We start from the raw sequence: 72,089 nt of genomic DNA, 5'->3' as shown, positions 1-72,089 counted from the left end.
TCAGAGCCAACCAATGTGGATCGGCTAAAGAGGTACTATGTTTGAGACCATGGTCGCAGGATGGGTGGCCATCATTTCGGTTAGCCATTACCTTGTTATTCCCTTTTGATACATAGTCCGTTGCTAGCCCATTGAGCCTCGCATGCGCATTATAGCCTTTCTTTCTTATCGCCTTGCTCACATTTTCACACCGAGATAGGGGCCCTTTAATGTATGCATGCATTGTTTGGTAGTTTCATGAGCCTTGGACCTAGGGGCATGTTTTTCTCATCATCTTTTCCTATCACTACACCTCTGCATTTTCATCTCATCTTATTGGTTGTGTTATTCATCTCTTCTTCTTTATCCTATCTACTATTTGTTTGTCTCATATTCTCTCCACCTTGAGTGGTGAGCCTCCTCAGTTCATCACATGGAGGATAGTCACATCATTTCCACCATCTATCTCATGGACATTGGTTTAGAGATCCTTAGTTTGAGAAGGTCATCTCGTTAGAGAGAGTTTTGGGTTACCTTATCACTTGGGGGTGTGTTCATTTGTTATCGATATCATCTTTGGGGTTCATTTGTTCACGTTCAGGGTACGCCTATTTGTATATATGTAAAAAAAAAAAAAAAAAAAATCATTATTATTATTATTAGCACATGTGTGTATGTGCATAGTGTTCTCGATCATTGGGTATGTATATTGATGTCTGGGGGTCATTTTTATCGAGTATGTTCGTTATTGGGAGTTCGTATGTGAGCTCTCTGGGATCCCATGTTATTTGTATTGCTTCGTCATATCTATTTGTGAGAGAGATGAGTGACCTTCTCCTTAGGACTCCAAGTCATTGTCCTTCCCATCATTACATTCATTATTGATGTGACTTCACTTCATGTTTGATCTGAGTCGATCACTACCTTTCTTCACATATCCATTGTTTCGCTGTCGTTTTTATCGTTGCTCGTGATTCATCTCATTCCCTTCACATCTTATTCTCCCCTTACAACGACCCATCTCGGGTTCGATACTTCGCATCATCATTACACATATCACTACCAGTTCATTTTGCTTCATTTGTCTCCTTATCGATATCATATTCACGTTAGGCATTCTCAGGTCCATGGCTCATAGGGTTCACTATACATGTTGCGTTTCATATATGAGGGCATGAGTTTTGATCATTGGGTATTTGAGCCTAGTTTCCTTTCATTTCTATCACCCTATCACCTTGGCCTACATTACGTCCCGCGTCTTAAGACCACCCTGAGGCCATGGGATCACATGTCGTCTTCAGCAGCCTCTACTTGGATAGGTGATTGAGATCTGGTTGATATTTAGATATTGTTATGCTTCTTCTTCTGGGAGTCGCCTCTTCGATGTGTAGGTCTGATTCAGTTGTGTTCGGATTACCAGGATCGTGAGTTTGATGATGATTGATTTGGTATCACCTGTTTTTTTGACCTATCATACCTCTGGTGCCACACTGGGGCATATCCCATTTCATTTGGAGGTTTCATGGATCCTCACGGACTTGCGCGATCATCACTTACTGGATGCTCATCGAGACGTGGACATGATCGTTACTTTACGGAGCCTCTGAGATCCACCCAGCCGGGTCCGCACTTCTCGACACTTGGATGCCATCATGCCTCTCCATCTGGGAGGTACATCTTGGATATATGTGCATGATTCAGTTATGGATTCGGATGACCAGTATTACATGTTCGACGATAGATGACTTCATGTCATGTTGTTCTTCTAACCTGTCACACATCCGATGCCATACTGGGGCATATTTCCGTTTTGGGTGAGATTTACCGATCTTCGCAGAGGTCACATGCTCGACGATTGATGATTTCATGTCATTTGTTCTTCGGACCTGTCGCGCACCTGATGCCATACTGGGGCATATTCCGTTTCGGAGGATCTTTATGGATCTTTGCAGAGGTCATAGGTTCGAGGATAAATGATTCCATGCTATCTGATCTCCGACCTATCATACATTTCGATGTCATACAGGGGCATATTTCGATTCGAATGAGATTTACAGATCATGAGGGAGTCGCATGCTTATCCTTATTTGGCGAGATGTATGCAGAGATGATGATATATTTGCTATCCTCACGATGATTCCTTAGTGGAGCCTATCGAGAGCCGTCTAGCCAGGCATGGATGACCCGAGCTCATCTGATTTTTCGACGTATTGCATTCTCGATGCCACATTGGGGCGCATTCCCCATCTTGATCGAGATTTGTAGATCCACATTGGTTTACATGATCATCCACGGTTATGAGATACATGCCAGGTCGATGTTTGATCTCATTTTGTCCGGCTACTCCGATGAGCCTCTTTTGAGTCATTCAGCCAGATTCATACCCTTTGATATAGTCGTATGGAGTTGTCTCTGGTGCCTGGATTTCCCGCGTCATCATTTCAGAGGGATACGATCTGTTACGCGTCCCATTGGCGTTATTCTCGGGTCATCAGGACAGATCGGGTACATCGGGTGTCATACTGGGGCATATTTCCGTTTTGGGTGAGATTTACGGATCTTCGTGGAGGTCACATGCTCGATGATAGATGATTTCATGTCGGCCAATTTCTGACTTGTCATACGTTCGATGCCATACTGGGGCATATTACCATTCTAGATGAGACTTACGGATCTTCATGGAGTTGCATGCTCATCCCCACTCACGAGATACACATGGACACGATGTTTCCTCCGTGGAGCCTCTCAGGAGTTACCCAGTTAGGGCTGCACTTCGCGACGCCTCGATGTCATCATGCTTTCCTTCCAGGGGACGCCCTTTTGATCTATGGGTCTGATTCAGTTGTACACGTGGGATTTGGATCGCGCATTAGATGACGAGTGATCTGAGCTCATTTGGTTCTTCTGACCTATCACACATCCGATGTCATATCGGGGCATCCCCCTCTGTCATTTACGTTTGGGGCATCCCCCACTGTCTTTTTCGTTTGGGGTATCCCCCCACTGTCATTTTCATTTGGGGCATCCTCCCACAGTCATTTACGTTTGGGGCATCCCCCCCACTGTCATTTTCATTTGGGGCATCCCCCCATAGTCATTTACGTTTGGGGCATCTCCCCACAGTCATTTTCGTTTGGGGCATCCCCCCACTGTCATTTTCATTTGGGGCATCCCCCCACTGTCATTTTCATTTGGGGCATCCCCCCATAGTCATTTACGTTTGGGGCATCCCCCCCACTGTCATTTTCATTTGGGGCATCCCCCCACTGTCATTTACGTTTGGGGCATCCCCCGCTGTCATTTACGTTTGGGGCATCCCCTACTGTCTTTTTCGTTTGGGGCATCCCCCCACTGTCATTTTCATTTGGGGCATCCCCCCACTGTCATTTACGTTTGGGGCATCCCCCCACAGTCATTTACGTTTGGGGCATCTCCCACTGTCATTTACATTTGGGGCATCCCCCCACTGTCATTTACGTTTGAGGCATCCCCCCACTGTCATTTACGTTTGGGGCATCTCCCCACTGTCATTTACGTTTGGGGCATCCCCCCCGCTGTCATTTTCATTTGGGGCATCCCCCCACTGTCATTTTCGTTTGGGGCATCCTCCCACTGTCATTTACGTTTGGGGCATCCTCCCACTGTCATTTACGTTTGGGGCATCCCCCCGCTGTCATTTACGTTTGGGGCATCCCCCCGCTGTCATTTACGTTTGGGGCATCCCCCCTCTGTCATTTACGTTCGGGGCATCCTCCCACTGTCATTTACGTTTGGGGCATCCCCCCGCTGTCATTTACGTTTGGGGCATCCCCCCACTGTCATTTACGTTTGGGGCATCCCCCCGTTGTCATTTACGTTTGGGGCATCCTCCCGCCGTCATTTACGTTTGGGGCATCCCCCCACTGTCATTTTCGTTTGGGGCATCCTCCCACTGTCATTTACGTTTGGGGCATCCCCCCGCTGTCATTTACGTTTGGGGCATCCCCCCTCTGTCATTTACGTTCGGGGCATCCCCCCGCTGTCATTTTCATTTGGGGCATCCCCCCACTGTCATTTTCGTTTGGGGCATCCCCCCACTATCATTTTCGTTTGAGGCATCCCCCACTGTCATTTCGTTTAGGGCATCCCCCTACCATCATCTTGTTTAGGGCGTTCCCCCGTTTTTAGTTCGTTTAGGGCATCCCCCTTTGTTTCAGATTTATCACCATCATAGATTTTCATCTATGAGCATTTGTTTCAGTTTTCACCACCATGGATTTTCATCCTTGGGCTTCCAGAGCCATCACTGTCGTCTCATTTAGGCTTCCAGAGCCATCACTATCGTCTCGTTTGGGCTTCCAGAGCCATCACTGTCGTCTCATTCAGGCTTCCAGAGCCATCACTATCGTCTCGTTCGGGCTTCCAGAGCCATCACTGTCTTCTCATTTAGGCTTCCAGAGCCATCACTATCGTCTCATTCAGGCTTCCCGAGCCATCCCTGTCGTCTCATTCAGGCTTCCAGAGCCATCACTATCGTCTCGTTCAGGCTTCTAGAGCCATCACTGTCGTCTCATTCAGGCTTCCAGAGCCATCACTATCGTCTCGTTCGGGCTTCCAGAGCCATCACTATCGTCTCGTTTGGGCTTCCAAATCCATCACTGTCTTCTCATTTAGGCTTCCAGAGCCATCATTATCGTCTCATTCAAGCTTCCCGAGCCATCACTGTCGTCTCATTCAGGCTTCCAGAGCCATCACTATCATCTCATTTAGGCTTCCAGAGCCATCACTATCGTCTCGTTTAGGCTTCTAGAGCCATCATTGTCGTCTTGTTTAGGCTTCCAGAGCTGTTATTTTCTAGTTTAGCTTTTAGAGTCAGTTTTTGGTTTGGCTTCCAGAGCTTTTACTTTCTTGGTTTAGTGATTAGAGTTAGCTTTTCGGTTTGGCTTCCAAAGCTTTTATTTTCTCAATTTAGTGCCTAGAGTCGGTCTTGTCATCCAGAGTCACAACTCCTGGCGTTCATGTCCACTGGCATTGCACATCTTACCTTCAGGGTTTTGCATTCGTCCTCGGTTTTCCTCACTTCGTTACCCGGTGCTTATCCCATATTCATCTCGTACTCCAGGGTGGTTCGACCGTTACTCATCTTTGACATTGATCTCTTGAGTCACCTGTAGAGATGTCTTAGAGGGAGTCTGGGTCCTCGATGCAACTTTCGAGGCGCCTTGAGCCTCTCTTAGAATTTTAGAGCCTCGAGTGAATTTGTGTTCTACTTGTACCTTTCGGGTTCGGGGGTCTTTCTTTGTTCTTTGATAGAGTTCACTTCATTTCACTCACTTTTCACACTTCTTTTTCACTCTAGTGTTCACATTCCTTACACTCGTGAACTCTATCAAAGAGGGGCATATTTGTAGACCCCCGGAAGCAGGGACTTTTTTTTTGAATTTTAATTTTTATTTTCCCGGGGGCTCGACATGATGGGAGAGCTGTGTTTGGGGGCTCTGAGGCTGCAGGGGAGGCAGAGTTTTTAGGCGGCAGAGGGGACAGGATACGGCTGGCTTGCTGAGGAAGACTGAAAACGGAGAAAAAGAGGAAGAGAAAAGGAAAAAAGGGGGAGATCTGCAAAGAGGGAGGGGGGACTTTTCTGGAGCAGAGGACGTCCGCAGAGGAGCCCGAGATCGAGAGAGGGGCCGGACTGGACCTACTCACCAGGGATTTTCTCTTGGTTCAGGTATGATTCTAACCTATTTTGCTTCTCCCATTTGGAACTGTTCTCCTCTGTTCCTAGTCAGTGTGGAGCTTCCTTTGACATCTGAAGACCATTTGTGTAATTTATTTTCTGTTTTGGGAAGGCTCTGAGTTTGGATTCATCATAGCACCTGATTTTTGGAGACCATTTCTGTGTCTTTCTTTTGGTTCCACCCGAAGCCCATCCTCCCTGGCATTGCATGCATGACAGAGATCCTACATCAGAAATTCCACAGCCCGTTTCCTACACTTTGCATAACCTCCAGAACTCATCCATAGGCTTCACTGAGGTTCCAAATCTACTCACCCACGCGCATGGAATCCATACAAACCCGGCCATCCTTCCATAGCCATTCTATCATACTCACCACACCCATTTTTATACTCACCACCTTTCTCTCACTAACCTTCACGTATCATTCATGCATGCCACTCCCTTATCATCCAACACCAATTACCATGCTCATCATCCACCCCCAATACCCACACTATCACGCACCAATATACCATCTCCCTTTCGTCGCCACCCCACATTCCAACAAGGCCCCTGCTCCTCACCCGCCGCCTTCACCCGCTCCGGTTACGCTCACATCTGCTCTTGCTCCGGGACCGCGCCGCCGCTGTCATCGCTCCAGGACCACGTCGCCGCAGTCATTGCCCCCCACCGCGAGAGGTCCCAAGTCCAACTGGGGAAGCATGGAGAGCCGCTTGACGTAGGCACGGGAAGGCATGCGACCCGCGCGCGCAAGACGTACCTTTGATCCCGCCTACATCGTACCCGACTCAGGCGGTGTCGCTGCCGGAAGAGGAAGCCCCTCGCGCGCCTGTAAAAGCTGCAGTAGCGAGCTCCGCACCGCCTCCAGGCCGCTGCAGCTAGACGCTTTCGACGCTGGAGGGAGCAGCGCGACGCGGCGGCGCGGCGCGGAAAGCAGGTAGCTCGGACCAGCTTCAAGGGCTCCGGCGAAGCCTTTCGCCTCCAGTTCCTCCGTCGCCGTCGCCTGAAGTGAGAAGAAGCTGTGGAGAAGACGAAGGCTTGGTTTTTGGGCTTGGGCTAAGGCTAGGCCCAGTTTTGAGTTTGGTTTTGGGTTTGGATTATGAAGGCTTCGGGCTTGGGTTTGAATTTGGAGCCCAGGCCTAAGCCTATGCTGAAGATGGGGCCTTTGTCTTGAGCCCATTTCTATTATTACCATAATTATTATTATTATTATTATTATTAATTATTATTGTCATTGCTATTATTATTACTATTATTATTAATCATTGTTATCATTATATTTATTACTATTATTATTAATCATTATTATCATTATAATTATTATTATTATTATCATTAATTACTATTGTCATTGCTATCATTATTATTATTATTATTATTGTCATTATGATTGTTACTATTATTATTAATCATGGTTATCATTATATTTATTACTATTATTGTTAATCATTATTATCATTATCATTAATTATTATTGTCATTGCTATCATTATTATTATTATTATTATCGGCATTATGATTGTTACTATTATTATTAATCATGGTTATCATTATATTTATTATTGTTATTATTAATCATTATTATCATTGTTATTATTATTATTATTATTATTATCATTAATTATTATTATCATTATTATTAACTCAACTTTCAAAAATCTATTTATTATTATTATCATCATTAATCCAAGCTTTCAAAAACCTCATCATTATTGTTATTATTACCTCAACTTTCAAAGTCTTATTATTATTATTATTATTATCATTGATTAAAACTTTCAAAACCTTATTATTATTATTATTATTATTAATTCAAACTTTCAAGGCCTTAATATTATTATTAATTCAAACTTCCTAACTTCCAATTTCCAAGCCCAATTTATAAAAATTCAACCTTCAAATAATACTTCAAAATTCCGATCTTTAAAACTCAATTTCGATTTCCGAAAATTCTCATACTCACTTTAATCTATTTAATTATTATTATTTTGATTATTTATTTCAAAACTCCATTTTAAATCAAATTCTCTAAAACTTCTGATTTTCCGAATCAAATTCCTAATCCCAAAAATCCTCATGTTCCCACTAAATTATTTGATCATTGGTATTTTATTTATTTATTTATTTCAAAACTCCGTTTTAAATCAAATTCTTTAAAATCGTTGATTTCCGAATTAAACTCCCGATCCCGAAAATTCTCATGTTCTCATTAATTTATTTAATCATTAGTATTTTATCTCCATTTTAAATCAATTCTTTAAAACTTCAGATTTACAAATCAAATTCCTAATCTTGAAAATTCTCATATTCACATTAATTTAATCACTAATAGTTTGTCTATTTATCTTAAAATTCTATTTTAAACAATTCTTTAAACTTTCTGACTTCTAAATCTAATTTCCAATTTCAAAAATTCCAGCATCCCCATTCGTTTATTTAATCATTATTTTCGTCCTTATTATTATTAGTTCCTTTATTTATTTCAAAATTCCATTTTTAAACATTTTTTTTTGAATCCCAACTTTCGCACTTAATTTCTGATTTCTAAAATTCTAATTTCCTTCAAGTTTGACATCCTAAAATTCCAACTCTTAAATTTAATTCTCAAGACTCCAATCTTCAAATAATTTTCGAGACTCCAATTTCCAAATAAATTTCAAAAATTCAATTTCCTCTCTAACAGTTTTAATTCTCTTCGGGTTTCAAATAATCTTCGATTTCTCTTGATTTTATATAAACATGAATGCTATTTTCATAATTCAAGAATAATGGGATTTGTGATATTAATTCCTGCAAAAATGAATGGGCTTTGGTGGAGCCCAACATACGTGCTTTCCTCGTGAATGATTGATTGTTTGTTTGATTAAATTGCCATGCATGATCGATTTTATTTTGCTCTATGACATGCTCGAAATTATTCATTAATTGTGCGCTAGCCTCACTTCTTGATAGCGCTTTATGGATCACTGTCTAGGTACGCATCCACACCCGCTCGGGTCATTTTTCTGTATGCATGTTTAGATTCCCACATGTGCATGATCACTCTGGGTATTCATTGATCTCTTAATTAATTGCCATGATTGCTTCATTTTATTAGTAGAGACCCATTTAGGGACTTAGAGGGGTGCTACGGTCTTTACCGTACCTTCCCGATAAGTAACCTAACCCCCGAACCCGATCCGATTTTTCACAGACCAGCTTTTTCCAAAACAAGAAGTCGCACTTAGGGTTTTTCTTTCTTATTTTGTTTACCCTTTAAAAATAAAACAAAAATAAGTGGCGACTCCAAGTCATTTTCAAATAATCAACAAAAATCAATTTTTTTCAAATAAAAATCGAGCTCGCCATTCGAGTGGGAAACGCATTGAGCCGAAATGCGGGGTCCACAGTTAGCTTGATGAAATTTTTTTAATCTCAATTTTTTTAATATTTCATCTTTTTATATTTATTTTCATTAATTATTTATGAAATTTTAAACACAAAATAATAATATATAATAAATAATTAATGAAAATAAATTTAATATAAAAATAAATACATGGTGAACAAATTTAGAGAGTTAGGGCATAAGATTTTTTATATTTATGCTAAATAAAACATTTATTTATTTTATAAATCTGATTATATTTTAATATTATTTTATTGTTTATGTATATTTTTTAATTTTAATTTTTTTATGTGAAAATCAGGTTGATGATTATAATTTTAGTTTTTTGCTTTTGAATCTAACTTGACCATGATTTTATTTTATTTTATTTGACTATTTTTTTTTTAAATATTTTTAATTAAAGAAGACAAAAAAAAAACTTAGTTGTGGTTCTAACATTTTACTTTATTAATTTTTTTAATTTTTATTTATATAAAATAAAAGATAAAAAATATTTTTTTTTATAAAAAATTATATTTAACCATTTATATTAATTTTTCTTGATTTTTTTTTTAATTGTATACGAAAATTGTGCTATCAACACAATCATAAGAAAAAACAGTACCACATTTTTTTTTATGAAAAAAGTAACATTAAAGTATGTTAAATACTTTTGTGATACTTATAACACACTTTAGTATTACTTTTTTTTATTTTAATAAAATAGTGGTACCCTTTTTTTCAAGGGTTATGTTTATCAATACCCAATTTCACTATGCAAAATTTTTAATTTTTAATAAAATTAAAAGAAAATTAACATAAATAATTAAATACAATTTTTATGAAAAATATATTTTATTTTTATTTATATAAATAAAAAATAAAAACTTTAATAAAGCAAAATGCTAGAACCACAACCAAGTTTCTATCTTTTTTAATTACAAATGTTAAACATTTTAACTAAAAAAAAAGTTAAAACTACATTCAAGTAAGAATCAAAAGCAAAAAGTTAAAAATCATGATAATTAATTTTAATTTTCACATGAAAATTAAAAAATTTTAAAAAATATAAATAATAAAAAATATGATAAAAGTATTTTTATTTAATCTATATATGATAAGATTTATCAAATAAGTAAATATTTCATTTGACATGAATGTATAAAATCTTATATTCTAAACCTCAAAATTTGTGCATTATGTATTTATTTTTATATTAATTTTTTCTTATTAATTATTTATAATATATTATTGTTATTATTGTTATTGTTATTATTATTTTATGTTTTAAATGTCTCTAAATAATTAAAATCAATAAATATGAAAAAGTGAAAGAGTAAACAAAAATGAAATTTTAAAAAAGGTGTATTATTTTCTAGCTAAAACGAAGAAAAAAAGAAAAAAATGAAAAATATTGTGACATGTTTGTTAGCCATATGTTAACCTTAAAAATAATTGACAAGCATATATAGAGTTCTTTTCACTCGTCATTTCAAGGTTAAAAAAAAAAAAAAAAAACAAAACAAATGGGTTAATTGGCTTACAGGGGAGAAAAGAATTGAAGGGCAATTTTGGAATTTTTAACGATGTTACTATTTAAGTGCATCATATTGAATTATTTTATAAAGGTTCTTAAAAACTCTATGTTTTTTAGACACCATATCTTTACATATTTCACCCAAAGAGGAAAACAAGTGCAATTATTTTATCCAATTCAAGCTTTTTTGTTATATGTTATGCCTTGATGATCAAGTTGTTCATTTTATATTTACATATATATTCACCCTTTTCAACATATATATGAATTAATTTAATTAATTAATTAATATTAATATTAATAATAATAGTATTAATGGGGAAAAATCAGCTTTTGAAAAACTAAAATTTTAGGAACTTGATTCTTGGAAAAGTGAGACGTCTAATATTTATACATGAAGTAAATCCTAAACATGGCAACAGACCATTTGATGAATGATTATTCCTTGAATGAGTCTTTTCCTCTTCCTTTCCTCATCCCTTCTTCATTGTGGCTTCATCCTTTCTCTCTCACTCTGTGTCTCAATCTTTGAATTCTATTTTTTTTGCATTAAACCTGAGCAAACGCTATTTAATTTCTTCTCCTTACGAAGGAATAAAGCTTGTGCCTGTCTTGACCTCTGTATATAGTTTTGTAGGAAGGTTTTTCAATTTCAAGCACCTGTTCCCACTGTTCTAATGCAAAGAAAGAGGCGTCTAGCTCAAACTGCAGCCGAGATGGCTCCGCCCAAGGCCCAGTTCAAGTCGAAGCCTGTTCAACCTACCCAGAAATCTTATCAGAAAATCCTCTCAGTTCACTCTATTCATCAGAGAATATTGAGGCAGGCTCTATTACAGGAGCAGAAGACATCCTCTCAAAAGATTCAGGCCACAGTACCCCTTGACCCACCAGAGACAACTGAGCTATTACAATGTGTACGTAAGATTCGTGATTTATGTTCTTCTGACTTTAACCTCTGAGGTCTTGCAATCTGTAAGCGGTCTCTTCTTGGATCTACTTGTCAGGCTACCTGATTTAAGGGATATGAAACAATGGATTGGGAATATGAAGGCTTTTCTTTTGCATTTCTATCTAAAAAGCATCTTTGGGAATTCAAATGGATTTGGGACTAGAGCGTTTCCCCTCTTGCCTGAATCTAAAATCCATTCTGTTTCCGCATGTGTGCTTATTCTGGCCCTAACTTTTATTTGCTCAGTAGATTTCTGAATGTTTGATGGAGATTTCCCACCGCAATAGCCTAATGGAGATTGAACTCGGGAGGTTCAGGGACCATCAAGGCCGTTCACATAACGATGCATCTGCAGAAGAGGCTACTTTCACCGCAGCAGAATTCCAAGGAGACACCCCCAAGGCTTTCGATCAGGCAAACCTCCCTAAGCAGAAATCTCATTCTGCGGATCAGGTCAAGATGGATGCAGTACAGCATGTGCTTGCCCAACAGCTGGAGGAGCGTGAAGCTGATGAGGCCTCAGAGGGCCGACGCTTGCTCAACAGTCAGGTCAAAGAGGAGAAAGCCCTTCTTGCTCTTCGAAATGGTTTTGTAGATCTCAGGACTCAGATTCAAGCTGCTTGGAAGGGTTTCATGGAAGGCTGATTAATATTTAAGGATTTGACGATTTGAAAATTGATCAGCCTCTAGGTGAAGCTGACAAAGTTGTCTCAGGCACCAGTGGTTGATGAGGACCTTCTAAATGGGACTTTACAAGTAATTATCTCTTTCTTTTTCCCTTCTTGTTTGCTTTTCAGTGAAGGGGCCTGTGTAAATCTCCGCTTTGAATGTTGTTCATGTTAAACTAGTAGATGCCTGTGTAAGAACTTCAGTGTTTCTGGTTGGAGGAACAAGCGTGAGTCAGTTTGTACTGCTGAAATTGTTCTTCCTTTCATAAGTATCGATCCTTAACAGGTTGCAAGTGGATCCAGAATATGTTATATTCAAGTAGCACACAGCCATATATGTTTTTGTTTCTCTCTGGTCTAAAATAAAAGGGTAATTAAGAATGTGTTCGATAATAATTCTAAAAAATGTTTTTAATCATTTTAATACTTGAATAATAAAAATTTTAAAGTATTAAAAATATTAGAAACTCTTCCTAAAATTACTATCAAATGGGTTTTAAATGTTATGTTTGGAAATGATTTTTTTTTTTTGTCAAAAAGGCATAACAAAATTTAAAAAGTATTTTTAAAAAGTTAGAAGATCACTTATAGGATTTTCTAAAAAGTATTTGATAAGTGATTCTTCAAATAAACATTTTTAGAGAAAACATTTTCATTAAAAACACTTCAAATAAAAACACTATTAGATGTAGAGCCCGTTTGATGGTGATTATAGGAAGCGCTTTTAATATTTTTAATACTTTAAATTTTTTATTGTTCAAATGTTAATTAGAAATATTAAAAAAGTTTCTTAAAATCATTATCAAATATGTTCTTACTAGTGAAATGTACACTGTATTTGAAAGTATTTTTATTCGAGGTAATTTTAATGGAAACATTTTCTTTAAAAGTGTTTTTAGAGAATTACCTATTGAGTATTTCTTTGGAAAACACTATTTTCAAATATTTGAAAATGCTTTCTAAATTTTGTCAAAAAATTCTTTTTTATTTTTTAAAATATCTTTTATACTAGAGATGATTTAAAATATTTTTTTATACTAGAAATGCTTTTTAAATGCACTGCCAAAAAGAGTCGAATTATGGGACAAAAAGTGATTCTTGAAACAAACACATGTCAAGAGCAATGATGAAAATATCGATAATTATGGATATATCGGAGATATATCGACCGATATTTTGACACAAAACATTTGTGAACCTAAAATTAATCAGAAATTATAAAAATGTAAGAAAAAACTCTTAAAAATAAAATTAAAAGTATAATAGAATTGTAATTGATATATATATAATATAATTTATTATATTTGATAATAATATTGTATATGCTAATTAAAAAAATATGAATTTCATAAGTATATATTTATTATTAAATTATATCAAATATTATTCAATAATAATATTATGATATTTGATTATAATATGTCAAATTTAAAAATATATTTAATATTAAAATTATAATTCATTTAGTTCAATTGTATTAAATGATATAAAATAAATGATAATATATGTATAATTTTTAATACTTAATTAATGTATTATTGATATTAAAAACACTATAAAGAAAATTATCACGATAATTTTTATATTTTTGGTATTCAAATAGATGAAATTTTTTCATTTAATTATAATTAATTTGTTCTTTGAAACATTTTTTTATTATGTTTATATGTTGAATTTGAGTATATATATATATATATATATATATATATATATATTTGATGCAACTTATATATAAGTGGTAAACTTGGCCTAGTGGTTGGCACAACGCATTACAAACCTTTTGGTGAGGGATGCTAAATTGTCAAAAAATCAAGAGACTGATATATCTCCCCCATATATTATGTTGAGGTCCACCGATACTCGATATTTCAGCTATATATCGCTGAAATATAGTGATATTTTAATCCTTGGTAAGGAGCATTGGGGTAGTGATTGGTACCTTTTGTTGGTTCGTCCCTCAACACTTGCAAGCAGCAACACACCACTAGCTTCTACGGATTACAACATATCAATTTTGTGTCCTTCAAATTAAACAATCCTATAACTTTAAGATGGACGAGAATAAGTGATAATCTATGAAAATTCTCACTTATTTGATTGGTGATTAATCTATAACTTGCAGCAATTCCTGACAGGCACCTAAGTAGGAGATAAGCAAGGCACACATACGAATGATGGAGCCTTTGGTATAGGAGCCTCTTTCAAAATAATTTTATCCTCGAAAGCCAAACATACTTTGCTCATAGGAAATTTTCATTTCTACACTTATGTAGTCATTTTTAAAATTTTTATGTTAATACATAAACAAAATTTTCACATAAATAAAATTTCAAAAAAAATAAAAATCCAAAATATAATTTTATAAATAATAATATAAGTGAGCTATGAGGGTAAACTACTTGGTCTTTAGTACTTTACAATCATTATTTTGGATTTTTTATTTTTCAAAAAAATATTAAGTTTTCAAATTTTATTACTTTGGGAATTTTATAGGTAAAGATATGTATATGAATATTAATAACATAGTTTTTAACTCATAAAATATTTCATGTATTATTTTCCTATTTTCCCATATAGTATATTGTAAGGTTATATATATATATATATAGTACAAAATAGATTAAAAAATGTCTATATGTGGATAAATATTAGAAGCATGGAGTATGAGATAATATATAACCAATTTCATTGAGGATGGTAGTATTTAAACAATTAAAATATATCATTCCATATAAAACCTTGAATACTTGAGTTTTAAAAGGTTTGATTTAACAAAATATGAGTTTAATATAAAGATTTAACATAAAATCCATAAATATAAATTTTAAAATTTTAAAATTTTTAGTTTTAAATTCTAACAAGGCATATGTACTTACATATGATGTTGATATATATATATATATATATATATATTTATATAAGTCATTTCTCTAGTTCTAACTTTTTATGTGTCATTGTTTTCCCATGAAAAAAAAAACTAATATATTAAATAAAATTTTTATTCACCAATTATCACTATTAATTTCAATGACTATTCAAAATATTTAAATGATAATTCTTCAATATTCATTGTGAGAAAAAAATTATATTTACCTTTCATTATGACTTTTGATACAGTAATGTAACTTTTCATATAGGAGTATTTCACTTCTCTCCCCATTTTGTGATCATTTTTAACCTCTTTTACAATTTAAATAATAGTATAATAATTTTTAATAGGAAGTTGAATTTGGCTTTACTTATAAAAAAATTGAAAAAATATATGTGCATTGTTATATCATTGCAGTATACATTGTCATTGATATATGTATATGTATATTGATATTATTTACAATACATAGGAAGTTTTTAACTTCATAACTAAAATCAAGAGACAATAATTAGAAATAATTAAATTGGAACTAATCATGGGGGTTTCAAATAATTTGTTTTCAAATATATATATGCTTTGGCTTCACTAATTGTTGTGTTTCTTTTATAGTTTTAGAGAGAAAGGTGTTTGGAAGATTAGAAAGTGAGGGACAGTCAAGAATTAAGGTTAGTGCATCTTTAGATAAAGTTAGTAAACTTTAAAAGTCTACAATTATATTAATTAATAGAGTAAATGAAATAATTAATTAGTAAATAGGATGGGAATTAAGTTTTTTTAAGAATGTTCAGTTTGTAAGAAAATGATAAAAAGGAAATATTTATTTAAGATTATTTTTCTTAATATTAGTTATGATTCCATGTATTACATTATTAGATACCTATAGTAATGAAGGTAAATACATGGAAAATTTGAGATTAACTCCCTAATTTTCAAATATAATAATTTGGGAACTAACACCAAATTCTAACTTGTTGATTTGCCAAATCCGTTGAAATTTTATTTTAGTAAATGCATAGGTGATTTTGGATTATGCTTTAGAGTTGTAATTGAAGAAATTTTGTTTAAATAAATGATAGTTGAATTCTTTTAGTTTATTGCATTTGATGTGCTCAACTTTGAAAAGTTATATTAAATTCATCTGTGATCAATTTTTATGATTTTGGTGTTACTGATTTCGTTTTCGAATATAAACTTTATGAAAATTTATTATTTTTATTTTCTTTGGAAATTGAATGGGCTATGAGATAAAAACAGTGGTTGCATATGGTTGAACTTAATTTTAGAGCTTTTTGGATTTCAAAAATTTTCTTATATTTTCTTATATCATTGCTTTTATTTTGATGGTTATTTTGTGAATAACACAAATTATTCACAAAAGGTATTTCGGTTTGTGGTTGCATAAGGTTTAGGGTATGTTGGTTTGTAGGTTATCTGAAGGAACGAGAGGGCCTTACTTTTATAGTCAGGTCAACCCAAAAGTATTTGTTAGTACAAATGTCAAGATTTTTGGAAAAGGACTATATGATGAGTGACAGGGCAAAATGTGATATAGATTGGAGGGTACTTGAAGACACTCTCACATTAGCACATGGGACAATGGGTCTAGAGGTTACTACACCTACCATTATAGTTCTAGTACATCAGTGCCTCATTGTAGTGGGAGAGTTGTTATACAACCAAATAGGTTTTATGTACTTGGGAGAGTCTTTTGAGGTAATTCTAGAAGAACATGAAATCAATCCCATTGATTATGATGAAGTAATGAGCAATGATGATGCTATAGGAGCTATAGAGGCAAAATTAGAATCTATGTATTCTATCAAAGTCTGGAATCTTGTACAAGCACCTAAAGGGATAAAACTCTTAGGTGCAAGTGGGTCTACAAGAGGAAAAGAGGGGTAGATGGAAAGGTTGGAATATATAAAGCTAGGCTAGTAGTGAAGGGTTATAAACCTAATTTCGACTATGAGGAGATCGTCTCACTAGTAGCCATGCTCAAATCTATCAGAATACTCTTATCCATTGTGATGTGTCTCGATTATGAGATATGGTAAATGGATGTCAAGACAATGCTCTTGAATGGTGATCTTAAAAAAACATCTATATGATGCAATTGGATGAATTCTTAGCAAAGAGCCAAGATCACCTTGTGTGCAAGTTGCATAAATCCATTTATATATGGATTAAAACAAACATCTTGCTCATGGAACAAGAGTTATGATCAGGTTATCAAGACTTTTGATTTTGATCAAAACAAGGACGAGCCTTGTGTATGTGTACAAAAAAACGTAAGGAAGCCTGGTAGTGTTTTTGGTCTTGTATGTTGATGACATTCAACTCATTGGGATGATGTAGGGTTATTGTTATCAATTGAGATCCAGTTATCTACTCAATTCCAAATGAAAGATTTAGGTGGGGTGCAATATATTCTTGGGATTAAAGCCCTTCGACATCGAAAGAATATGAAGATTACATTGTCTCAAGCAACCTACATTGACAAGCTTTTAGTCAAGTATGTGATGCATGACTCTAAGAAGGGTATGCTATCCTTTATACATGGAGTTCCTCTTTCTTAAGATCAATGTCCTAAGACAACTGAGGAGAAAGATCACATAAAGATAGTACCTTATACTTCAATTGTGGGTAGCCTTATGTATGCAAATCTATGTACTAGACTAAATATTTACTTTGCTGTAGGGATGGTGAGTAGATATTAGTCCAATCTAGATATGGAGCATTGGATGACAATCAAGTGTATACTTAAGTATTTTCGGAGGATGAAGATTATATGTTAGTGTATGATCATTGTGATGAGAGAGGACCTCCATATTTAGGAAGAGGACCTACATATCAATGATCTATTGTCTTATGCTTTTTCTTCTAGAAATTTTGAAGGCTTACATAGTGTGATTTTAGATAAATTATATAGTTGCTAAGATTTATATGCATGTGAACTCTGAAAGCACGACATCTCATCAAGATAATGACATTGTTTAACCTATTCTGAATGAATCACTAACCTACAATCTAAAGGTAGGTTCCCTAAAGAAAGGGATTTCTATTTTGTAGGATTCAATTGATAGTTTAGAGTCACAACTTTTGAAGCTAGAAGGATTTTGTTTGGGAAAAAAACTTGATGGGTGGAACAACCACTTCTAAATGAATCACTAGCCTACAACATGAAGGCAGGTTCCTTAAAGAATAGGATTTTTGTCTCATAGGATTCAATTGTGAAGTTGGAAGAATTTTTTGGAAAATGATTCTAAGATTGGTTTTCCTCGAGCCTAGGTATATCTACATAAGCAGTTATTGATGGGAGTATGATGATGGGCTAGAAGAGAAGCAAAAGAGCATGGAGACTTAATTGGCTAACAATTTCACTCCAAGGGATTCGTTTCCATGTAGTGGTGAGAAGATTTTAAGTTCAAGGGGATTGAATATTCCATTCTGATGCTGAAATTAAATAACTCACTTGATGGCTAAAACGTAATGATTTAAGAGAGAGAATTGTTGGAGTCCATTTTGTTGTGGCAGAGGACTAGAACCAACATTCCAACTTCCTCAAAGCCTATAAATAGGAAATGAACCATAACTTCCCATACTGAAGAACAAGTATGGTCCTTGCTTGGAGCTACAAACCATTGACAACTGAAAAGAGAGAGGTCACAACCTAGTTAGTATAATGTGTGAATGCGTGGAACTTTTATGGCTCTCTAGACAATATTGACTCTGTCATCAATCATTTTCACCAACAAGGAACTCAACAATTTGTAATTCATGCACTCCTCCAGGAGTGCGATCACAAGGATAACAATATCAGATGCTCCTTACAATGATAATCAGATTGAAGGTACCTAGAACCTCTTGAATGCATTCCTATAATTGAAAAAATAAGCCAAATCAAGCAGATATTATTTTTAGTTTAAAACTCTTATGTTGATATGCGAAAATTACATATTCATATGCTCATAACTTGTTGTCTTCACTCATTAGTACATTGAAAATTTTCAATCGAGTATTACGCCATTTGAGATCTCAATTGATATGAATCACTATCATTCCAAGCTTGGTGATGACAAAATGGTTATTGATATGTTCCAACATTTCATGAGTATCATTAGGGTGAGGGCTTTAATTATGGATTTCTTCTTTCCCTATGTATGTAATGAGCATGCTATGGGAGATAATAATGAGCCTATAAAATTGAACTTATATGTTCCATTTTGCAAATGTTGGTTCGTTTTGATTGAGGGCTTTTATTCACTTGGTATAATTTCAGCTAAATCCAAAAATTCAGTTGATTACATTGTTACTAGGTAATGGCAAATACATACTAAAAGCAATCACATGAATGCAAATAGTAGATTTGTCTTGTGATGAATCAAAATGATAATTTTTGACAACAAATAGATGGATTATGTTAATTAGAACATAACATGATGCTGATGGAAGTTATACCCCCACTCTCAGTTTTAGCAAATACAAAAAACATATCTATATGACAAACATTGAAATTTTTGCACATTTATGCATATATATGTGCTAGTTTTTATAAGTGTTGGAAAGTATACTTTAAGATTAAGAACTTAAAAATAAAAAATAAAAAAGATTTGGTTGCTATAAGTCAATTAGAATATCTATTAATTTGGGATGAAGATTTTAGTTTCTAAATTTGAAAAATTAATTAACTTCTAAAGGTTTCCATAGGTTTGTTGTTAGTAGTTTCAATTTAGGTAAATATGATTATCTATAAATAAGGGATATATGTAATAATTAAATTATTAGTTACATTATATTTGAAATATTACATAATCAAATTTTTGAATGAGTACCCAAACAACAATCATACTTCATTTGATAGACTTAGATTCAAAATTTGGCAAACCAACTAATGCAAATTGATAATAGTTTTATGGTATTTTATTAACCTTGCTTAGCCTAAAGTCGTGTTCTTTCATTGGGCATGGTAATAAAATAATAAAAGTAATAATTTTTTTCTTCTTCCTCTAAATATAGTAATACATAATCAACATTAGAATATTTTATCTTTGAAATATTTGAATATGAATTTTTTCAAATCTAATAAAATATTTTTAATATTAATAAAATTAAATTTGGTTTTTGAAAATATATCTTATTTTTTTCTTTTTCTTTCATATTTTTCCAAAAGACTTAAAATTAATCAACATGTTTAAAATATGTAAATTTTTTTAACTCTAATTGTTCAATAACATCTATTATCAAGAAAATAGAGACACTAATTCCATTTATAGTATAAATATTTTAAGAAACACTTGACAAAAGTAAATGTGATGAGATAAAATGAAAGAAATACAATTAAGTAATTTTTTCAATTTTTTTTAGAAAAACACAAAAAGATTTCTTAACAATCGAATATAATTATATACTTTTTATGTTTTGCTTTATAAAGAATGACTCTTTATAATGTGTCTACAAATAATGAAACTTTTGGCTATTGTTTAAACCAACTTAGCCTCAGAATCTTTGAGAATCAAAAACCCTAATTCTCTATTTGGGTCTTAAGAAAATCAAAGAAATAGTTTTTTTTTTTCACAATCTCAATCAATCCAATTATTCACCTTCTTTCTTAATTGCTTAGCAATTAAACCCTCTCGATTCATCTATCACTACGCATTCTCCTCAATCTCTCAATTTCTCTATGTCTAAATTGATGTATGTGAATCCCTCATCTTTTTCTTTTTCTTTGTCCTCTACAAGCAATGTGTAGACTCTTTGGCAAAGTTGCGCATGTCCTCTCCAACAAGCTCTGCTTTGATGTGTCTCTTACTAAGGTATTCCTCATTTTTTTTTGAATTTTCAATTTTTTTTTTAGATTAAGTTTTGTTTTGTTTTTTTTAGTATTTGATAAATTACTCATGATCATATAATATAACATTTATGAGCTTTGAAAATTGTAAGATTTTAAGTCCTTATTGGTGAATCAATTGCCTTTGCGTTTTGAGCAATGGATGTAAATTCTTCAATTTTTCAATATATGATATTTGGATGAATAATAAGCCAATAATTATTAAAAGAAAGGAAAGATATAATTTTCAAAACTTTTGAAACCCATTCTCATAAAACTAGATAATAACTACTCTATTGAGCCTACTTCCTAATCTTGTAGATACATTTGGAAAAATCGATACCACATTTGCTCAAAGGGTGAAAATTAAGTTTCCATTTTGGTTTTTATATAAAAATTCTATTTACTTAGGAACTCAATACATATGCAATTTCAATTTTTTTTAGTGCCTATCATATATATATATATATTTTGAAGTGTTTTTCTCCTTGTGGTCAAAACCCTTCTATATGTAGGCTAACACCACCAAATAATTATGGATTATTATAGCATTGATTAGAAGTTCGTGACAAAGTTTCTCTAATCTTATGCCCATGCACTTTAATAATCTATGCTTATGTAGAGAGTACAAAATGTTATTTGATTCATCATTTCGATCTTATGATTTAATGTACTACTATCACAAGAATGTGATCATTGTATCCTCGGACATGATTGTCACTAAACCATAAGCACTTGAATGAGGTAAATTCACCTTAAGGATACAGTCAAACTCTAGTCTCATAATCTCATTTTTCTATTTTTCATTTCTATTTGCTTTATTTATTTAGTTTCCACAATTGTTAGTGCATATATTTTTCAATAATTCACACAAAAAATCTTATTTAAGCTAGAGAATTTCCTTATAATACAATTCAAGAGGTGACAACAAAAAATGTTATTCTACTTCACAACTTTAAAGCTTGCTTGGGTCTTACAAAAGGATGTCCCTGTTTCAAGGGAGGAGAAAGTAATATGCAAGTATATGCACTATGGAAGCTTGGAATCGTTCTCCTTCTCTATGCTAGCTTGAAGAATTTCATAGTCAACAAAGTTTATGATTACAAAATTATAGACACCAAGATAGTCATGAGTGAAGTCCAAGAGTTACAATACATTATGTAAGGAATACATGTAGAAAAGATAGTGTTGAGTGATTTTTTTTTTCTCTCAAAATTATAGCTTGGATAGAGATATATATAATATAAGTTATGGAAAGGATAAAGATATTTCTTTAAGTTCTTGAAAGTGTTGGGGTATTTAGTTAAAATAGTTGTCTCTAACCCTAAAGGGGTTTAATCATGACAATGAGATATCTAGTAGAAAGGACTTTGAATCTATTAGAGGTTATGTATTCATAATGAAAAGAAAATGGATATTATGGAAGTTCTTAAAACAAAGGTATATCATTAGATCCACCATGGGATCTGAATTTTTAACATTAGACAAACTAGGTTTAAAAGAAGCATAATGACTTTGTAATTTCCAAGAGGGCATACAATGCAAGCTAAAAACCTATGCTCAACATAAGCATATGTTGTGATAATCAATTGAAAGGGCACACAATGACATGTATAATGGTAAATCTCGTTATATATGTCGAAAACACAATACTATGGGATAACTACTTTCAAATGGAAATCTTGTGGATCCACTTAATTTTATCAAGGGAATAAGTTAATTGCTCATCAAGAGGAATGAAATTAAAGCCTATGACTAAAATTTATTCATAATAGTAAACCAAACTAACTTACTAAATGTACCAGGATTTAGGCTTAAAGGGACAACTTAGTTATGAATAAATCAAAGCATTAGAGAGATTATCTCTCATACCTATTCCTATGATGAAATAGTTTTGCCTGTGTTGTAAATTAGACTAAGCTTTGATTATAAGGAATCCTATTTAAAAAATCATGTGGAGTATGATAGTCTTGCTATTAATTGATACTATTTTGAGGTTGAAATTCTCTAGAACACTCATAAGAAATAGGAGTTGTTCGAGGCTAAAATACATATAACTGTTAGAATCTATGATGTTTGAGAAGGAGTTGTGTGAATACTATTATCTTGGTTTATATAAAAGTTAAAATGCTCAAGACATCACGTTATTCGATGATTAGCTAGTAAATCCAATAGTATTTTACTAAAGAAATTCCAAAGCCACAAGCTACTTATATCCCAATGCAACTTATGTCTAAAAAATACTTTCTCAAGCGTCAACATATCATTTACATATAACAAGTAAATTTCCTTTCATGTAAGGGATTGTTGGAAAAATGCTTTTTAAATACTGATAAAAGGATAAGTTTGAACTAAAATTTGAGCGAGCCCCATGAAAAGTTTAAGGTGGGACCAAATTGGAATGCATTAATTCATCTCCATAAGTAGATGAACGTAATATATTGACATCTAAAACTAGTTATGGGGTGCATAAGAAATGAGCTCAAAGTGACTTATATATTCATGGAAAATGTAGTGGAAGAAAGTAGTCACACATATGAAGGTCAATAGCTAGAAGAGGACTTTATAAGCATTTGTTTAAAAGACACATGAGCTTCAATGAGCTCATATACAAGTGGGCATAACTATATGGGTGTGGATTTGGGCTTGACTTAAACCCACATGCTTATAGGCTTAATTGAAATGCTCATCAACATGAAGTGTTATCTTTTCCTTAAGGCACACCTTTAGGGGGTACATCCACATCTATAAAAAGGGTGCCCCTCCATGATATTTCGTCATTACATCAATCATCTATGTCTCATTTTTTTCTAAGTCATTTTCAAGTGTGGTATTCCATTCCAACCAAGTGTGATGTTCCATTTTAAGTTATTCCCAAGTGTGGCATTCCATTCCAATTCAAATGTGAGTTGCAAATGTGTCGTTCCAAAGCATCTAAATTTTCGTATAGAGTACAAAACATTGTTTTATTAACCATCTTTTGTGATTTGAAGTGCTACTATCACAAGAAAGTGATTATTGGATCTTGTAGATGATTGGACACACTAAACTGCAAGCACTTAAGCATGACACATTCATTTTTTTTTTTCTCAATTGCATTTAATAATAATTAATTTTTTATCCTTTTATCTTTTGAAAAATTAAAATTTTAATGGACAATGTCTTTTTTTCTTAGTATGATTATTTTTCAAATTCCTTATTTATTTATTTTTCATCACTATATGCATTTATGAATAGATTGCATGATAAGATGAATATAAAAAAGAATCATATCTAGACTCTTAGTATTTGTGAGACAAAACTAAGGTCTTAGTTAGAAGAAGTTGAGTTATTTCAATTTTTGAAATGTTTGAAGAGGGAACCATATGTTAGATTAATATATGTATAAATTCATAAAAAGATATTTTAGTGTCATTGGTTAAGCTTGAATGTTTTCCTTTCAATAATTTTAGTGACCATCATCTATATTAATATATTTTAATTATATATCAAGTAGGAAATCTTTATGATTCTAGTTAAGCTAATATTTTCATGTTTTTGTTTATAATTTAGGTTTGGTTTTTTATGAGATGCAAATGCAATGGAATGAGCGGAGTCGGAAAAAGGTATATTCCTTACTTATTTATTTAATATTTTATTAGTATTTGCTTGTTGATTTATAGTATGAAGTTAGATTTTCATGATTTTATGTTTTCTAATATAGGTTTGCTTTTAATGAATGACAAATGCAACGACATGAAGCTAGTGTGAAAAAGGTACAAATATTAGATATTTATTTTTATTATTTATTTATAGTTTAAAGTTGGGTATTGGCGATATATTTGGTAATACTAAAACAACAATGCCAAACCTTAGTCTTCCTACTTTAGAAAATATTTTGCAATTATATTTTAAAATTTTATTATAATTATAAATAAAATAACTATTTTCTTAGTATTTAATTGGTTACATAATTCAAAATTGTAAACATGTATACCTTATTTTATTAAAAATACACTAGTTTGAATTGTATTATTGAAATTTTTTATCCAAAATTTAATGTGATTTTCATAATTTTTTATAATTTATTTTATTTTTACAAATAATCAATATTTTTTTAGTTACCAACTTCATAATATTATATTAAGTTTTTACTACTTCCATTTTTCTTAATTCAATCATTCATTAGAACCATCACATGTTTGTTTTGACACATTTTTTCTTTTAAGAACCTTTTTGTCTTCTACAATTAATAATTATATCTTTTTTTTCTTGAGTTTATGACGCTTGTTTTATCCATTGATTTATAAGGAATACATGTATAAGTAGCAAATAGTTGATTAAACATAATATTCTATATAAATTAATAAATATTCATTTATTAATAAATTAATAAACTATTCACTTGTTAATAAATCAATATCCTCGTTAATATAATGATTTCTCTTGGTTTCACGAGTATTATTTTATAGGGATTTTATTATTTAAGTGATCAATGAGAACTTGATTAGTTTTATTATTTATTATAGTATTATTTAGGCATACTATTTCCCATGGTTAAAATCAAACACAAACTCTTAATATGAAAAATTAAATATAGCAAAATTTTATTAAAAATTTAAAAATTAAATAACAAATAATTGAAATGTAGGGCACATATCACTTCCCGTAGAAAAATCTTCCCATGCTGAAATGGTTAACAATAATTTTACACCTGCATATCATTACACCAATCTGTAGTTGTTTTTCAAAGCATTCATCTTCTTATCTATTTCCATGAAAAATGAATAAAAACTTCGTTTTAATAATAAAAAATATTAAAAATATAATTAATTAAAACAAAACATGTAAGAATAAAATATTAATTGTTGCTACAAATTAATTTCTTTCTCTTTTGTTTAATCATATACATTTTGTACATTGCGGAGCCAATGGGAGCCGGGAACATGCTCCCCTTAATTGGTTTTTTTTTTTTTTTGCCAAAAAAATCTCATATATATAATTAAAGATTTTCAAATAGTAAAAAAATGAAATATAAACTTTTTACTCCAAAAAGATAAATTTAATTTTGAGTTTTTAAAATTTAATTTAATTTTTGTCATGCGTACAACATCTTATTTATTTCTCATTCTTTCATAAATTTTAAACTTTATTATAACTTTTCTAATAATATTAAATTTTTGATAATTTTGTATTTGGTATTTATTAAATAATTATTTTAAATTGTATGTGCTTTTCAATTTTGAGTTTGATTTTTTATTTATTTTGAGAATTAATTAAATAATATCTAATTTAGAAATAAATCAAATAATTATACTAGATTGTGTGTTATTTAATTATTCACATTATGAGAATTTATATTTAGCTTTAAAATTTTACTTTACTAATAGTGTTATATTCTAATCTTATCACATCATAGAAAATTTTAAGGAAAAAAATCTCATTACTTTTAGTTGATTTTTACACTAGATTTTATTTAGTTACAATTTTTTAAAATAGTTTTTTATTCTTAAAAATAAACAAAGATATAGGAAAATATATTTAACATTAAAAAAAACATGTATTTCAAAGACCAATTTTAGTGGTTTTGGGTTATTTTCATTTGATTTTTTAGGTTTGTTTAAAAAAATAACCATACAAATTAATATACAAAATGATTAAAAATAAAACATTATATGTAAAAATTATTTTTAAAACGTATTTATAAATGATTAAAAATATTTTAGAATCCTAAATAAACTTTTGTTTTATTAAATTTCAAAGAATAATTTTTAAAAACTGTTTGTGACGACACTTTCCAAACCGAATCATACTCAATGTCCATATTTGAACCTTGACAACCTGGCTCCCCTCTAACCAGAATGCCTGGCTCTGCCTCTGATTTTGTATCGAACTCTCTACCTCTTTTATATTTAACTCTATTGTTTAAATCTTTAAAAGGTTTAAAAAATAAAATAAAAAATATTAAATTGTATTAAGAAAAAGAAGTTTCTACGGACGTCGGATGTAAAACAAAGAGGAATGTGAAAACAGGAAGGGTATGCATGTAAATTCAGGAAACCATAAAAGGCCAGTCCACAATCTATTCATAACAGCACTGGCAGGGCAAAGCCACGTAGAGGCACACTGGCAAGTGGGAACAGCGATTCCGAACTTCAAATTTCTGAACTAAAGAAAAATTTATAAATTGGGCAGAATCCGAAAGCTAGGGTTCTCTCTATAAGAGACTTTGTTTGCATTATCTTCGATATCTTCTAGGCTTTAGATTTGTATAGAGATGGCTTCTGCAAGTAATGGGTTTGAAGCAAAGCTAAGAGATGTTGGGAATAGGCTTCTGCACCCTCCATCTTCTGCTGAGGAACTCTTACCTCTTCTTGAAGTAACTCTCATGCTTTATATATCCATATATGTGGGTGGTAAAATCAACTTTTGTGTGCGGCATGGTGTTTTTTATTTTTCTTTGTTGATATAGAAGTGATCGTTTCATATGCGTTTTCATTTTCCATCAAATGCCTATTAAGTGGATCCTGTTTTAATCCTATTGAATTCGTTGATATTTTTTTCTTTTCTTCTGTTGAATTAATTGCTTATTAGATCGTTTCATACCGGTATGTTATCCGTGGGATTATGATTATAGCTTTATGGGTTATCCTTTTCCGATGACTTGAATGTTTTCTGCTTATCACTTGTGTTGAGTGTAACAATAAGTTTTTGTGAATTGATTCATCCTCTTCTTTCATTCTGTCTTTCAGAAGGCCGAGTCTTATTTGGCAAAGGTGGAACAACAACCATGTATGTCAACAAAGATTGCACTTTCAAGTCTCATGGAAGCATTGGTCGCAGATCAAATCTTGAAGCATGGAAATGGTGATGTCAAAGTGTCAGCTGTTGCCTGCATAAGTGAGATCACAAGGATAACGGCACCAGATGCTCCTTATGATGATAATCAAATGACGGTACTTAATATGCCAAATCAAGAAGTTTTCTTTTGTTTCAGAAACACTCAACTACGTGCTCATAACTCCTTGTCTTCATTTCGTTGGCACACAGGAAATTTTCCAGCTGACTGTAGCATCATTTGAGAACTTGTCTGATATGAGGAGTCCTTGTTATTCCAAGGCCGTTTCAATTCTTAAGAGTGTTGCAACCTACAGATGGTGCCTGGTGATGCTGGACCTTGAATGTGACCGAACAATTATTGATATGTTCCAACTTTTTCTAAATGTCATTAGGTGAGAGCTTTAATTATATATATATATATATGTTGTTTTTCCCAGTTTCAGATTTAAATTGATTTATGCATAAAATGGATTTAGTGAATGCAAAATTGGATCCTTCAATTGATGCTCTCTCTTGATTTTAAGGTCTGACCACCCAGAAGAAGTATTTTCAGCCATGGAGACTATTATGACTCTGGTCATGGATGAAAGTGAATATGTTTCGGTTGAGCTTCTTAGTCCCATTCTAGCTACTGTGAGAAAGGATAATAAGGCAATAATCATCTTTTGCTTGATTTTATTTAATTCCTTGGTTTTCATTTTAATTTTATAATATTTATTGACATGGTTTATTGTTTGTTCCAGAATGTGTCACCTATTTGTTGGAGGTTGGGAGAGAAAGCTATAACCAACTGTGCAGCCAAGCTTAGGCCATATCTCATGGAAGTGGTAAAATGCCTGGGAACTCGTTTGAGTGATTATGCTCCAGCTGTTGCTACCATTTGCCAAAATGAATCTAACACCCGACAATATAATCTCAATGTCAGTGGTTCAAGGGCACATTTGGTGAGTTTCTCATAGTTTTTTGTTTCACTTCCAGTGCACGAATTTGGCCTAGGTTGCATACCCTAGCTCCATCACTAATAGATTTATGCTTCCCATAGACTTGTACATCTATATTAATTCTATCTTCTGTGAAGAAGCCATGTTCAACGAGATGGCTTTTGACTACTGTTAGTTTATTGACTGCTATATAAAAGGTTTAGTGGGTGTAAAGTACTACCGCAGAAGACAACAGATTTTAACAATGTGTATTTACTCATTCTCAATTACATTTTCTGAAATAACTTAAATTTAACATCTTTGATAGGAAATAAATTTTTTTTTGAACAGGTGGCTAAAGTGTTCTCAGAAGACGTTGTCTGTCCTAGAGAAGTTGGTCCATCTGGGGAAGAATCTTTGAAGTCAATGATCTGTAATGATGCTTCTCAGACGAAGGACACTTTTATAGACTACAATTCTTTTGATAGATTAAATCAACGTTCTACTAGGAAGAAACTTCTTGTAGAAACTGCTGACAAACCTGTCAAAATAACCCAGAAACGGAGTTGGAAACCTTATTTTTTGGTGAATCCAGAGGAAGGCTATGATTATTGTTGGATTGGGAGGAGGAAAAGGGCTAATCCAAGGAAAATAATTACAGAAGCATCATCAATTTGAACATATCCCCAAAACAGTTGTATCACTTAAAGTAATTTTGAGGACAAAGATACTGAAAAATCTAGTACTATGGTATAGTTTGAGAATGATTGTGTATTCTATTATAATTCTTACAACATAAGTATTTATTACAACATAAGTATGATTGTGTAAAATAATTACATCACTTTAGAATGTAAAAGATTTTTGTGAGACATTGGTTGATTGGAAGAAGAAAGTTTGGTAGCCAATAGACAAGGTGTGAGCACTTTAGGACTCCTGCTATTATAACGTTATTGCTTTCTATTTTCTTACCACTTTCCTTCTATTATTGTTCTGTTTTTTTCCCTTCACTCTATTATTTGTGTCAAAGGGGTCACATTTAGCACCATTTTCAAGAAAATTATGGTAAACATTGTTCTTGTTTATAGCATTTTTAGTTTATAACGCTTATGCCAATAGTACTTAGATTAGTTTTTCATTTTTTTCTTTTGCAAAAAATCAATTATGTTTGGATATTGGCCAAATAACTACAATGACCTAGATTTTATTGTAGAACATTATAGAATTTAGTCTTAATAAAAACTATAAAAAATATATTATAGATTTTATTGTAATGACCCTGATTTTGTTAAAGGATAATTTAAGAGTGCTTAATTCCATAATGAGGTTTAGTGTCTTGGTTAACTAAAGCATTTGGTTGGTTAATTAAAGAAGTTGGTTAGTTTGTTAAGTTAAGAGAAAGACGGTTAAAGAGTAAGTGTTGTTTCTAAGCTTTTATTGGTCAAAAGTAGGTTGGTTGCTTAGTAACTAGCTAGTTGAGCTAAGTGATAGAGATTTCAACAGGAGGTAATTATTTTACTTAGTCGTGACGGGATCTAGCTATTGTTTTGTGGTACAAGTGAAAAGGGGTTGGTCTAAGTGTGAGAAACCAGAGATGGGAAGGACACTAAGAGAGATTTCAAGGGGAAAATCTGAAAACACCTTGAAGTTCAGCCTCTATTTTGTGTATAAAAGTTGAAATGTGAAGGTGGTGAGGGAAGTTTTTGGGATAGAATTTGAAAGGCAATTTAAAAGGAAAGTGAAGAGAAAAGTTAAAGGTTGAGGTTACTCAAGTTGTTGGATAGGTAGGGAATTTTTTTATTTTTTTGAAAACTATATTTTATACGTGATTATTTATAAAAAAACTTGGATCAAAAGTTTGGTTAAATCTAGTTTTAAAAATGATTTAATAAGTGGTATGGTGCATGCATATGTAGAAATTCTAATGGTGCAAATACTATAATTATTCTATGAAATTTATTGCTCTTGTTTGAAGTATAATTTATTTTATTGAGATATGCTCTGTTCTTACTAGAAGTAACTTCTTGATGTAGCTAAGCTACATAGACACATGCTGAATGCACTAACACAACTTCTGGAAAAAAAAAAACAAAGGCATTAGTAAGGGTGGTTTGAAATGAAAGGTAAAAAGAAATAGAGGGAATGGTTTGTGAGTGAGAGTCCTTAGAGGAAGAAGGGTAGAGTATCCTACAGTGAAAGACCTAAAAACATCCCCTAGGAATATCTATGCATGGATTAATGGGGGAGTATGGATGCATGTACCTTGCTGAGAGCCTCAAATACTTTTAAGTTAATAATTTTTATAGGTCATAGAAATGAACTTATCAAGGGAAGTATATGATTTGAAAATTGTTGGTTTGTATGATTATACCTGCTATTATTGAGTTAAAGTTGATGTTACATTGAATTGTTGCCTTATGGTGTACAAGATGTTTTATAAATTTTATTGTTAAAGTTGATTCCTTTTCTACTAAGCTATATCTCATTCTTCTCTTTAAAATTACTTTCAAACTAAGTTGCAGAGATTTAAGAAGGAAATGAACATGTATGTTATATGGAGAAAAATAGATGTTTTCTTGTTTCAAAGTTGTTTAATATTAATAGAAAACCAAACTTATATAACTATATGGCATATAAATGACATGTTAGCGCACACACAGGTTGCACGACATATGTGGCATGCAACCCGTGGTCGCAATGGCATGAGGCATGGTGCAACCTATCCTTTACCAATGTTGGCACGAGGCTGGTCAACCTTGTTCATGGAGGTGAGTCAATGGGCCATGAGTGCAAAGTTATAGCATGCTATTGTAACTAAGGAAGGCCTCAACATGGCATGGTGCTACTGTAGTAATATGGATGCCTTAGATGGGTTCCTAATGTGTTACACAGGTGCGTAATGCCCTGTGCATGGGATAGACAAGCCATGGGCATGCAATGCCATGGCATGTTGTTACACCAAGAAGGGTCTTGGACACGAGCATGGTGCTGTTACAACAATGAGGAAGGTATCAAATGCATTATAAAAGTAAGGCATAAGGGTGCAGTGCCCTGTGCACATGGATGATTAGCCATGGTTGCAATGCTATAACACATAGTTGCAACCAAGAGAGACTTAGGCATGGCATACGAGAAGCCAGAAAAACAATCAGACCAATGTAGAGATGTTGGTGCATGGCTGACACAGCTAAGGCATGGAAGGGCCATGCAAAAATCTAGTTCATTAAGCAAGAACACCACCACCTTGGTATCATGGGCACTTAGACATGGTATAAGGGTGCTCTGTGGATATCAGTGTGTCGATGTGCACTGATGCATTAGAGAGATGGCTGAACACATGGGCATGGTCAAGGCAAGATGATTGACGTAGGTTGGTGGCATGCACACAAGGTGTTTAATGTGGGCTAACTCACATGAAAAAGGGTTGAAGACTAGATTGGCAAGAGCTTGGCTCGGAAGAAGAGAACCAGACATGACCTTAGGCTAATTGGATCAAAGAAGGATATGTGTGGCTGAGTGACATGAGATGGTTACAAAGGCACTTGTTGGCAAAAGGTACTTTGTAAGGATAAGACAGGGCTTAGCATGAAAGGGAACATTATTGGATGCATGAAAAGACACTTTTATTAGGAAGGAGTATCCTTAGTTGGGTGGTTGTGACAAGTTGCATAACCATTAGTTAAGCTCCTATTTTGAATTCAAAGGTTTGAATTCAAAATTCAATTGAGAAGGCTCCTCTATAAAAGCCTTTGCATTGTAGAGAGAGACTAAGAGTGAGTAATCTAGAAAGAAAGCAAACTATGTCATTGTCTTTGGTTTCTCTAATTAGACAAAATTGTACAAGTGTTGGTATACTTAAAAAGTTTTGTAATCTTTTAGTTTTAAAGTCAAATAGAAGTTGGGAAGGTTCATGTATCTGCTATGTTGCCTTGGTTACATTTGCATTACTTTTGTTTTGGGCCTTCAGAAAGGTTGGCTAAGATCGGTGTCTTAGCATTGCACACTCAGGAAAAAAATTGGTGGCTATTTTCAATGGTGTGACAACTAAAACCAAGTACTTCGACCTACTCAAAGCCTATGAATGGGAAACAAACCATAAGTCCTCAAAGCCCATATTGAAGAACAAGTATGGTCTTTGCTTGGAGCTATAAACCACAGACAACAAAAAGAAGAGAGGTCAGAACCTAGCTAATAATAATGTGTGAATGCCTTGAACTTTTATAAACCTCCAAACGACATCACGTCACTTGTCATCAATCATTTTCACTAGTATAATTCAGGTGCTCCTTCATGAGTGAGATCATAAGGATAACAACATTAGATGCTTGTTACAATGATAATCAAATCGAAGGTACCTACAACCTCTTAAACACATTCTTATAATTAAAAAAAAAAATCCAAATCAAGCAATTATGTTTTTTAGTTAAAAAATTCTCTTATGTTGATATGAGAAAATTACATATTCATATGCTCATAACTTGTCTTCATCATTCATTAGTATACTAGAATTTTTCTAGCTGAGTGTTACATCATTTAAGATCCCAGTTGATATAAGAGTCACTATCATTCTAAGCTAGGTGATGCTAGACTTTTAGTGAGACCAAATGATCTTTTATATACTCCAACATTTCGTAAATATCATTAGGGTGAGGGCTTTAATTATGATTTTCTTATTTCCTTGTGTATGTCACGAACATGATATGGGAGATAATATTGGGCCTACAAAATTGAACTTATATGTTCCATTTTGCAAATGTTGGTTTATTTTGATTGAGAGCTTTTTTTTGTATGATTTTAATTAAAACGAAAAATTAAGTTGATTGTACTACAACTAGGTGATGACAAATAGATATTAAAAACAATCACATGAAAGCACATAGTAGATTTGTCTGGTGATGAATCAAAATGATATTTTTTGACAACAAATAGATAGATTATGTTCATTAGAAAATAACATGATGCTAATGGAAGTTATAGTATTGAGGTCCCCCTTAGTTTTGACTTAATTGAATTATGAATGAATTTATGGTGGATGCTGGTCAAAGATGCTCCAGTTTAACAAATACAAAAAACATATCTATATAACAAACTTGAACTTTTTGCACATTTATGCATATATATATATATATGCTAGTTTTATAAGTGTTGGAAAGTATACTTTAAGTTTGGGATTTAACTGGAGCCAAACATGAATGATGATAATAATAATAAAAAACATTTGAAGATTAGACAACTAAGTCAGCTTGAAACCATAATAATAAGCATTTAAAGATTATACAACTAAGCAAGTTTACAAACATACTTCATTTGACATATTTCATTTGCAAACCAACCAATGCAAAATGATAATAGTTTTATGGTATGTTAATACCTTTCTTAGCCTAATGCCCTGTTCTTTTAATGGACATGGTAGCAAAATAATAGAAATAATAAAATTTTTTCTACCTCTAATTATTGTAATAAATAATCAACATTATAATATTTTATCTTTAAAATATTTGAATATGAATTTTTTCAAATCTAATGATTTTTTTTTTAATATTTATAAAATTCAATTTGGTTTTTCAAAATATATTTTAATTTTTTTTTCATATTTTGCCAAAAAACTTAAAATTAATCAAAATGTTTAAAATATGTAAAATTATCTTAACTTTAATTGTTCAATAACATCAATTATCAAGAAAATGGAGACACTAATTTCGTTTATGGTAGAAATATTTTAAGAAACACTTGAACAAAATTTCTATATTGACAAAGGTAAATGTGATGGGATAAAATGAAAGAAATAAAATCAAGTTATTATTATTTTTTAAATTTTCTTAGAAAAACACAAAATATCTCTTAAGAATCAAATATAATTAGAGCTTTAATTTTATTTTACCTTTTATGTTTTGCTTTATAAGGAATGAATCTTTATAATGTGCCTCCAAATAATGAAACTTTTGGCTATTGTTTCAACCAACCTAGTCTCAAAATCTCTTAAAATCAAAAACCCTAATTTTCTATTTGGTTCCTATGAAAATCAAATAAACGAAAGATAAATTTTCACAATCTCAATCAATATGAGTATCACCTTCTTTCTTAATTGTTTGGCCATTAAACCATCTCAATCGCCCTATCGCTATATATTCTTCTCAATCTCTCAATTTCGCTATCTCTAAATTATCCCTCATGCTTGTGAATCCCTCTTCTTCTTTTTCTTTTTCTTCAACCTTTATGAGCAATGTGTAGGCTCTTTGGTGAAGTTGCACATATCCTCTACTTGGATGCGTCTCTTACTAAGGTACTATCCAATTTTTCTTGAGTTTTCAATTTTTTTTTTAGCTTAAGTTGTGATTTTTTTTTAGTATTTGATAAATTACTCTTGATCATACAATATAATATTTACGAGCTTTGAAAAATTGTAAGAGTTTAAGTCTTTATTGGTGAATTCATTGCTTTTACATTTTGACTAGTGGATGTAAATTCTTCAGTTTCATTATGGTTTTCGATATATGATATTTTGGATGAATAAGAAGCCAAAAATTAATAAAAGAAAGAAAAGATAATTTTCATAACATTTGAAACCCATTGGAACTCATAAAACACAGCTAACAAATGTTCGATTAAGTCTACTTCCTAATCTTGCAGGTACATTTGGAGAAATTGACACCACATTAGCTCAAATGGTGAAAATTAAGTTCCATTTTGTTTTTTATATAAAAAATCTATTCACTTAGGAACTCCATGCATATTTAATTTCAATATTTTTAATGGCTATCATATTTTTTAAAGTGTTTTTTTTTCTTTGTGGTCAAAACCCTTCAATATGTAGACTACCAACATGAGATAATTATGGATTATAGTAGTGATTAGAGGTTCATAACAAAATTTCTCTAATCTTATGCCCATTTTAATAATTTATGCTCATGTAGAGAGTACAAAATATTATTTGATTCACAATTTCTTATAATTTGAAGTACCACTATCACAAGAATGTGATAATTGTATTCTAGGACATTATTGTAACTAAACTAGAAGCACTTAAATGATAGAAATTCAGTTTAAGAACACAGTCAAACTCTAGCCTCATTTAATCTTATTTTTTATTTTTAATTTCTTTTTGCTTTATTTATTTTGTTTACATGGTTATTAGTGCATATATATTTTTCAATAATTCGCACAACAATTCTTATTGAAGCTAGAGAATTTCCTTAGAATATAATTCAAGAGGTGACGATAAAAAAGGTTGTTCTACTTAACAACTCTAAAGCTTGCTAGAGTGTTACAAAAGGATGCCCTCGTTTCAAGGGAGGTGAAAGAAATGTGCAAGCACATTCAATTATGGAAGCTTGGAATCATTCTCATTTCCTATGCAAGAGCAACATCCTCAATGGTTTGGACAACATAGTACATAATGTGTATGGTCATGTAAATACTACAAAGGAACTATGAGAGTTTCTTGAGGAAAAAGCATAAGACAAAGGATGTTGGTTTAAGAATTTCATAGTAAAAAAAGTTTAGGATTACAAAATGATTGGCTCTAAGATAGTCATGAGTGAAGTCCAAGAGTAACAAAGCATTATGCAAGGAATACATGTAGAAAAGAAGTATTGAGTGACTTTTTTTTTTTTTTTTCAAAATTATAGCTTGAACAGAGATACAACTCCATATATATGAGTTATGGAAAGGATAAAGACCTTTTTATAATTTAGTGGGGTATTTAGTTAGAATAGTTGTCTCTAACCCTATGGGGGTTAATGATGAAAATTAGATATCCAATAGAAAGGACTTTGAATCTATTAGTGATTATGCATTGATATGAAAAGAGAGGTGATATCCTAGAAGTTCTTAAAACAAAGGTAAATTACTAGATCCTCCATGAGATCTAAATTTTTAACATTAGACAAACTAGGTCTAGAAGATGCACAATGACTTTGTAATTTCCAAGAGGGCATATAATGCTAGCTAAAACCTATGCTCAACATCAACATATATTGTGATAATCAATCTGTTCTTGAAAGAGCACAATATCACATGAACAATGGTAAATCTCAACATTTGTTAAAAACACAATACTATGAGATAGTTACTTTCAAATGAAACGCTTGTGGATCCACTTAGGTTTATTAAGAGATCAAGTTAACTACTCATCAAGGGGATGAGATAAAGCCTATGACTGAAAATTTTTCATAATACTAAACCAACTAGCTTACTAGAGATAGCAAGATTTAGGCATAAAGGGACAACTTAGGTATGAATAAATTAAAGCACTAGAGATATTATCTCTCATACATATTCCTATGATGAAATAGCTTTATCTACACTATGAGTTAGGCTAAGATTTGATGATAAAGAGTTCTATTTGAAAAACCATGTGGAGTATGATATGCTTGCTTTTAAATGATATTGTTTTGGGGTTGAGATTCTCTAAAACGCTCGTTAAAACTTGGAGTTGTTCAAGGCTAAAATATACATAATTATCATAATAAATGATGTCTGAGAAGTAGCTATGTGAATACTATTATCATGGTTTAAATATAAAAGTTTAAAAGTTCAAGACATCACACTATTTGATGATTTTCTAGTAAATCCAATAATATTTCACTAAAGAAATTCCAAAGCCACAAGCTACCTATATCCTAATGCAACTTCTATCTAAAGAATACTTTCTCAAGTGTTTACATGTCATTTGCATATGATAAGTAAATTTCCTTTTATGTGAGGGATTGTTGGAAAAAATGGTTTTTTAAATAATGATAAAAGGATAACTTTGAACTAAAATTTCCTTGAAAATTTTAAGATGGGACCAAATTGGAATGCATTCATCTCCATAAGTAGCTGAATGTAATATATTGATATGCTAAAACCATTTATGGGTGCTTGAGAAATGAGCTCAAAATGACTTATATATTCATGGAAAATGTTGTGGAAGAAAGTATCCCACATATGAAGGTCACTAGCTAGAAGAGGATTATAAGCATTTTGTAAGCTTAAAAGAAACATGGACTTGAACTTGGGCTCAAATACACGTGGGCCTAACTATATGGTTATGGATTTATGCTTGACTTAGACCCACATGCCTATAGGTTTAATTGAAATGCCCATCAACATGAAGTGTTATCTTTTCTGTAAGGCACATGCCAGACACATCTACATCTATAAAAAGGGAACCCCTCCATGATATTGCGCCATTCTAACAATCATCTATCTCTCCTTCTTTTCCAAGTCATTCCCATGTGTGGTATTCCATTCCAACCAAGTGTAGTGTTGTTCCATTTCAAGTTATTCCTAAGTGTGATATTCCATTTTATTTGAAATGTGAGTTGCAAGTGTGTAGTTTCAAAGTATCTAAACTTTTGTATAGAGTACAAAACATTGTTTGATTCACAATTTTTTTTTTTTTTTTTTTTTTTTTTTTTTTTTTTTTGTGATTTGAAGTGTTACTATCATAAGAAAGTGACCATTGGATCTTAGAGATGATTAGACACACTAAACTGCAAGCCACACCTTAGCATGGCTTATTTATCTTAAGATTTAACATTTTTTTTCCAATCTCATTTAATAATAATTAATTTTTATCTTTTATCTTTTGAAAAATTAAAATTTTAATGGGAAAAGTCTATTTTTCTTATTATAATTATTTTTAAAACTCCTTAATTATTTAAAGTATTTTTTGTCATCATCTATCTATCTATCTATCTATCTATATATATATATATATGAATAGATTGCATGATAAGATGAATATAAAAAAGAATCATATATAGATTCTTAGTGTTTTTGAGATAAAACTAATGATCGTAGTTAGAAGAAGTTGAGTTATTCCAATTTTTGAAATGTTTAAAGAGGAACCACATATCATATTAATATATGTATAAATTCATAACAAGATATTTTAGTATCATTGGTTAAGTTTAAATGTTCTTCCTTTCAATAATTTTTGTGGCAGTCATTTATCTTAATTCTATTAATATATTAAATTAGAAATCTTTATGATTCTAGTTAAGCTAAATTTTCATATTTCTGCTTATAATTTAGGTTTGGTTTTTTATGAAATGCAAGTGCAATGGTATGAGTGGAGTCGGAAAAAGGTATATATCTTACATATTTATTTAATATTTTATTAGTTTTTGTTTATTGATTTATAGAAGTTGGGTTTTCATAATGTTATGTTTTCTAATATAGGTTTGCTTTTATTGAATTGAAAATGCAACAACATGAAGCTAGTGGGGAAAAGGTACAAATATTAGATATTTATTTTTATTATTCATTTATTTATTGTTGAAAGCTGAGTAATGGCAAGATGTTTGGTAATACTAAAATAGACAATGCCAAAGGTTACTCTTCTTACTTCACAAAATATTTTAAAATTGTACTTTGAAATTTTATTTTTATCATAAATAAAATAACATATTGTTAGTAATTGTTTTAGTTACATAATTCAAAATTGTAAACATTCATACATTATTTTATTAAAATGAACTAGTTTGAATTGTATCATTGAAAATTTTTTATCCAAAATTTAATTGGATTTTCATAATTTTTTTTTATAATTTCTTTTATTTTTACAAATAATCATTTTCTTTTTAGTTTCAAAATTCATAATATTATATTAAGTAGCTTTTTGTAACTTTTATTTTTCATAATTCAGCCATTCATCAAAATCATCACATACATGAAACCTCTCTATCTTTTACGATATTAAGTTTTGACACATTTTTTCTTTTAGGAATCTTTCTATCTCTACAATTATTAACTGTATCATTTTTATTTTATTTTTTGTTTTTTTTTTTTTTGTGAGTTCATGAGGCTTGTTCTATCAATTGATTTATAAGGAATACATGTGTAAGTACTCAATAGTAGATGAAACCCAATATTCTATATAAATTTGAAAAACCGAAAGTCCAATAGGGGTTAATGGGTGATTTAAAAATTTTCAATAAAAATTTATATGTTATACCCAATTCTTTTACCTTACAAGATTTTAAGGATAATCTATTCAATCAATTGCAGGCAATTCAAATAGAATATCAAATATAAAAGATATAGAAAATGAGACACAAGATGTTTATGTGGAAAACCTCACACTAATTATGGAGATAAAAAAAAAAACCACGAGATCTAAGATCCACTAATCTAAATCTACTATTTGAAATCAAGTTACCCAGATTTACCTGACCACTTTTCCTTAAAGACTTGCTCTCTAGTACCTACAACTTGATTCACGTCCATGATGCAGTAACCTTTTATTACTTCCCGGTAGATCCTTCAACCACCATGAAGGGATAAAGGTCTTGAACCCAAGATTCAAAGAACAATCCTTGAATGAGAGATCGAGAATAGTGTAACACTTTAGGCTTTTTCTCAAGGAGATCCTTTCCAAGGAATAAAATGTTTCTAAAAACAATCTCAATGTGATCTCTACACAATTTCTCCAATCTCTTTGCCCTTTAGGGGTTATTAGGGAGGTCTTTATAGACAAAAGCCCGAAGAGTCTTGATTTTGGATGGTTTCTCGATTGAAATTGTGTGAAAATCTCTGTAGAAATTGCATGACTGCTTGAGCCAACTCATGGACTGCTTGTGCGCCTCGAGCACTTGAGTGATCATCAGTGCTTGAGCGATCCAGGCTGCTTAAGCACTCTAGGCTGCTTGAGCGGTCCTACTCTCTTTCAAAAACCAAATTTAAATTGTTTTAAGTTAAAAAAAAAAAAAAAAAAAAAACTAATCCTTTTAATACCTCAATTACATAGTCTAATCTGCTACAAGTCAAACCACTTTAAACATACTTGTGACTTGTTTAATCATATATATTTTGTACCTAACTCTCTACCTCTTCTATATTTAACTCTATTATTAAAAATTTTAAAAGGTTAATGTTGGAAATCAAGCCAGCATCCTCTGTTTACTTCCCTAATTAGTGTAATGTACAGCCTTTATTATAATTGATTTAGGAGTAATTCTAGCAAGGTAGTTTATTCACTTTCCATGTAAGAGTAGTTTATTCACTTCCCATGTAAGAGTTTATTCACTTTCCATGTAAGGGAAATTCCATTCCGGAATTGTCTCATATCCGTAGGCTATTTATTTATGCTTTCATTCATTGTAAAGTAAGGGATCACAGAATGAATTGAGGTGTTCCTCCATATTTTGTTTTCAAATTCTTCATATTTTTCTTCAAATTCTTCATGGTATCAGAGCAGGTTTAATCCTGTCTCATCGTCTTCATCTTTAGTCAGTTTTTTTACTCAATTCTATTCTTCTAATTTATGCCTAAATACGGTCCAGCCTTTGGAATGGCTACCAACTCATCATCCTCTACTTCTGATATCATCATCTCATCGTCTTCATCCTCTCATCAGATGGAGATGCTTCAGAAACTACTGTCTCCTCTTTTGTCAGTACAGTCACAAACTGGCTCATCTTCCAACCAGGTCATTGGTTCCGGAACCTTGGCTCACAAAGGTAATTTTTTGAGTGCCTTCACTGCTGGTAAGAAACGTAAAAAACCTTGGATAGTGGACTCAGGAGCATCTGATCATATGACGGGAGATGCGACAATTTTTGATACATATAGCTCATGTCCAAATAATTTAACAGTCCGAATAGCAGATGGTTCACTATCAAAGGTTGCCGGAACAGGTTCAGTTGTGCTATCAAGGGATCTTACTCTCAACTCTGTTCTCCTTGTTCCTAACTTGGACTGTAATCTATTGTCAATTAGTAAACTCACTAAGGAAAAGAGGTGTATTACTAATTTTTCCTCCACTCACTGTGAATTTCAGGATTTGGATTCGGGGAAGACGATTGGCAATGCTGAGGAATGCTCTGGACTCTACATCCTTAAGGAGTGCCACGATCCACAAGAACAACCTCAAATGACAGTTGGTAGTAATTCTTTTTCGGTTTCATGTCAAAATAACGATAGTGCAATTAGGTTGTGGCACTATCGCTTAGGTCATCCAAATGTTATGTATCTCAAGCATTTATTTCCTTCATTATTTAATAAAAATCCAAAATCCTTTGAGTGTGAAATCTGTCAATTATCAAAGCAAGTCCGGTCTCATTTTCCCATTCAACCTTATAAAGAGTCTAGTCCATTCTCAATGATTCATAGCGATATCTGGGGTCCGTCAAGAATAAAAAATGTAACTGGTACTAGGTGGTTTGTCTCATTCATAGATGATCACACTAGATTAACTTGGGTATTCCTCATGAAAGAAAAATCTGAAACGAGTCAAATTTTCAAAAATTTTAAAAATATGATTTAGACCCAATTCTAGTCAAAAATACAAATTCTAAAGTCTGATAATGCTAAGGATTATTTCAACTCCATTCTAGGAGAATTTCTAGCACAAGAAGGGATAGTTCACTTAAGTTCATGTGTTAATACCCCACAACAAAACGGAATCGCTGAAAGGAAAAATAGGCATTTGTTAGAGGTGGCTAGATCACTAATGTTCTCCATGAATGTTCCAAAATTATTCTGGGGGCAAGCTGTCCTTACGACAGCCTACCTCATCAATAGGATGCCGTCTAGGGTACTAAAATTCCAAACACCTTGTCAAACACTCCTAAAATCCTTTCCGACTACTCGTCTCATCTCCACCGTCCCACCCAAAATTTTCGGGTGCTCTGTCTTTGTTCATATCAATCAACAACATAGAAGTAAACTTGATCCTAGGTCACTCAAGTGCATCTTTCTTGGGTATTCTTCAAATCAAAAAGGGTATAAGTGTTACTCTCCGGTCACAAGAAAATTCTACAATTCAATGGATGTCACCTTTTTTGAAACCCAGCCTTACTATCCCAAAAACGATATTCAGGGGGAGAATTCAACTCAGGAATATCAATTTTGGGATCTTGAGTCATTCAGTGAGTCACCCATCACCACTGAAAATCACATTCCTCCAGAGTCATTTAATCAACCCGAGTCCATTGTTGACTTGTGGGATAAGGAGCACATCCAAGAGGAAACGGAGGAAAGAGCACTTTCTCAACAAACCCATGAGGCAGAACCGGGTCCTAATCCAAGCAAACTTCCAGGTAACAACGCTCCTGATGGTACTGTTGATTCTGAGTTAGAAAATGATATTCTTAATATGCCCATAGCTTGGAGGAAAGGAGTTAGATCATGCACTCAGCATCCCATTGGAAATTTTATTTCTTATGATAAGCTATCACATACGTTTCGTGCATTCACTTCTAGCATCATAGAGATACAAGTTCCTCAGAATATTCAGGAAGCTTTCAAGTATCCTAAGTGGAAGGCGGCAGTCGATGAGGAAGTTCGGGCGCTGGAAAAGAATGGTACGTGGGAAATTACTGACCTCCCAAGAGGTAAGAAACCAATTGGGTGTAAGTGGATTTTCACAGTAAAGTACAAGGCAGATGGTAATGTGGACAGGTATAAGGCTCGGTTGGTTGCCAAAGGATTCACCCAATCTTATGGCATTGACTGTCAAGAAACTTTTGCTCCAGTTGCCAAGCTCAATACTGTTCGTGTACTTTTATCCTTGGCAGCTAATCTCGATTGGTCGCTTCACCAACTTGATGTGAAGAATGCCTTCCTCAATGGTGACTTAGAGGAAGAAGTTTACATGGACATTCCTGCTGGACTTGAGACGACATCAAATTTCAACAAGGTTTGCAGACTCCGAAAATCCTTGTATGGTCTCAAACAATCTCCCAGGGCCTGGTTTGAACGGTTCACTAAGGTAGTGAAAGGGTACGGATTCGTTCAATGTCAATCCGATCACACATTATTTGTGAAACACTTCCCAGAAGGGAAACTGGCAATTATCATTGTATATGTGGACGACATAATTTTGACAGGTGATCATGAAGAGAAAATTGACTTACTTAAAAAATTATTGACAAAGGAATTTGAGATCAAGGATCTTGGAAACCTCAAGTACTTTCTCGGAATGGAGATTGCTAGGTCAAAGAAAGGTATAGCAGTCTCACAACGCAAATACGTTCTGGACTTATTGAATGAAACAGGAATGCTAGGATGCAAGCCGGCAGAAACACCTATGGATACAACTGTCAAACTGGAAGAAAGTGATGGAAGTGCGCCAGTTGATAAAGGAAGATATCAACGTCTTGTGGGGAAACTCATCTATCTTTCTCATACAAGGCCAGACATCGGCTTCTCCGTTAGTGTGGTAAGTCAATTCATGAATAATCCAATCGAAAAACACATGACTGCTGTGATCAGAATATTGAGATACCTCAAGATGACACCGGGAAAGGGTCTCTTCTTTCAAAGAACAACAAATAAAGAGATTGAGATTTTTTCAGATGCAGATTGGGCAAGTTCAGTGACTGATCGGAGATCAACTTCAGGCTATTGTTCATTTGTCTGGGGGAACTTGGTTACATGGCGAAGCAAGAAACAGTCAGTGGTAGCCCGTAGCAGTGCTGAGGCAGAATTTCGTGCTATGGCACAAGGTATCTGCGAGGGAATCTGGTTGAACAGGCTGTTAGAAGAATTACGGGTTCCATTGAAGCATCCCATGGTGTTATACTGCGACAATCAAGTTGCCATCAGTATCGCTAAGAATCCGGTTCATCATGATCGAACTAAGCACGTGGAGATAGATCGACACTTTATCAAGGAAAAGATTGAAGAAGGAGTTTTCAAAGTCAGCTACACTCCGACAAACTGTCAAATGGCTGACATTCTCACAAAAGCTCTTGCTCGAGTTAACTTCGAAGATCTGACAGAAAAACTTGGAATGATCAACATCTACAACGCGGCTTGAGGGGGAGTGTTGGAAATCAAGCCAGCATCCTCTGTTTACTTCCCTAATTAGTGTAATGTACAGCCTTTATTATAATTGATTTAGGAGTAATTCTAGCAAGGTAGTTTATTCACTTTCCATGTAAGAGTAGTTTATTCACTTCCCATGTAAGAGTTTATTCACTTTCCATGTAAGGGAAATTCCATTCCGGAATTGTCTCATATCCGTAGGCTATTTATTTATGCTTTCATTCATTGTAAAGTAAGGGATCACAGAATGAATTGAGGTGTTCCTCCATATTTTGTTTTCAAATTCTTCATATTTTTCTTCAAATTCTTCAGTTAAAAAAAATATTAAATTGTATTAAGAAAAAGAAGTTTCTGCGGACATTGGATGTAAAAGAAACAAGAATGCGAAAACAAAAAGGGTAGGCATGTAAATTCAGGAAACCATAAAAGGCCAGCCCACAGTCTATTCATAACAGCACTGGCAGAGTAAAGCCACGTAGAGGCACACTGGCAAGTGAGAACAGCAATGCCGAACTTCAAATTTCTGAATTAAAGAGAAATTTATAAATTGGGCAGAATCCGAAAGCTAGGGTTCTCTCTATAAGAGATTTTGTTTGCATTATCTTCGATATCTTCTAGGCTTTAGATTTGTATAGAGATGGCTTCTGCAAGTAATGGGTTTGAAGCAAAGCTAAGAGATGTTGGGAATAGGCTTCTGCACCCTCCATCTTCTGCTGATAAACTCTTGCCTCTTCTTGAAGTAACTCTCTTGCTTTATATATCCATATATATATGTGGGTGGTACAATCAACTTTTGTGTGTGGCATGGTGTTTTTAATCTTTCTTTGTTGATCTATAAAGTGATCGTTTCATATGCGTTTTCATTTTCCATCAAATGCCTATTAAGTGGATCCTGTTTTTATCCTACTGAATTCGTTGATATTTTTTTCTTTTCTTCTGTTGAATTAATTGCCTATTAGATCGTTTCATATGGGTATGCTATCTGTGGGATAATGATTCTATCTTTATGGGTAATCCTTTTCCAATGACTTGACTGTTTTCTGCTTATTAGTTGTGTTGAGTGTAACAATAAGTTTTTGTGAATTGATTCATCCTCTTCTTTCAATGTCTTTCAGAAGGCTGAGTCTTATTTGGCAAAGGTGGAACAACAACCATGTATGTCAACAAAGATTGCACTTTCACCTCTCATGGAAGCATTGGTCACAGATCAAATCTTGAAGCATGGAAATTGTGTTGTCAAAGTGTCAGCTGTTGCCTGCATAAGTGAGATCACAAGGATAACGGCACCAGATGCTCCTTACAATGATAATCAAATGACGGTACTTAATATGCCAGACAAGAAGCTTTTTTTTTTTTGTTTCATCAACACTCAACTACATGCTCATAACTTTTCATTTCATTGGCACACAGGAAATTTTCCAGTTGACTGTAGCATCATTTGAGAACTTGTCTGATACGACGAGTCCTTGTTATTCCAAGGCCATTTTGATTCTTAAGAGTGTTGCAACCTACAGATGGTGCCTGGTGATGCTGGACCTTGAATGTGACCAAATAATTATTGATATGTTCCAACTTTTTCTAAATGTCATTAGGTGAGAGATTTAATTATATATGTTGTTCTTCCCTTGATTTAGTGAATGCAAAGACTGTACTTACCTGTCTATATATGTTCATGTGAATGCTGGCTTTATAATTAGAAAAATAATTTTTTAAATCAAACTAGCAACAAACAAATTTCTATAGCTTTAAATCAAAGAGCGGAAGCATTCTTACTTGATCATGATAGAATATTCAATTGATGCTCTCTCTTATTTGACTTTAAGGTCTGACCACCCAGAAGAAGTATTTTCAGCCATGGAGACTATTATGACTCTGGTCATGGATGAAAGTGAATATGTTCTGGTTGAGCTTGTTAGTCCCATTCTAGCTACTGTGAGAAAGGATAATAAGGCAATAATCATCTTTTGCATGATTTTATTTAGTTCATTTTTAACTTCATAATATTTATTGACATGTTTTGTTGTTTGTTCAGAATGTTTCACCTATTTGTTGGAGGTTGGGAGAGAAAGTTATAACCAACTGTGCAGACAAGCTTAGGCCCTATCTCATTGAAGTGGTAAAATGCCTGGGAACTCGTTTAAGTGATTATGCTCCAGCGGTTGCTACCATTTACCAAAATGAATCTAATACCCGACAAAATAATCTCAATGACAGTGGTTCACGGGAACATTTGGTGAGTTTTTCATAGTTTTTTGTTTCACTTCCAGTGCACGAATTTGGACTAGGTTGCATCTATTAGCTCCATCACTAATAGATTTATGTTTCCCATAATCTTGTACATCTATATTAATTCTATCTTATGTGAAGAAGTCATGTTCAACGACTTGTACATGCTTTTGACTACTGTTAGTTTATCGACTACTATATAAAAAAGTTTTAGTGGGTGCAAATTCAGTCATGTTTTTAGACTAGATCTTTTAATTGGCATGCATCCAGCTACCTGAGGCTGCACAGTACTACCACAGAAGACAACAGATTTTAACAATGTGCATTTACTCATTCTCAATTACATTTTCTGAAATAACTTAAGTTTAACATCTTTGATAGGAAAACAATTTTTCGTTGAACAGGAGGCTAAAATGTACTCGGAAGATATCGTCTGTCCTAGAGAAGTTGGTCCATCTGGGGAAGAATCTTTGAAGTCAATGATCAGCAATGATGCTTCTCAGACGAAGAATGACACTTTTATAGACGGGAATCCTTTGAATAGATTAGATCAACATTCTACTAAGAAGCTTCTTGTAGAAACTACTGACAAACCTGTCAGCATACCCCCGAAACGGAGTTGGAAACCTTATTTTTTGGTGAATCCAGAGGAAGGCTATGATTATTGTTGGATTGGGAGGAGGAAAAGGGCTAATCCAAGGAAAATAATTACAGAAGCACCATCAATTTGAACAAATCCCCCATACAGTTGTATCACTTAAAGTAATTTTGAAGACAAAGTACTGAAAAATCTAGTTTTACAGCATAGTCTGGGAATGATTTTGTGTATTCTACTATAATTCCTACATCACTTTAGAATGTAAAGGATTTTTGGGAGACATTGGTTGATTGGAAGAAAAAAGTTTGGTGGCCAATATATACTCCTAACATACTCAGTCTCCGACCAAATTCCTTTGAAATATGTAGAAGAAGAGTGTGTAAATGTGTTTTAAAGAAGAAAAAAAAGAGCAAAATTGTCAATCCACGTTGGAAAAAGATGAATACTTTTAGTGGGTATATATGCTAACTCATGATTGATGGATTTTTGTGTTGTTCATTATTTCAAAATAAAATTTATAACCTAATCCAACTATGCTAAGGAAACTTTTATTTTATCAAAAATGATTTTTAACAAAAATTCTGGTAGTATTACTATTTTAGATGTCATCCACTGGTATAGATTATTTTTGGTAATTAAGGTTTGAATAAAAGGAAAAGAAATAAATGTGATCAAACAAAAATAGATTCACAATTCATAATGACAATGAAAATAATAAAAATTTTAAATTGGTAAAATCAATTCCATGTCAAATAATCAAACTTTGAGAGAAGATTAATAAAAAGAAACTCTTGAAGTTAAGATTTTTTAGAAAACAATCCCTATGAATAAATGTTAAGATATATTAAGATTTATTATTCATCAAATTATACTGAAAATCTAAATGTTCATCAAAATTAATTTTTTATTTTGTTTTAAATTTAGAATTTTTTTATCAAATGAGATAATTTAATCCAAAAGATCAACCATCTATTTAATCCATCTTAAATTATCTTTCAATGATTCGTACAATGTAATTACTCAATATCATTAAATTTAGCTTTAAAAATTTAATAAATCTACCCAATTTGCATTTTAGTAATCATTCAAGACAAATTGATGAAAAAAATCCTAAAAATTCAATTAATCAATCAATTAAATCAAATTATCTTAGCAATTAAACTTCATTTCTCTAATTCACTATAAATCTTACCTCTAAATCTTCCTTCCTTCAAGAAAAACGAGATTTGGTCTCACGAGACATGTTTGGATACCAAGGAAATGAGGAAAAATGAAAGAAAATAGGGAATTCAATTGAAAAAGAAAGAGTTTCTAGAAAATTTCAAAATCAAGTGTCAAAAGTCCTCACTAAGAAATTCAAGTTTTTATTTATAAGCCAAAGTTAAGTGGACACTCGCAACATCTCATTGGTCTTCTAAAAACTTCCAAATTCAAAAATCTGGAATTTGGCACCAAAAACACATTTTCACACGAGCTTTGGTCATTTTGCACAAGCACCGGCATTTTCGCACAATCATGCTAATGTCATGCAAAATTTCAAAGTGAATAGCAACAAATGTAAATGCTTTTGGACCATTTCGCAACTTCATGCAAAATTTCGCATGGTGATGGGAAATCCTCTTTTTAAGCTACTACAAATTCCCCTTCCCTGGTCCAATTCACACATTTTGCTAGAACATTCAAAATTGCAGCTAGTTATTTTTCAGCTCTTCTTCGTTACTTCTTCAATTTTCTTCCTTTGAAACCATATCTATGAACAAATTCAAAAATCTTATCAACATATAAAAAATAAATGAAAAACAAAAAGAAACCTATTACCAACAAAAAAAGATGGAAGTTATGAATAGAGAAATATTTAGGAATTCAATTTATGAAAATCAATATTGAGGCGTGTAGTGCGTGCACTCCAAATGAAAGCTCATTTGTCCACTTCAACCAATGGAAACAACGTCAAGTTAACATGGGAAGTGACAGTAAGTGCAATTTTCCTTTTCTAGAAAGCAAGGCCACTTCGTTTAATTACCTTATTCCCCTTGAATGGGATGGTAGAATATGTTATTCAACTAAAATCCAGCTTCTTATACGGCCCCTATATGTTTCTAATTTTCATCTTCATGGATTTCACCTTTTTGTTATGACAGTCGGACATATATTATAATGAGAAAAGTATAAAATACAATTTGTGAAAGCACATGTAAATAATTATGATGAGAAAACGAGTAAATTATAATTAACCTTCTAGGCTGCTACCTATATCCAATCCCTGTCTCTTCCTGATTTTGTCTGACATTACCATCAATAAGCCCATCATTTGGAAAGTTTTGCATACCAACAAATCCAATTGCCTCCAACAGGTTCAAAAGTAATCCATTCAGTGGAAAGGATCAGTTCCACATACTCCAGCAAGAATCGGTACTTTAGCCACCTAGACATTATAAATCAAGAGTATCAATTGGAGTTGATTTAAAACAACCTGTTCAAGCAGATCATTGAGAAGTAGACACTGCCTCTTAAAAGTTGAAACTAGCACAGTTTCAGATTTTCTTAAATCCCAATACTAGAAGTTCAATGTCATGTACAGCCAAATGATTATTTCTCCTAAAAAAAAAACCGTGTTTGATCACATAAATAGGAGCAATCACCTTTCCATAGTAGTCACTCTAAATAATTGCTTCTCTCTGAAGAGTATGTTCATTGGTTGTGGAAATTTCTAACCTTAGTTTTTGCATTAGAAGAAAGAGATATATCTGATGGCTCAGCTTATGGGCATTCTGGCCTAAAACCCCAACTGGAAAAAAATAACCCCACAAGAGCCCAAGCACAGTAAACACCCCTACCTTCCAATATTGCTCCTATCCTGTAAATGATCACAAAAGATCTGTCAGAAATATTAAAAATAGAGTGAATAATAATAAAAACAATACATCAAAAAGGTCACTGGCTGCAATCTTGCTTTAAGAAAAAAATAAGCAGAGCCTACTTTTGTGTACCTGCTATCTTCAAAGCTTCTATACAAGGAAACATATGCGGGACCTGAGGTCCTCACATTGGAACTAGAAATGAAAACAGACTAATCCCTTCCATAAATTATGGTTTTCAAATTATAATTTTTTTAATTTAACCATTGGATGAAAAAGGTTTCCCTACAAAAATAACAAAAGACCAGGGCCAAAAGATATGAAAAGGGAAAAGTTTCTGAACGGATGGAAAGGAAATGGGAAGCATGGGAGGGATGAGAGAAAAATTGCTCTACAAAAATCAATGCATGGAACTCTTGAAAAAATAAATTACCTTATTGCAGTTCATTAGCTATCAAATGAACAATCGATCCCAAAAGTCTCATTCAACAATAGAGAGAGAGATGGAATGCACATGTTGGACTTCAACTTTAATCATGTTCACAAATGCCTCTGGCATCCATATAATCTCCAGTTTTTGGAGGGTGGCGATCAAATTCAATCCATTTGGAATTCTTTCCATTTGTTCACACTGTCTAATCTTTAAATTGAAGAGATTGGGCAAGGATCCTGCATTTATCGTCCACTCCTCTAACTTGGGAAAGTCAGAAATAAAAAGAGAATTAAGTTGAGGAAAGTCTTCACAGCTGCAAACCATTTTCTTTCCATCATATGCATCCCCTAGTTCAAGAACTTTTAGGTGAGGTAGCTTCCCCAATGTTGTCATTGGATCATTCAAAAGTTTAGATTTGGACAATCTTAACTTGGATAGGTTTGGCTTGAATTTGCTGGGATCTGGTAACTTGCTTAGTGCACCATCTATAGACAATCTATAAAAGTCATTGTGACAAGCCTGCAGAAATTGTGTCAAATTTCCTTCTTCAACTCTATCATCCAAGATCTCCACAGACAAGGACCGAAGGCTGTTCAAGATGGGACTTGGAGAATTGAAAATCACCTCCAACTCTTCAAAGCTTTCTAATGAAACAATCTCTAATTTGCGGAGACTAGTTAATTTGACAAGCTCTTTTACATTAGATTTTCTTGCATCAAGCAAGCTCAAAGTCTCTAGGTGACACAAATCAGATAATCGCAACTTGGTAGCACCGGTTACTGTAAATTTTGAAGGAAGATATAGATGTCTCAACTGTAGCATCTTCAACATCACATTTGGGATTTTTGGCACATATCCTTCTAAAGCAAATGATAAATCAAGGGTACGCAAACATCCCAAATTCCCTATGGATGATGGTAAGGATCGTATGCTACTATTCTTTAAACTCAAGTATCTTAAGTGGATGAGACTCCCTATTGTCTTAGGCAACTCTCCTTCAGTTTTAAATCCTTCAAGATGTAAAACTCTAAGTAATTTGAATTCCTCAAGCACGGGTTTCGCCCACTGCCAATCTCTTATCCTACAATCTTTTGCATTGAAAAATAAAAGTGATCGAAGGCGCGAAAAATTTTCATTTTTAGGTGGGACAAATCCATCAACATGTTCACCTAAAAATATGGATAATCTGCGAAGTTTACCCGTTGGCATTACAGGTACCATGGAAGAAGAAAAAACTGTTATTGGCTCCTTCTCATGCCCAAGATGAATACCTTGAAGGAAGGATTGCTCTTTCGCCTTTAACAAGCATAAATCTCGCATGAGATCATGGAGTCGACAAGTTTTGACTCTTCCAGTTAGGCTCCTTGCCCCTACTTCAACCATACACCTATCAATCAGTTCACCCAAGTAACGCTCTGCAATATCCTCTGCCTTTTCTTCATTCATAGATGTAACTATTCCTTCAGCCACCCACATTTGTATCAATTTCTTGGTGGATACTTCAGTATCCTTTGGGAAAAGACCCAGATAAAGAAAGCATGGTTTTAATTGATATGGCAAATCATAATAGCTTAAAGCTAACACCTCCGATATTAATCCATTTTCTTCACCATGTCTTTTACCACTTCGTAGATATAAATTGATATTTCTACACATCATTTCCCACTCTTTCAATCTTCTTTTTTTGGGCAAAAGTCCTCGAAGAGTAATAATGGCTAGTGGCAATCCCCCGCATATACCAACCATTTGCTTCCCCAAATTCTCCCATGCAAAGTCTAAAGAACAACAAAAGACCAAATTAATACATAATTAAAAGTTAGCCAATCAATTCAAATCACATAATTGAGAAGTAGATGTAACCAATTTCTAAGAACAGGTTCAAATAAGGAATGTTTCAAATAAAATAAATGTTGCGCCAGGAAAGTTAATGCAAACATATTAGTTTAAGAACACAAAGATAAAATAATCAACACAAAGATAAAATAATCAATACAAAGGTGTTTGGGGTTTTAACGTGGTTCGACCAACTATGCCTACATTATCGGATGAGAGAGAATCATTCGACCATACAATAGAGAATATTACAGAGGAAAAAGCCAAATACAACTATTGGGTTATCAAAACATCCCATATTTCCCCATTCCTTATATTCGTACCCTACCATGAGCTCCCTCACTCTACTGAGTATCTCCTGTTCTTCCTCACATCTCTATCCACCTCGTATAATATCTACAAGCTCATCTTCATCTCATGATTTTTTCTCCTTATAACCTATAATATATATAGAGATATTTCCAACAACCTTCATTATTATATAAGAAAACCTAATATTACAATAATATATCAACTTAGGAAATATTCTATATAATATTTCTTTACAAAAAGGAATCTACACTAATTAGGAATTTGGAACACTTTCCAACAATGAACGACAATTTTCAGACTTCCTGAATCAAGTTGTTTGAATACCATTAGCTTGAAAATAAGTGTAATGTACTTATGAGCTTGTAAGCCCTACCTAGACTTGTGAGAACAAATAAGTTACACAACAAATTTACCCAATAAGTTCACTTTTAAAAATGTTTCCTTCTAAGTTCATAGGTTTCATAGTTTTATTCTACCTTTGCACTGCTCATCTAAAATTTCATCATTTGTACTTCGGGTAAAAAGAAATATTCTAGCAGTATCATTTAGTATTCTAATTTAAATTATCAACTCAACTTAGAGTTTAATAACTCACAAACTTTTGGTATTAATGAATTAACTTATGCTACATGTTTTTTAAATTTGTGAAACTTACGGTTTCATCCATAAATTTGGTGATTCCTACACCATTGCTTTTCAAGCAAAGAAGTTGATTATTAATTTGTGAATGAAAAATCATAAGTACATTAGTCAATTTGTGTATCTACCCAAATCCTAGTCCCTTTCTAGTATGAAGTTCTATTGCAATCCAAAACAGATTCATAGAGAAAAAGAGAGAAAAGAAAAGAAAATTTAGAATTTTTTATTATGAATTCTCTCGAAAATAAGTACAACACCATTAGAATTTAAATAGGCTTAATAAAAGACAATAAAAACTAATTTACCTTTGCTTTTATAAAGAAAGGAAATAATTCTAATATACTAACTAAATATATTAACAATTTCTAACATCCCTCACAAACTCACGATGTAGTTGCAAGAAGCACTGAGAGTTTGTCAACCAAAAAACCGAAAACACGAAAGTAAGGTGTGACTTGATAAACAACTTTGCAATCATACTATTAAGAAAATCCCTTACCAACCAATCGAGCTTTATACAACTTAATCGAAGTACCAAATACCAAGTATCAATCTTATGCAAAGCAAAAAGTTCCTCAATCATAGCCTAAAGAGGTTAAGAAGAATGTGGGCGAGGAGAATCCACAATTTCAAAAAGTGTTGGAGTAGCCATAGGAGGAGAGGAAGGTGCATGACAATCAAAAATCAAAGTACCAATATCTACATAAAAACTATTTGTATTATCCAAGAAAATATCAATACAAACAAGGTCAGACTTCGAGACTTTATGAGATTCAATATGAATAGAAAAGAAAAGTATATGCTCAAGGAAGAAGAAGTAATGGAAGACATAAAATTAAAACTATCAAGGAAAGAGAGAAGAAGAAAAAGAAAAAAGAAAACACAAAACTAAAACCATCAAGGAAAGAAAGATAGAAGTTGACATAAAACTATCAAGGAAAAAGAGATCAAGGAAGAGAGAGAGAAGACACAAAACCATAGAAGAAGAAGGGATAGATAGAATTTAGATTCATATCTAACAAACAAAGACAAACAAAATTTGGATTCATGTCCAAAAAACAAATAGGGGAAATATAAAATCAGATTGTGTATGCAATCTTTCCAAATGTTCCCAAATCTCCTTAACAGTTTCGTACTTCGCCAATTGTATGTCCATCGAATTATTAACAGAGTTTGTTGATCCAAGTGATAGTTTTTTAATTGCTTACTTCTCAAACATCTAATTGCTATGCATATTTTTCATCATTTTCATCTATAAGTTTGTGTAGAGTGTCAATAATATAACCCCACATCTTTTTGCCCTTTAAAAAATTGTTCATCATATAACTCCAATATGAATAATTTTTTTATCTAATCTTACATTAACAGATTCAAGATAATCATCTCATTCACTAGCCATGACGAACAAATAACTACCAAACAAAAAAAGCAAATACAAACCGAAGAAAACAAATACGAAATTAAATACTAGGATTAAATAGGAAAAGAATGATGTGATCACCCACTATGATATCCCATGATCATTTATGACAAAAAAAGAATTCCACGATCGAGCAGATTCGCGAAAGTAATGTATGAGATTAAACTCTCTTCCATGAGATTCTAAATCAAAATATCCAGTAAAAAAATCGATTTTGCTCTGATACAATGTTGAAATCCAAAAAAATTCAAAGAGAAAAGAGAGAAAAGAAAAGAAAATCTAGGATTTTTTATCATGAATTCTCTTGAAAATAGGTACAACACCATTAGAATTTAAATAGGCCTAATAAAAAAAATAAAGACTAATTTACCTTTACTTTATAATGAAAAAAAAGTCATTCCAATATAGTAACTAAATATATTAATAATTTCTAACAAGTTCTACTTTTGGAGCTAACAATAAAGTAATTAAATTTTTTATAATCAAGGAAACTAAAATAACAAATTGTGATTAGTGAAACTCCATGTGGTGAAATATAGTTCAATATTCGGATGAACAAGTTCTTAATGCCTACATTAAAAAAAAAATTAAAAATAAAAATAAAAAAGAAGATAAAATAAATAAACTTTTTCAACAAAAAATGGCATTGAAATTAACCATACTGCAAGTCAATGCCAAAACTAGTATAGTTTGCATGTTATAACTATAATACATTAAATATAATGGATCCACAATGCAAAATGCTTTGATTTGGAAATTTAGGATCTAGGAACATCATTGATAATGAGTATCCCAAATTTTATTTCAATAGCAAAATCTAGACTTAAATCAAAGAAGCTTGATTGAGTTCTAAAAATACAATTGGAAAAGGAAACAAAAAAGCCAATTTCCCAAAATGTTGAGTATCTAAACAATGACCAATATTTCATTTCCCAAAATTTGTGGAATAGGTTATAAGACTATAATGATTAAGTGAATGAGAAGGTTGCATGCTAGAGATTTCTCAATTCTTGAGTAATGTAAACCAAGTCCTATAGGAAACTTGTTCTTTACTCTTGTAAACCAAGTTCTATAAGAAACTAGCCATAATTAGAATTGGATTTTTTTGTATCATTAGATGAAAAATTATGGCAAATATCATTAATGATAATCCTACCACTAATATCCTAAGAAGTTCCTTATACCTTTGGCACCCCTTAGCCTATTCTTGATTGATGGATAAGAAAGAACAAACGATGCATATACGATATCATTTTCAATAGGATATGAAATCCATTGATATTATATCCAACGAAAATGATATTCTAAGATATTATATCCAATGGAATGTGTCATAATATGCTTATGTTTGGTTTGTAGAAAATAATGAAATTAAAAACATAAATATCACGTTTCAATGTTCGATTTTTTACAATAAAAAATATATTGAATCCTAATATTTGTTATTAAAAAAAATTATGAAATCTTTCTCATGTTTAACCTTATTACAATTGCTAATTTAGTATTTTTTTATTTTTTATTTGTTTGTTATTAACATTCATGATTAAAATATTTAAAAATATTATTAAATATATAAAAGCATTTTATACATATTAAATCTTATGTTAAATATCATGGAAAAGATGGGGTTTGGGGCTAAGTGGGTTAGTTGGATGAGGTGGCATATTTCTTCAACTCATTTCTCAATCTTGTTTAATGGTTCCCCACTAAGCTTTTTCCAAAGTTCTAGAAGCCTAAAACAGGCAAATCCTCTTTCTCCTTTCCTCTTCATTTTGGCAATGGAGGCGATGTCTTGTATATTGAAGAGGGCTTTACAAGGAGGCTATCTTGAGTTCATGGCTAGTTGGAGAGGAAGTGATGGCAGTGTCTCATCTTTTATTTGTTGATAATACCCTACTTTTTTGTGATTTAAGCAAGGAACATGTGGAGGTCTTGAGTTGGGCTTTCACGTGGTTTGAAGCGATGTTCGGATTAAAAATCAATCTTCACAAAAGCGAGTTGATTCCAATGGGGGTGGTTCCTAATTTTGAGGAGTTGGCTAGGGTGTTAGGCTACAAGGTGAGCTCTCTTCCCTCTTGTTATTTGGGCATTCTTTTGGAAGCCACTTTCAAATCCCCATGTGTTGGGGATGCAGTGGAGGAGAGATTTCGGAAACGGTCACTTTGTGGAAAGGACGGTACTTGTCCAAAGGAGGGAGGTTAACTTTGGTAAAGAGCACTCTCTCTAACCTCCCAATCTACTTTATGCCGTTGGTTGTCATTCCTCACAAGGTGTGCTTAAGGTTAGAGAAAATTCAAAAAGATTTCCTTTGGGGGAGAGGAGTCTCCCAAAGTAGGTCACATTTAGTGAATTGGTTTATTTTCTATGTGGAAAAAAAGGATGGGGGCTTAGGTATCAAAAATCTATCTATGTTGAATAAGGCTCTTCTTGGAAAAAGGTGTTGGAAATTTGCATCTGAGAATGAGCCTTCATGGAAACAAGTGATTGTAGGGAAATATGGAGAAGAAATGGGAGATTGGTGTTCTGGTGCTTCAAGGGAAGGTTGCAGAGTTGGGCTTTGGAAGGCGATTAGCAATGGGTGGATGGATGGAGTTTAGCAAAAGGGTGGCTTTTAAGGTGGGGAATGGTAGAAGAGTGCGGTTCTAAAAGGATAGGTGGTGCGAAGAGGATTCCTTGGAAGAGTCTTTTCCAAACTTGTACTCTCTTGTCTCCTCCAAAGATGCTTGGGTAGCTCAATTGTGGGATCAATCTGGGGAAGAGGGTCACTAGAACCATGTATTCACAAGACTTAACAATGATTAGGAACTGGAAGAGGTGGAAGCTTTTTTCAGAAGGTTACACGGACAATCGCTTAGAAGGGACAATGAGGATGTCATGTCTTGACGAGTTTTAAAGAAAAACCTCTTTACAGTTAAGTCCTTTTACTCATCCCTAGTTCCTTGCAACGGTAGAGAGTTCCCTTCAAGCATAGTTTGGAACCCTTTGGTTCCGAAGAGGGTTAGCTTTTTTGCTTAGGAAGCTATTTAAAGGAGAATTCTAACTATGGATCAATTAAAAATGAGGGTTTGGATTTTACCAAGTAGTTGCTTTTTATGTAAAGCGGAAGAAGAATTAGCAAATCATGTGCTTATTCACTGTCTTAAGGCAACTATGATTTAGCACCTTATTTTTGCTCTTTTTGGTGTTCAGTGGGTTATGCCCAATTCTATCAAGGAAACCATACTTAGTTGGAACGGCTCCTTTGTTGGAAAGAAAAGAAAAAAGGCATGAAATGTAGCCCCTATATGTTTATTTTGGACCTTATGGAAGGAGAGAAACAAAAGAGTCTTGGAAGATACCAAACTAGCAGATCAAGCTATTTTACAGTCTTTTTAGTACATGTTTTTAGATTGGGTTAGGTTGCATGTAGGTTGTAAATCTTGGTCCATTTTCGATTTCATTGATTCGTTGGGATATAAGTAAGGGGGTGATTTTTTGCTCTTCCTTTTCCTTTTGGCTTTGTTGCCTTGTATACATCATGTATACTTTCAAGTGTACTTTAGGCTTTCTTAATACAATTGCTTTTACTAATAAAAAAATATTATGTTAAATAATATAGGTCCAATATTCACATTTTTTTAATTCTTTTCTTATTAAACATGAGATATGATAATGATAAGATAACTTATCCTATTTCATCACCATTCAAAGATGACATAACATGTATCATCCTATCTCTTATCTATCCTATAATACATTCAACCAACCAAACATGAGAAATATTAAATTGAGTTGGGGTATAATTTGAATATATATATATATATATATATTTATTTTGTTATTTTTAGAAGCAAAGAACACAAACATTTTCTTACCTATTTCAACAGGAAAAAAACAGAAATCTATTTACTATTCACTGATCATAAAATAAAAGGAAATACACAAAATGATCATCTAGCTTCAAACATTGACCTCCTAAGTAGAAATATCCAAAAAAAAAAAAGGTAGCCATTTTCTTAAAGTTCATTCTCTTAAAAATTAAATTAAAAGGAAAAAACTGTTCATGAATATCAACCAGATTTTTTCAGTTTACTCATATTAATGAAATATTATTCTTATATATAAAAGCATGAAAAAATACAAGAAGGAAACATGTTTCTAAAATAATTTTTAAACAAATAAAAACCGGGAAACAGAAAGGTATCCAAACAGCACCATAATGATATGCTCCATTTCATTCCTAAATGCATGACTAAGCTTTGTTACCAAACATATAGCCCTCCAACAATTAGATATAGAATTTCATGCACAATCCTATAATGATGATTTTTTTTTTTTCCTTTTGGCATTTTGCTCACACCAGATATTCAAAAGTGGCATGCCACCTTGAAAAGAAAGGCAAGGTAGTCCATTCAGACAGTCCCCTACTGCCCTCTGCCTCTTATCTATCATGCACCCTGAAGGATTTGCTTCTTCAGTTCTGCTATAGTGTATTTTTGGTAGATGATTTGCAATGCTGTAGGAAGAGACTAGCTAACTGAAGTCAAAGCATGATAGCTACCCTAAAAATGAAATGATGCTATTGATATTAGAGTTAAAGATGGATCCTAATTATTACTTTAAAAAAAACATATTTTAAATAATAATTCTCATGAATTTCACATCTTTTGAATAGTAATTCTACCTAAAATACTCGATTAACATATTGTTTCTCTTGCAATGGTTACTAACCATATTTTGAGTTGTGAATTGATTTTAAGGTGTAAATGATGCATTTAATTGATCATGGAAGAAAGAAGATTGAAAAGCATTGAAAAAGAGAGAGATGAGAATTTCACACGTACATGTGAAATTTGGCACAATCGTGTGAATTGGGATAGAGGAGCATAATGGTTGTAGGGAGTTAAGGAGTATATGTGAACTAATTTCGCATGAACATGTGACTAACTTCCGTTTCGCATGCTTGTGCAAAACTATTAGTTCTCATGCAAAATTGCCAGTTCTCGTGCAAAATTGCCAGTTCTCGTGCAAAATTGTGATTTTGGCACAAATCTCAATTTTTTTTGAATTTGGAAGATTCCGAAAGACCTCTAAGATGATGCCAAGTCTCCATTAATGTAATCTTCCTATAAATAGAAGTTTAAAACTCTCATTTGGGACTTTTACTTGTTGCACTTTTGGATTTGAAACTATTTTACAGATTTTTCTCTTTATCTCTCTTAATAGAAGTTTTATTTTATTTCATTTTCTCACTAGCCAAACATGCCTTATGAGACCAAATCTCCAAGCATGAGTAGCTAGATTTCATTTTTCTTGGAAAAAGAAGGATCTAGAGTCAAAATCTATGGTGGATTAGTCACTTGAAGCTAAGATTAAAAGGTAATTTTGATTGAGTTTATTCATTGACTGAAATTTGGGAGTTTTTCTCTTCAAATTGTCTTGAATGAGTGCAAATTAGGTAAATTCATCAAATTCTAAAATCTAAATTTAATGAGATTGAATAGTTGCATTGTGTGAATCATTGGAAGATGATTTAAGATAAATTAAGCTTACTTGTGAATAATTAATTAGTGAAATTAGAATTCCTAATTTGAGATTTCAATGGATCTAGATTTAAAGCTAAATCAAATATTGGTTTAGGTGAGATTTTAAGATCTTCAATCTAACTTGATCAAAAATAGATCTTGATGACCTTTTTACCATAGAAATTGATTTCTAATCAATTCGTAATCTGAGAACTTTTTTATTGATGGAATTTTCTCTAATTTTGGTCAATTTTATGTTTTCATTTACAATCAAATTTTCTCAAATTTCATTGCTAATTCTTCACTATCTCATTTTCATCATCATCATCATCTCAATTCTCACCATTTTTCCTCTTGATTGCCTAACACATTCATCATCCTCATGGATGATACCTAAACCGATATACTACCGTAATTTCCATTAAAAGCCATTTTTTATTGGACAAAAGTTACCTTTAGATAGTTGAATTAGATTATAAATTTTGTTTTGATACAATAAACAACAAAACATCCATGGATCAGATCCAAACCCACTATAGCTTAAAACTTAAATAGCAATATATGTGCAAAAAAATAAAACAAAAAAAAAAATAGAGCAACTATTATTAGGGTTAACATGGATTCTAACCCACTGAAGTTTAACCCAAATAACAATATAGCAGTAGGAATGGAATGAGAAACTACCTAGACCTCTTTCTGGAAACATTGCTTTCTTTTTTAACAGCTCCCAACTCTGATCTAGATTTAGACACTGAGGTTCATGGACCAAGCCTTGTGTATCTACATGGATAGCTACATCTTTATTGCGTGTAGTGATGATTATTTTGCTCCCGCCATTTCCAATTGGAAAGGCAGGTTTCAGACTGTCCCATGCTTGCTTAGTCCAAATGTCATCGAGAATCACTAGGGATTTCTGTTTTTTTTTGGAATTCATAGAGACTACTGGCAAGCTCTTCATACCTCATTTGTAAAATACCCTTCTGATTCGCGCATGTAAATCCAGTCGGGTCATTTAATCAAAAACATTTATAAAACCTATGACCTCATACTAGTGTAGCAAAGCTACTATAGTATAGTGGCTCTAGGGTCAAACTCTGGGATGGGTTTTCATTCTACTAGTGATATGATTAGGAATTGAATTTAATGATTTCCTTTATCAAAAACTTAGAGTTTAAAAGAAAATAAAATTTGTTTTGAAAGTGTTTGAAACTAAATTAACATAAACTAATTAAAAATGGAAGAAAGAAAGTCTCCCGGAGCTCAAGATTGCTAGGATCAAGTTTAGAATGCAAAGTGGAAAATTCCGGATTTTTCTCCTCGCATTGGGGATTTAACCTATAGTTATTTCCCAAACCGGTATAGGTTTAACAATGAAGATTTAATCCATAAAAATCAATAGAAATGGTAGTCAAGGTCCATTAATGGCTTTAGACACTATGGGTCTTCACCTTGAACCACTTTCCAATGGCTCGTACATGATAACTAATGGACTGATATGGATCTAGCAATAAGCATCCACAGAGACCTGAAGCTTACCATGTATTGGCCATTCAAAGTGATTCTAAGGGATTTAAAGCAAAACTTTGGATTTAAAAGCCATTTATGAACTTCAACTACCTGTATTTAAGGCACGAGCGTTTTCCACCTTGCATCTAGACTTTTCACCTAGCTTCCATCACTCCAAGAAACCAAAAGTTTAGCCTCTCATCCTCTGAGAAAACATCCTCAGAGGTTGTTTGGCTTCCAAGAAAAAGAAAATAGTAAAGAGAAAAGGGAAAACGAGAGAGCTCTGTATATTTTTCTAAGTGTAAAACATAACACGCGTGATACCTCCAAGAGGTGATTTCCACCCCTTATATAGTTTTTACAAAATCAAAGCTTGTGATTGGCTTGTTACAAGGAGAAGAAAGGAAATTACATCAAAAAATACAAAAGAAAATATCTAAAGTGGAGTCGGCAAAAACAGAGGAAAATTCGCACCACGCATGGGGTGTGCGAATTTTCGCACACCTGAGGGGGGTGTGCGAGTTTCGCACACCATTCGCACACCATTTGCACAGCTAAGGGGGTGTGCGAATTTTGCACACCATTCGCACACCTGGAGCAGTTTTTTTCCGAAGGCCATATCTTCCTCGTTTCAGCTCCAAATCGTACACGGTTTGAAGCGTTGGATTCTTGACTTCCTAAGCTTTGAAATGGTATATAGAATGTAAAAAATGGACTTCGGGAAGTGCTCCAAAAGTGCCAAAGAAAACTGCAGCTGCTGTCCTCTGTTTTCCTCCTTGCTTCTCTTTGGTTTTCTTTGGTTTTCTCCTTTGGATGACTTGTCTTAATGATCTAAAAAGATGTCAAAAACACTAAAACTAGCCACAAATATGATTAGGAGTCATTGCTAGGTCCTTAACATGCCAATTGGAATAAAGATGAAGAATTACTACACAAAAGTGCTTAAAACATAATGACTTAAAGGTGTAAAATAACACTTTTTGGGTAGTAATCACCTTCCTCTCATCTTTTTTAGGAGAGCAGAGATCAATGAAAATCCCCTGCAAGACATCTTGTGGTCGACATTGTTGAGATATGTAAGCCCAAGCAAAAGAATCAAAGTAACTCCTAACATCAGTTTGATGGTAAACCTTTGTGGCAAGAGTGGTCTTCCCCAAACCACCCATACCACAAATGGAAACGACTCGGCACTTCTCATCTCTCACTAAATAGTTTACCAATTCCTTCACATTTTCCTCCAATCCAACAACATCCTCTTCAATCAAATGGGGATAAGTTCGCCTTCTTCGTTGCTGCAACTCATATCTAGAACTCGAAGCTTCACTTTCTCTTACAGTTTTTATACCATAAGTTTCTAAACTTCTAGTGAGATCAGAAATCTTCTTTTGGATATCCTGAATCTTGGATCCAACAGAAAAGTCCATCTGCCTCACCATCCCTCGGATTTTTCCTTCCTTTTCAACATGAAGAATAAAATTTTCTACAACATCCTCGGCATCATAAGCAACTTCTCTTATCTCTGCAATCCAGTTGCGGACTTTCTTGTCTTCTTCTTGTTTTGCATCAGCATCTTCTAAGAAACATTGCATCCTTCTCAGCTCAGTTTGCATCTGCTCAACTTGATCCTTCACCTCCAATAAGAAACTTGCCTTGTGAATTAGTAAGTAGGCAAGTCTTTCCACAGCAAAGCCAACAACTGACTCGGCCATTTTTAATTCACTGCAACAAAAAGAAAGTCAAGGAGAAGCTGTGTTATTAGCTTTAAGTGGAAAAAAAGAAGGAACTATTTTCAAGAATTATTCCTAAAAAAAATTTTTAAAATTATTTTTTAATAATTGCTTTCAAAAATGTTCCCAACAAGAACCTCAATATTTGAAATGAGAATGGGTGGAACAGAACGACCCTTGTGAAAAAGCATGCTTAAAAAGAAAACAAAACAAAAAATGGTTGAATTTTTTGTTTTGCCTCTCCAAATTGCTTCAATTTGATTGTGTAGTAAGGACTGTTATTTCTTTTTCCTTTTTGTTTTTGATAAAATTAGGAGTACTTATGGTCTCTGTATCCTCAAAGAACCAATTCAGCATGGCTAAAAGTTCAACCCAACGTTCAAAGAACCAATTTCATTCTATTTCCTCCACATTAAACACTTCAGAAGCAATTAATTGCATTCTAGTTCTGATTCAGTTTTTCTGATTCTGATTTTGTTTTTTTATTCCATTTCCTTCACTTCAAGTAAATGCTTCAATGGAATTCATGATTCTAATTCTCTTTGGCTATGATTCCAAGAAAGTGCTAAGAAAAGGGGAAAAAAATGTTAAAGAAAATGATTTTTTTTCATATTTGGTTTTTATGGAAAATACAAAAGAAAATTAATTAGAAACTTATATATTTTCAAATTATTTATTGTTTATATATAAGAATTAAAACAAGTTAAATAAATTTGAAGATGTATATACAAATAATTTATTGACTTTAAATTTATTCTTTTATTTTTCTTCATTTTTTATTTCTTTCTACTTTTCCTCTCCATCTTCTTTCCTTCCTACTTTTCCTCTTTATTTTCTTTACCTCACAGTTTCTCCAAAGTTTCCAAAAACTAAACATAGTCTTTCCTTTCATTCATTCCTTTCCCCCATTCCCATTCCTTTTGAAGTTAGTAAACATGGCATAAGGTCATGTTTGGTACATAAAAATGGGGAATGGAGAATGAGAATGAATATTTTATTTCATTCCTATATCTTATTTAGTGATTCCAATTCTTGTGTGTGAATACACATAGAAATATAAGATTGAAATGATTATGTATTTCCATTTCAATGTTAGGTAAATGAGAATGAGAATGGAAAAAGAAATAAATTGGTAATAACATCCATACACATTGTTTATTTTAAAAAACATCTTTTGAGAGTTTTTTAAAAAAAATAATAATAATAAGAGTGTGTTTGGTAATATGATTCAAAAATAATGTTCTGTTTTTAAAAACAAAAAATTGTTTTTAAAAATTTATAGTATTGTTTGGTCCTTATTCTCAAGAAACATTTTTAAAAAACAAATTGAAATAGAGAACAAGTAGAGATTGTTTTCACCGGTTTCTAAAAACAAAAAGGAAAATATAAAGAAATAAAAATAAATAAAAACTATAAAAAGCAAATAAAGTATAACACTATGTTGCCTCTTTCATTCTCTTTCTCCACCACCTAATACTAATACTAAAAATATTCAAACATGAAATTCCTTTAAAACACATGCGCTTATTTAAATTTCTTTGAACTTCTCTAAATTGTTTTATTAAGCAAATAGATTTTAAATCAAGCAACACTTGATACAAAAAAATTATTTTTAGCAATAATTTAAAGCTCAAAAACTAATTCAATAAGTATTAAAAAGTTATCAAACTCAAAACCAATCAAATTAACAATAGAAAGTCATAAATCAAAATTCATTTTCAATGAATTTGCTAGTTTTTTTTTCACATATAATCATAATTTTACAAATTTTTTCACTACATAAATAAACTCCCAATTAAGCAAAACTTAATACGTTGGATTCATTAACAAGTCTAGTAATTTTAAAAAATAATTTGAAACTCAATTAGTAACTCAATAAATACAAAAAAAAATTGTGAACTAAAATTGGTTTAGAATTACTATTGTTTCTCTTCTACATATAACCATATTTTTCAGATTTTTTTTTTCACTTTACAAATAAACTTCAATCTTGTTTCAAATAGTAACCCAATAAATACAAAAAATTTATGAACTAAAATCGGTTTACAATGACTATTGTTTCTCTTCTACATAAAACCATATTTTTCAAAAAAAAATCACTAGACAAATAGACTTCAAATCAAGCAAGATTGAATGTATAAGATTCATTAACAAGTCTAAACATATGTTGAAGCTCAAATAATAATCCAATTAATATTAGAACTTGATGTATAAAATTGGTTTAGAATAACTTTAGCGTTTATCTTATACATATAACTATATTTTTTTATAAATTTTCTCATTAAAGAAATAAATGTCAAATCAAACGAGGCTTTGTATTGAATTTATAAATGAGTTTTTAATTTTTTAAAATAATTTAAATTTCAAAAAATAGATATAATCACTAAAAAAAATATATCAGAACTAATACATTATGAATCACTTTATTGTTTATCTTATACACACAATTGCATTTTGTAAAGTTCTTCACTGGGTAAATAAATTCTAAATTAAATGAGACATCATCAATACTTTAAATTCTTTAATGAATTTTCTAACTTTTAAGAATAATTTGGAATTCAAAAACCTGATTGGTTAATTGTCGACTAAATTAAAAGTTTTAGAATGCTTTGTTCATAATTGAGCATTAAATGTGTACATGTATGTAATGAAAAATTTGGTTCAGTTACACCTGAAAATTTAATTTGATTAATTTTCAAATTCATTTTAAATAAAATATTATTTATAATTAAATTATTCTTATTTATTATAAGAGTGTTATTCATATTTTTAAATTTATTTATAATTATTTTTAATAAGATTTGAATTAAATTAAATTTACAATTTTTGAACAAAATCAAAATAAATAAAAAATATTTTTAAAAACATCTTATTCACACGAAATTTTGGTTTTTTATTCTTTAAAAAGTGTTTCTAGAAAACAACTTATCAAATACCTTTACTTTTAAGTATTAAAAATATTAAAAGCGCTTTCTAGAATCACTATCAAACGGGTTCTAAAAAAATATATTGTTTATTCTTTAACATAAAAATAAGTATTATAAAGCATCATAACACAGGTCGGCAAAGAAAAATAATATTTACTCAACAAATAAAAAATTAACCATAAAAAGATTTTACACCTGATAGAAATAGAAATGAATGGATAAAATAATAATTTTAACATGTTGGATATCATTTCTTGCACGAATCAAAATATCTCCTCTTAGAAATCAATTGAAATTCCACTATTTTTCATTTCTATTATAATCATTTTTTTATTTCCTTCTGATGATGGGAATGGATGAGAAAAGTCCAGTGTAACAAAAATGCCCAAGAGAAAAGGGAAAAAGGAAAAGGGGGAAAAACTGCCTTATGAAAAATCTAAGATTTATCGGAAGATTACAAGCTTGAAATCACAGCAGCGATCAATATATCAACATATAAATTATCCTCGACTCTGCAAGAAAACCAAAATTCTACAAAGTACTTAATAATTCCAGTAATCACAAGCCCTAAATTGTTCGATCTGATTAATCACAACACAATTATCCGAAAATTCTTAATCTTAACTGCCAATTCTTCACCGTTTTCCAGATTTGACTTAAAAAATTAATCGATGATTCCAAATAAAGTAAAGCTCCTCCGAAGAGGTTTTCTTTTTAATTTGTAAATCAAACAAACAGGAAACGTTGGAACAGAGAAACGAGAGAGCCTTAGAGGGGCTTACGATTAGCGTCTCAAGAAGAGATTGCGAAGGAAACAACTGGTGCGACAGCTTCAGTTGTTTCCTTAAACAGCAAAGCAGGACAGCTATGGCTATATCTCTCCGCCTCCTTCCTTCGATTTTTCAGCGTCTTTGCCCTATCATACCCCGCCCTATATGTAAGCTTGCACTTCTTCTTCGTCAACGCAAGACCCAGGTCTACGCCATGAGTCATCTACCTCATTGCTTTCCTGTGTCCTTTTTGCTCAATATTTCCGCCAAATTTCAATGTTTCAAGACACCAAATTTATATACTCACCTAACCCCATAGTTGGACACCTTATCGTGATCTCCGGTTGATATGCTACATTTAACTATTTAAGTAACATTGGAGTTTGGACGTCTATTAAATATTAAAATAAAATTTGAATAAATTAATTAATTTTAATTATCAATTTATTTAAACCAAATGGATCAATATTTTAGTATTAAATATAATATCAAACGAGATAAATTATTATCCAATATCATAAACATTAATTGAAATAATGTTAATATGTATATTATTATTTATTTTATCATTTTTTTAAGTTTTAATTAATTTTTATACTACCATACTTCTTATTTAACATTTTTATATTTCAATAAAATTCAACTACTAATATTTTGAGGTTTATGACTATTTAATGGATGTTTTTATCTTAGTAGTCCGTTTATCTTTCCATCCATGTCTAATGTACTGTGCGATATGGCTCGTGACTATATAAGGGGGAGTAATCAAAAAGGGTGGGCCGGAGCCATAATTTCCTTTACAGACTTTTGTCAAGTTCTCAAGTTGATCTTTTCAAAATTTCAATTCTATCCCTTTCTCGTCTTTTCCTCTTATTGGCCCTTAACTTTTGTTTTTTTTTTTATTTTTTATTTCTCTTTTGTACGTTTTTAGGCATTATTATTTTTATAAATCATGGATTTTCAAATCCTTAAAAGCTTTTTGGAAAAATTAAAAGATATTTTTATCTACTTTTTAAAACCAAAAATCAAATTAATATTTCTTTTAAAATCATTCCACTTTTATTCAAAATTGATGGATCAACAATGTTAATTTATTTTCATATTTATATAAAACATAATAAGGAATCATTTATCCCTCAACAAGAAACACAATGGAAAATAACCCGTTCAAATGAATTTTTAAAATTTTTTTACTCGATTTAAAGTTTTTCAAATTTATAACCTTAAACCAATTCAAAATAAATTATTTCATTTCATTACTTTCCAATTGGGATAATGATAAATATAATAAAATAAAAGGTTGAATAATTTTTAGAATGACCACAAATAGATCATTACCATTATTCATAAGTTGGGAAGATGTTTGAAAATTTTCACTTTAAATTTATCAACTCAAATTTGGTTTTTTCAATTCTAAGTATGAAGAAAAATAAAGTGCAAAGGTAGATTTTGAAGAATTAAAATATAACTAAACAAAAAATTGAAAGGTAAAATGCGTTTCAAGGAATTTGTTTTTTCAAAATATTAATTCTAACATAAAAAAAAAAAAAATTAGTTAGGGTAAAAAGTAAACCCATATATTTTAAAAAGAAAAGTTATATAACAAAACACACATAGCATAAGGATAATAGTATATATTATTTATTTTCGAGTCATTTGATTATAAAAATCATTAGAAACTTATATATAAATATTAATTTTTCATTTTTTTAACCTTATTTTAATAAGAATATCAATATTTTTTTTATAAAAATAATTCTTTTTTTTTAAATTATATATAAATATTTGAAATGAAAAAAAAAAAAAAACAGGGTGGTTAAATTTATGAATACCCTGTTGTTTTATCTCTTTTAAATTTTTAATAGATTATTTTTTATTTTTTACAAAATTTTATTATATTTTTCAAAAATAATATTTTAAAAAAATATCCTTCACATGACTATGACAGTGAAGGATGAAGATTCTCTTTTATTCGAGGGCCCTCCATGTGCCAAAAGCTGTCATAGGACATTTGCGCCACATTCGTGGTGGGTTCAATTCAACTTGAGAATGGAATCTAATCCAATTTCAAGGACTAACAAATTTAATACCACTTCACGATTAAGGCAAAAAAATTAAAGTAAGGTCCATTCAGAAAGAAATGGGAATTTTATTGAGAGTGTGGAAATATGTTTTTTTCTTTTAGAATTATGAGTATTTTTTGAGAGAATATTATAAGTGACTTTTTAAGATTATATATAATTGTAGACCCCCATTTTGGGGCTGGTTTCATGCACTTTCATGTAGCTTGTTTTGCCAAGTGTCGCAACCCCAGGAGACCACATGGCGTCTTTTGATTGGCTGCTATGGAATCAGATATTGCTTTTTGAAGAGCTATCAGGAGGCGACACCTGGAGGGGGATATGCAGGGGGCGTTCAGAGTCTGTTAGAGGGGGAGCGACTCCTGGAGGTGGTTTTGCTGCAGAGATGGTTGGAGGGGCAAATCCGGGAGAGAAAAGAGATATGGGCAGTGTGGTTGCTTTTAGAGAAGGCTGCAGAGATCTTTTAGAGAGAGAGCTTTTGTGTGGTTTTTTTTTAGTAGAGAGAGATTTTCTGGGGGAGAGGATGGAGTTTTGGGGGTGAGCTGCCGAGGGGGGATTTCCAGAAGCAGGGAGGAGAGTTTTTGGAAAGCTTGGAGAGGGATATTTTTGAGGGCATTGCTTGACAAGCAAGCGAGGCAAGAGGAGAAAGATATTTTTGAGGAGAGGAGAAACACAACAGTCTCCTTGCTCGTTTCAGCTGGAGAGAAGCCTTTCAGGTGCGTTTTCTGGACCATATACTTGTTGCAGTAGATTTCCTTGATATTGTTGTAATTGTGTTATAGATAATTTGTGCCTTGTTCTTCATGAAAAACTGATTTAAGAGTGATCTGATTCCTTTTTATCTCTCCATTGGGTGTCTGAGTCATGTATTTGGGTCCTATTTCCCCTGATTTTCCCACCTATACATGAGCCTATTGACTCCAATATGAAATAGAGTTCGGGTTGTGTTTTCTTTGGTTCAGTTGATACCCTGTTTTTGTGCTTGCATCCTTGCTGTCCATGCTCTGTTCCTGCTCCTTTTCTCTTGCTCCCCTGTTTTCCCTTGAAAGAGACTATCAGGCTTTAAGACCGTGAATCTGGGAAAGAGGTTAAAACATCTATTGCTACTAGAACCACTGATGAAGATGTTTTGATCTATGAAAATGAGGCATCTATTGCCCATGGCGCTTCTGACAGAGATGGCCATAAAAAAAAAAAAAGAGTGCTGGTGGTGGTGTTGATATTGTTCCTGAGAGTGGCAAGTTTCAGAAAGAAAAGCCTCCACTGAAAATCGATGAGTTTGGACGGTTGGTCAAAGAAGGTGCTAGTGACAGTGATTCTGATGTTTCATGCTATGCTAGGAAACATGGTAAATCTGAGAGTTGTGGAGATGCAGCTGCTCAGGTGCTGGAAATGTAAGAAGTTCAAGAGGGGCCTGCAAAGGCTGCCACTCATGTTCTTGATAATGAGAATTTTCTGGTACCAGAGGAGACCAAGGTTCAGCTCCGAGGAGATCAATGCAATGGTTTTAACTAAGATGAAAGAGACAGCTGAAGCATTCCTTGGGAAGAAGATCAAAGATGTTGTGGTTCCTGTTGTGATGGTTGCTAAGGATGAGGAATCTGGAAGGATTGATGAGGAATTAAGACCAGTAGCTGCTCCTTGGTGCCGTTCGTTATTGTGATGGCAGTGTGCACCATTTTGGTCATGATTGCAGCCACTGAGGTGGACAGTGGGCACCCACTACCCTTTTCAGTAACCTCCTTCATCCAATCCATTGATTCCACGCCTACATTTCTCCCATGCTGTTCACATCCTTTCTTTCACACCTATCAAGCCCATTTCTACCACTCCACTTCCACTCATCCAACCAATCCATCACCCACTTTCTTCACAACCATTACCATACCCGTATTCCTTCATCCTTTCATATTTTCCACTCTCAATATCATCTACCCATTCTCTTCATACCCGTCACTACTTATATCCACATCCCTACTCGGCATACCCATATTCTCACATCACCACTTTTCATCTCTCTACACCACATGTCATTTTTCAACCACCCTGGACCCGTTTCCTCCACCTTTGCATGGGCTGTGAAGAAGGACACGAAGAAGCAGAAGGTTATGGTATCATCAAGAACAATGGAAATCTCTATGCGAATATCTGCTTGATAAGGCACAGGCTGCGTTGGTCCCAGGAGAAGCATTCGGGGATGACAAATGCATTTGCATCTCCTATACTGCATCCATGTCAAATTTGCAGGCAGCTTGCAAGTCTCCATGAATTTGCTATAGTAGACCTATCATGCAATCTTTTGACTGGTCCCATACCCAAAAAGCTCAGCAACTTATCAAGCTTCAATGTGACATCTTCGTCCCTGCTATTGATTCCTTGGTACTCACCCTCGTGCATGGAGACCATGCAAGCCAGATCACCTTTTCCTATACCCATTTTCTCATTAAACCTCTCTACTCATTCCACCAATCCATTACCTGTTTCCGCCCATGCATGGCTGTCCAAAACTCCTCAGATTCATCCACCCACGCTCATGAGAACATGCAAATCTGGTCATCTCTCTCATACCCATATCCCTGCACCTTCATATTTTTCCCGCCACCTCACCTTCTCTCTCTACACCACGATCATACCCGCTAATGCTCATCATCACTATATTCCTATCTACATCTCTATAACCTACCCTCCTCATCTTCTCATGTCGCATGTTCACTCATTCCCATCATCGCTCTCATCTTATCCTCCATACCGTAGATTCATCACCATCAACCTAACCCATATTGTACCAAGCACTTCTCGTTTTCCACACGACATTGGCCACTGTCTAACACGACGTCATTGC

The 72,089-nt window shown here is 32.7% G+C and overlaps 3 protein-coding genes across 7 annotated transcripts; 2 read left to right on the top strand and 1 right to left on the bottom strand.

Annotated features, from left to right (window-relative positions):
• Positions 1-24,619: 24,619 nt before the first annotated feature.
• On the top strand, positions 24,620-29,335 carry LOC104880341 (sister chromatid cohesion protein PDS5 homolog C-like). Its single transcript, XM_059739578.1, has 6 exons — positions 24,620-24,673; positions 27,650-27,853; positions 27,948-28,129; positions 28,262-28,370; positions 28,481-28,681; positions 29,009-29,335. The coding sequence occupies exons 1-6, from the start codon at positions 24,644-24,646 to the stop codon at positions 29,333-29,335; spliced, it is 1,053 nt and encodes a 350-aa protein (XP_059595561.1). The 5' UTR covers positions 24,620-24,643.
• A 15,499-nt stretch (positions 29,336-44,834) lies between these two features.
• Positions 44,835-47,549, top strand: LOC104880340 (sister chromatid cohesion protein PDS5 homolog C). The gene is made up of 4 exons (XM_059739845.1): positions 44,835-45,152; positions 45,529-45,732; positions 45,824-46,005; positions 46,237-47,549. The coding sequence occupies exons 1-4, from the start codon at positions 45,051-45,053 to the stop codon at positions 46,412-46,414; spliced, it is 666 nt and encodes a 221-aa protein (XP_059595828.1). The 5' UTR covers positions 44,835-45,050; the 3' UTR covers positions 46,415-47,549.
• A 2,198-nt stretch (positions 47,550-49,747) lies between these two features.
• Positions 49,748-67,505, bottom strand: LOC104880339 (putative disease resistance protein At1g50180). Of its 5 annotated transcripts, XR_009466577.1 has the most exons (4): positions 67,179-67,505; positions 62,738-63,461; positions 60,921-61,213; positions 49,748-50,094 (listed from the first exon to the last, which is right to left on the bottom strand). XR_009466577.1 is itself a non-coding variant. In XM_059739663.1 (3 exons), exons 2-3 carry the CDS (start codon positions 63,449-63,451, stop codon positions 61,127-61,129), a joined length of 801 nt encoding a protein of 266 aa, XP_059595646.1. In that variant the 5' UTR covers positions 63,452-63,461; positions 67,179-67,505; the 3' UTR covers positions 60,812-61,126. The 5 variants fall into 5 exon arrangements, 3 of the variants coding, with proteins under 3 accessions (XP_019077584.1, XP_059595646.1, XP_059595645.1); XM_059739663.1 differs by lacking the exon at positions 49,748-50,094 and having other exon boundaries at positions 60,812-61,213; XR_009466576.1 differs by lacking the exons at positions 49,748-50,094; positions 60,921-61,213 and adding an exon at positions 61,998-62,246 and having other exon boundaries at positions 62,286-63,461.
• Between the last annotated feature and the right edge of the window lie 4,584 nt (positions 67,506-72,089).

The sequence above is a fragment of the Vitis vinifera genome, chromosome 9 (assembly GCF_030704535.1).
Source record: "Vitis vinifera cultivar Pinot Noir 40024 chromosome 9, ASM3070453v1".
In the NCBI taxonomy this organism is placed as follows: domain Eukaryota; kingdom Viridiplantae; phylum Streptophyta; class Magnoliopsida; order Vitales; family Vitaceae; genus Vitis; species Vitis vinifera.
The sequence above is the reverse complement of the archived record's forward strand: the minus strand, read 5'-3'. Positions and strand labels throughout refer to the sequence as shown.

Coding starts and splice junctions, on each gene's coding strand:
- LOC104880341 (XM_059739578.1), top strand. CDS start 24,644: ATGCAACGACATGAAGCTAGTGTGAAAAAG. Junction 24,674..27,649: donor ATGAAGCTAGTGTGAAAAAG/GTACAAATATTA, acceptor TCTGTCTTTCAG/AAGGCCGAGTCTTATTTGGC. Junction 28,371..28,480: donor TTAGTCCCATTCTAGCTACT/GTGAGAAAGGAT, acceptor TGTTTGTTCCAG/AATGTGTCACCTATTTGTTG.
- LOC104880340 (XM_059739845.1), top strand. CDS start 45,051: ATGGCTTCTGCAAGTAATGGGTTTGAAGCAAAGCTAAGAGATGTTGGG. Junction 45,153..45,528: donor AACTCTTGCCTCTTCTTGAA/GTAACTCTCTTG, acceptor AATGTCTTTCAG/AAGGCTGAGTCTTATTTGGC. Junction 45,733..45,823: donor ACAATGATAATCAAATGACG/GTACTTAATATG, acceptor ATTGGCACACAG/GAAATTTTCCAGTTGACTGT.
- LOC104880339 (XM_019222039.2), bottom strand. CDS start 52,274: ATGGTTGGTATATGCGGGGGATTGCCACTAGCCATTATTACTCTTCGA.